Here is a 72,089-nt window from a genome sequence, read left to right as displayed (position 1 = left end):
ACAGTCACATTTTAGTTTGTTACTTACAGAGCCGAGGGGCTGTCACAGAGATAGGTGTGATACAGTATTTCAGGAAACCTTATCTACGTGTCCATCCAAATTGCAAGTATAATTTATGTAAAAAAAAAAAAGGTTAGAAAAATATTGCAAAAACAATGTGCAAATAAAGCCGCATTTCCAACCCATGTGCCAAAAAGAACAAAACTGTCACTTCTGGATAAATTGTCACTGTGACTCTTTTAATAAAGAGCCCATATTATGCTAATTTACAGGTTCATGATTTTATTTTGGGGGTCTTCTAGAACAGGTTTACATCCTTTAATGTTCAAAAGATTATTTTTCTCATACTGTACATTTCTGCTAAACCTATTTTCATCCTCTGGCTCAAATGCTCTGATTTAGGTCCTGTCTCTTTAAAGCCCCCCTTTCTGAAAAGCCCAGCCTGCTCTGATTGTTCAGCTGGCCCAGTCTGTTGTGATTGGTCAACCATGTGTCAGAAATGTAATGTCCCTTACCATAACTGAGTTTCAGGCTTCCTTAACAGCTGTAAACACTATTTTAACTATGGTAACAATGGTGTCCAAATCCGATAATTTGGAATAGTTTGGAAGAACAAGCTGATCGACCTGAACCACCTTCACAAGCACGACTTGAGTAGGACATTTCACAGTGGTAAGTTTTAATTTTGTAGCTTTCTTACAAGTACATTGTTGATTATTGTGAACCTAACAAATCTTCAAGTAAAAGACACATAGTGCATCTAATTAGTCATCTTTTGCTGGAATGGGTGCAGCCAAACTTTTTTCACCAGAGCTATGAACGGAGAACAGAGGCTTACTCCCGGTTGGACATTACCGGGTGTATTAGAGAGTTAGTGAGAAAGTTAGGCATGGACTACTGCGGATTGCGGCCATAACATTACAGCTTGTAATTATATAATTATATAAGACTCTTGAGATCGACCATTTTGTTACACAGTTTTAGGTAAAAGCCGGCCCACAGCTGAATAGTAAACCCTTACCAAAACAATAACATTACATAGCAAGTTAGCAGAGCACTGCCATGGATTGCAAAGGTAAAATGACCATTTGTAAAAATCTCTGCACTTGATAAATATTCATGACAGTAAGAACGACAAACAATCTGCATAATTATACACAGTAGTAGGTAAAAGTGGGCCCACAGCTGATTAAACTATTTCAACACAATAACATTAGCTAGCAGGTTAGCAGGTTACCAGAGGCCTACAGCTGTGCACTGGGTGTTCTCCGTAGCTACAACACAAAAGTCTGCATTTGAACTCTCGGTAGCAGATAAATCCACAAATAATCAAGCATACTTACAGGTTGTGATCCTGAAGCACCAGATTGTCCCAACAAAGTGGGAACTGTACCATCTTTCAGGAGTAACCATCTTTTTTTTTCTCTCTCTCCCCTTTAATCCCCAATTTAGAATGCCCAATTCCCAATGCCCTCTAAGTCCTCGTGGAGGCGTTGTGACTCGCCTTAATCCGGGTGGCAGAGGACGAATCCCAGTTGCTTCCGTGTCTGAGACAGTCAATCCACACATCTTATCATGTGGCTTGTTGAGAGTGTTACCACGGAGACATAGCACGTGTGGAGGCTTCACACTATCAAGAGCGAGAACCACATTACAGTGACCACGAGGAGGTTACCCCATATGACACTACCCTCCCTAGCAACCGGGCCAATTTGGTTGCTTGGAGTCATTCAGCACACCCTGGATTTGAACTTGCGTCTCCAGGGGTGGTAGTCAGCATCTTTACCTGCTGAGTTACCCAGGTCCCCCAGGAGTAACCGTCTTGAAAATCTGGCATTGGTTGTGGTTGTATTGTTAAATAATTCAAATAAATTTTAACCACTGATTCTTCAATTCATCAAGTCCAAACAAAGAGGTTTTAATTTTGCAGTGAAGAAAACAGCGTTTTCTCGACATGGCGACAACACTAACCCAACTACATTTGTTTGAGGGCGGGCCAAAGTAGCCCTTAGGTGGGCATTATGTAAATGTGTTACATAGTGACGTAGATACTTTCAGATGTGGTGACTGGTCCGCTGGTTAGTCCAGTTTTGAACAAATTATTCAGTCACATTACTTTTTTGATGTGCATCTTGTATTCCTAAAAAAATTGAAAGGAGTTTATTCTGTAAATGTGTTTCCAGCATAGTTTTTGCATATTTCTTCTTATCGAATAAAAAATGTATCCACTTCAAGCAAGCGTATACGTTTTTTATGCACATTTTGGAGATTTTATTTGCATCTTAATGTTTCCATCCAGCAATTGTTATGCAATATCCCAAATATATGCGCATAAAATATGTGTGTGGAAACCCAGTAATTTTTAGTAGTTTCTTTGATGATGTATCTACTTTTTACAAATACACAGCTCAGTTTGCCCATTTTATTTTTAATTGTGTGAAACTACAACCATATGACCTTTATCATTCCTATCAAGCATTACTTTCTAGTAGTGATGTTTCTCATGAATAATAGATTAATGCATGGCCTTTGACAAATCCATGTTCCCATGGGAATTTTTCACAGGAGGAATCAACCAATGTACTGTCATTTTTGACTCCAAATTGTTGTTTTTGACACACTCATTGTATTTCTCTAAAATAATTAATTTTATCAAGCTTCCAAATTACACATGAAATAGCAAGAAATGTAATGGGAAACTGACAACGTTTTGAAGGTGACTGACATTACTGGATGGATTGAGATATATTGTGCTGTCACTGGTTCTTCTAGTTGTTTCCATTGAAGCCGGTGAGAGCTTAACCAATGTTTTTAAATTACCGCTCAGAATTCCCGATGAAGATTCTAATTATGCATTATCTATCCTCACACAAAGACAAAGTGATAGCTTAAATGAATGGACATGATTTCTCTAGCCAACATGAGATGGATACCACATAAGTTTCAGCCTGAATAACCACCCCAATGTTCTGATACACCTAAGCCATTTTCCTGGTTAAAAATGAGAAAAGTAATGGAACGTTGCCTGACTTGAATGGTTATATTTTTTTCCCCATAACTTTGAAAACAAGCCTGAAAACATTAAAGTATCTTATGCATATGTCATGATGATAATTTCAGCTTCCCTGTTAGAGGTTTTAGACTTCAAGACAGATTACATGTAAATCATTCCGAATACACATTTAAACTGCTTAACAGTCCACTGACATGTTTTTGGTTTCTAACCAGACTTGTCAATATGCTGGCTACAACTCATTTACACATTGGATTTGCTATGGACACATTCACTTATGACAGTCTACACAATCTCAGCCAGTAACTTTATCTTAAATAAAAGATACCATGTATGGAGACAATGATATTATTCCACCTGCTTGCCTTGCAGACTCTTTATTTTAACACTTTGTTGGCTGCAGAACATTTGACACTAATATGATATCAGTATCCATTAGGTAATCGCATAGGTTACTCCATGTATGGTAAACATACTTGTATGAAATTTTTTTTAATATTTCTCTATACTCCTGTATATAAAGCCATTTATTTATATTGTCTAAGCTATTGTTCATTTGGAAATGCATCACTATGCATGTTCACAAGTAACTAAACAGTTGCATTGCAATCTAAATGCCTCTGACATGCACAATCCAAAGAAACATACAGTATATTCATACTTGTTTACAATTTACAATCAAACTTGCAAATGTCTGTACAGTGTGAGGAAAGTCCCCATTTGTAAATGTACTGAGCCATTTGATGTGATGGCCAATCAAGTCAGTAGAGGGCCAAATGTCACCAAGAAAACGTAACTTATAACACCCTTTCTCTTTTCAGATGTTTCAGGCAGGTAATTTAAAGTTGCAGTGAAGCATGGCAATAACCTTTAGAATTATCAATGACACAAGTATTATTCACAAAGACAAACTGTATGTGTGATGCACCTCCAGCATTACTAAAGTAGAGGAAGTGTCTACACTTTCATATCATACAGTGCATCCGGAAAGTATTCACAGCGCTTCACTTTTTCCACATTTTGTTATGTTACAGCCTTATCCCAAAATGGATTAAATTCATTATTTTCCTCAAAATTCTACAAACAATACCCCATAATGACAACGTGAAAGAAGTTTGTTTGAAATCTTTGCAAATTTATTAAAAAGAAGAAAAAAAAAAAAAAAAAAAATCACATGTACAAGCCTCAAGTCTTTTTGTGTATGATGCTACAAGCTTGGCACACCTATTTTAGGGCAGTTTCTCCCATTCTTCTTTGCAGGACCTCCCAAGCTTCATCAGGTTGGATGGGGAGTGTCGGTGCACAGCCATTTTCAGATCTCTCCAGAGATGTTCAATCGGGTTCAAGTCTGGGCTCTGGCTGGGCCACTCAAGGACATTCACAGAGTTGTCCCGTAGCCACTCCTTTGTTATCTTGGCTGTGTGCTAAGGGTCATTGTCTTGTTGGAAGATGAACCTTCACTCCAGTCTGAGGTCCAGAGCGCTCTGGAGCAGGTTTTCATCAAGGATGTCTCTGTACATTGCTGCATTCATCTTTCCCTCAATCCTGACTAGTCTCCCAGTTCCTGCCGCTGAAAAACATCCCCACAGCATGATGCTGCCACCACCATGCTTCAGGGATGGTATTGGCCAGGTGATGAGCGGTGGCTGGTTTCCTCCAGACATGACGCTTGCCATTCGGGCCAAAGAGTTCAATCTTTGTTTCATCAGACCAGAGAATTTTGTTTCTCATGGTCTGAGAGTCCTTCAAGTGCCTTTTGGCAAATTCCAGGCGGGCTGTCATGTGCCTTTTACTGAGGAGTGGCTTCCGTCTGGCCACTCTACCATACAGGCCTGATTGGTGGAGAGCTGCAGAGATGGTTGTTCTTCTGGAAGGTTCTCCTCTCTCCACAGAGAAATGCTGGAGCTCTGTCAGAGTGACCATCGGGTTCTTGGTCACCTCCCTGACTAAGGCCCTTCTCCCCCGATCGCTCAGTTTGGCCGGGTGGCCAGCTCTAGGAAGAGTCCTGGTGGTTCCAAACTTCTTCCATTTATGGATGATGGAAGCCACTGTGCTCAATGGGACCTTCAATGCTGCAGAAGGTTTTCTGTACCCTTCCCCAGATCTGTGCCTCGATACAATCCTGTCTCGGAGGTCTACAGACAGTTCCTTGGACTTCATGGCTTGGTTTGTGCTCTGACATGCACTGATAACTGTGGGACCTTATATAGACAGGTGTGTGCCTTTCCAAATCATGTCCAGTCAACTGAATTTACCTCAGATGAACTCCAATCAAGTTGCAGAAACATCTCATGGATGATCAGTGGAAACAGGATGCACCTGAGCTCAATTTTGAGTGTCATGGCAAAGGCTGTGAATACTTATGTACATGTGTTTTTTTTTTCTTTTTTCTTTTTAATAAATTTGCAAAGATTTCAAACAAGCTTCTTTCACGTTGTCATTATGGGGTATAGTTTGTAGAATTTTGAGGAAAATAATGAATTTAATCCATTTTGGAATAAGGCTGAAACATAACAAAATGTGAAAAAAGTGAAGCGTTGTGAATACTTTCCTGATGCACTGTACATACATCGATATTGAAGAGCTAAGTAATGTTAGTCTATGGTTAAGTAGAGCAGATTCTGAAAGGTTTACTATTCACCAAAAATTATTTATTTTTTTATTTTTAAATGTATTTATTTATTTAATTCATTTATTTACTTATTAATTTTGTTCAAGACTATTTATGTAAGTAAACAGTAAATTTATTTATTTATTTATTTATTTTTTGGTCAACATTATTCCAGAAATGCTGTTGATTCAGCTTGTTGTATACTTGAGTTGTGTACTTGTATACACAGGTTGTGTTGTGTATACTTGGATACACAGGGAACATTCATTGAAGGCCGTTCTTTTGTACAATGGATTCTGTTGTGACTGCTGCTTTTACCTTCTGCCAATCAAAGATGTCATTCCTTATGTCAGTATTCAATAGGTTGTGCCCACTGACTTTTTGTGCACATACATTGTTCATTATCTTTTTCTTTGTAACTTTGTATCTGGTTTTGTGTTTTTTTTCATGAAGGCCACCAAAGTATGTACTGACCTTACATATTGTACAAAGTAACCTTAAAACTTTTCCTGCATATTTCATAACATAAGGAGGTGCAATGATGTGCTTCATTCACATTACTTTAAAGATATCTTGGAATGCCTACAGTCTTTATGGTAACACCGGCTGTGACCATAACGAAATTTTTGAAATACAAACAGTGTAAAGAAGACCCAGTGGCAATGGCCTCCAGTCCACCACAGTCAATGAATAAAATGTTGACTTACAAATGAGTAGCATTATGGAAGGTGCATTCTTTTGGATTGGTTATATGTTGAAGTATGATAAATCTACTGTTAGAGAGGGGACTTGATGAAGCAGAACAAATTAGGCTATTTGAAGTTGACTTATCATGAAATTGTCTCAGGTTCACTTGTCTTTTTATATATACAGTTGGTAATTTGCACAGTGGGATAGTTGATTCAATGGCATAAACTTAGCGTGCATGACTGTGCTCCTTTCATCACCTCCACTAACAGGCCTCTGATCTTCTGAGACCAACCTGTGAGAGGAGTGAACTATTCATAATGGTCTGCAATGGTCCATTAGTATGAGGAATGCTGTACAGAAGCTTTGTTGGTTTTGGTTTGGATCTGTATTTATCTGTTTCTTTACTCACAATGGTGTGTTTGTGTGCTTATCCTGGATGTCTCAACCAAGAGAAGAATGTGAGATTATGTCTGTAACATGGCAACGTGAATATGTCACACAAGAGACCACGTGAACTCTGCCCTCTTGTGAAGATTACAGGAAGCGAAGGTTTATAGTTAAAATATACTTAAATATTGATCTTTTTCACACCAAAAGCAATCATATCGCTTTAGAAGACATTAATTTAATCGCTGGAGTCATATGGATGAAGTTTATCCTGACTCGCTGTGATTTTTGGAGCTTCAAAAGTCTGATCACAATCCACTTGCATTTTAAGGACCTACTGAGCTAAGATATTTTTTATATTTATTTTCAAATGTGTTCGGATGAAGAAAGAAAGTCATACACACCTGGGATATCATAAGGGTGAATAAATGATTTGAGAGAGAGGTCATTTTCATTTTTGGATAACCTATCCCTTTAAGTGAGTCTACATGCATAGCATGTTGATCATAAAGTATACCTCATTTTCTACTTTGATCCTTGTTTTAGTAACATAATTGCCATAGCCATGCCATTATTTTTACTCAAGATATCGAGAGAGAGAGAGAGAGAGAGAGAGAGAGAGAGAGAGAGAGAGAGAGAGAGAGAAAGAGGGTGGACATTAATTAAATACAATGACAGGAAAATCAAATGCAGGGGATCTGTGAAAAAGAAAATTAAGCGCAATACCTCAGGATTGTGCAGTTGAAAATAGCAGTCTCTTCATGAAGAATATCTGGCAGTAGAGTAAGAGCCTAATTTAATACAACGCTGTCTTAATATTTAATACAGTCATCTTTTTATGTATTAAAATTGTTTTACTGTGTTATGTGTTGAATGTGTCACTGTTTTAAATCAATATTGTTTGTGAATATGCTAAAATTGCTTATAATTTTTTATTTATTTTTTTTGCCTAAGAAACTATGTTGCCCAAACTATTGATTCTAAGAATTACAATGTTGCCTAAAAAACAAAATGTAATTCCTTTGATGATGTGTCAAAACTTGAATATGCTTTGTAATTACATAATAAAAAAAAAAAAAAAAAAAAATATATATATATATATATATATATATATATATATATATATATATATATATATATATATATTATTAATTTAACTTATTGTGTGAATAATTGGTATGAATTGGTTTATGTTTTATTCAAACAATTTAGTTCTTTTTTTTAAAAGGCTAATTAAGCATTTTCATTTTTTTTCATTTTTTTTTTTTTTTTTACAATTTCACATAGATTTTATTAGTTAGGCATCAGTTTGGCCTTCCTGATACTGCATTACAGTAATTAAGATTCTGTATTCTTTATTGTATACATGCAGAAAGTAACCTCATACTGTCACCTGGTCACATGCAGTCTTCGTTGAACAGTTATGAGGATAGATCTACCATTACTTTTAGGATTCTTTTTTATTTATTTTTTTTTTATTTTTTTTTACACTGATTTGCAATTCAATCTGACAGACTTCAATTATTTTTGCAATTTAGCAAGTATGTTTTATAGAGAATCAAACCTATCCATGCCTTAAAGAGCACCTATTATGGTTTTTAAACATGCCTAATTTTGTTTTAAAGGTCTCATACAATAGATTTACATGCATCCATTTTTTACAGGCACAGCAGCCACAGATAAAGCTAACCACAAACTGGCTATCAGTGGAGAGGAGGCAGAGTGGTGTAGCCAGTTATATTTTAGGATTATGAGTCCATGATGGATAGAGGCCAACGATAGAAATTTGGTCAGGACACAACGGTTCCGAACGTATTTTTTTTTCAAGAATCAAGCTGGGATTTTTAATGACGACAGAGAATCAGAACCTTGGTTTAACATCTAATTTGAAGGACAGTGTATTGTCTTTTTTTATACAGCATATTGTCCCTGTAACTATACTGAAGCTTTAGGACCCATGTAGAAAGTAGGGTGAGCATCCCCTGCTGGCCTTACTTACAACTTTCACAGCAGCAACCTTTGTGCTCTCCAAGGGGTCTCCCATCCTCATAGTAGTAGTCTCAACCCTAGTGGGTAACCAGTCCAGAGCTAAAGGGGACAAGCTGCTGGTGGTGTGCAATATCATCATACACACACACACACACACACACACACACACACACACACACACAAAGCATTCCTATAGCATTTCTATATTAGCTGTAGGATAAGATTTAGCTCAAAGAGAAATATGCTATCCTCTTTTGTTATGCTTTTCACACAGAAGATCAAACATCAAGCACTTAAAGTGTATTATATATTGCTTCGAAATGAAGTAATAAAAAATGTGACCCTAGACTCGAAATGAGTGTTATTAAACACAGATTTGAAATGGTGTCAAAAACCATACAATACTTGTAAAATACTACTGCCACCGGAGTCCATCTTTGCTTGAACTGGAATTCCTGATAAGAATGTTCATATAAAATTGTATTCATCATGAAAACGGAGATGCTTGAAAACATAATTTAGAATTATATAAATTTGTTGAGATTATAGGTATGAATATTTATTGATCTATACGACTTTAGACATTGGCTGCCCTCTGTTCAAGGGTACTAACATGTGCCTTTAAATGATCATTAAAATATAAATGATATTAACATTACCTTGAGTCCCTTGTATTAAAAGTAACCAATGTCTCTACCTCCATAGTGTTTAGAAACAAGAAACATAAGTAGTAAGCTCTAATGAAATCATCATATACATAAATGTAGCTGCAAAGTTGAATCACAGTAGGTTGATTGCCAGTTACCTTAATACCTCACAAACATCAGGTGGGAGTTTTTCTTACTCAAACTTGTTCTGAGGGCAGAAAGGAACATTATTGGTTTACGGAGACAACCAATGAAACCATAGAGGAGGCGGGGTCAGAGCCGTTGGAAAATTTGGAGCAAACATTTGCAAGACCTCATTGAGAATTCGTGGATCGACACATTTGTGTAAAGGTAAGTGCATTTACTTGATATTTTGTTAATGAACATTGATAATTAAATTATCTAGAAAGCCTAGTAGTGAATAATAGATTATGTTATATTAGATAACGTTTACAGAGTCCCTAACTAGCGAACTATAACAACGCACAGAACTGGTATTCTGCTTCTGAATAGTCCATGGTGTGCATTTTTTATACGATTGTTTAATTAGTCCACCGCAGTAAAGCTGCTCATATGAGTAATGTAGTTAAATAGACCCTTTACCCTTTGTAAAACAGACATAAGCTAACCAAAAGTCAGCCTGTGGATGGTGGCATTTCATCATTCAAATTTATACATCTCCTGCACTCGCATGTTCGTTATGTAAGATATTTTCAAAGATGCTGTTCCCATAAAGAATTTTCATTTAATTCTTCTCTTAAGACAGTAATGCAACGCAATACACTTCTTAATGGGTAATTAATGTAAAGTGTACAACACTGCTCTTATGGCAGGAACATTAAGCTATAGTATTCATGTATTTAAAATTTTACCCGAATATTATTGTATGCATAAAGAGTACTGCTGCTGTTATGGCAGGACAAAACATTGATTTGTTGATGTTATTATTAGTGTACATTTTGCTGCATTTAGGGCATGAGTATTCTATAGATTCATATCGGTGTGTAATTATTATTGTACATTCTGCTGCACTTAGGGCAGGAGTATTCTATAGGTTCATGTCAATGTGTTATTATTAGTGTACATTCTGCTGCTCTTAGGGCAGGAGTATTCTATAGGTACATATCGATGTGTTATTATTAGTGTACATTCTGCTGCTCTTAGGGCAGGAGTATTCTATAGGTTCGTGTCGATGAGTAATTATTAGTGTACATTCTGCTGCTCTCAGGGCAGGAGTATTCTATAGGTTCATGTCGATGTGTTATTATTAGTGTACACTCTGCTGCTCTTAGGGCAGGGGTATTCTATAGGTTCATGTCAATGTATAATTATTAGTGTATATTCTGCTGCTCTTAGGGCAGGAGTATTCTATAGGTTCATATCAATGTGTTATTATTAGTGTACATTCTGCTGCACTTAGGCCAGGAGTATTCTATAGGTTCATAGCAATGTTATTATTAGTGTACATTCTGCTGCTCTTAGGGCAAGAGTATTCTATAGGTTCACATCAATGTGATATTATTACTGTACATTCTGCTGCTCTTATTGTACTTCCTGCTGCTCTTAGGGCAGGAGTATTATATAGACTAATATTGATATGTTATTATTATTATTAGTTTTATTGACTTATAGACTGTTGAGCAGTCTGTTAATTTTGGCGGTATGTTTCTGTTCTGGGCAAACTCCCAGAACAAGGAGGGTAGCAGAAAAAAACACAGGAACAGCCATTGACCAGTAAAATAAAAAAAATAAATAAAAAAAAACATTTCTTGCTGCAACTGTCCTCAGGTTTTGAATTACAAGTTCTTGTCCTTCTGCAACTGTCCTTGAGAACATTGTGTTTGCACATAGACCCACACTGGGATCTTTTGCAATCACATTTGTACATTACTAAGTCAACCCTTTGAGACTGTGTGGTTGTATCAGGTGGAACCAAACACGCTCCATTTTCATCCATCTCCATTTTTGCCTCCAGACCTTTCGCAATCATTGACTGGGCAGTATTAGAGGATTCTTCCATGTTGGCTCATTTGATTCGGCCAGGTCATCCAGATAACTGAAGATTAAAATTAAATAAATTCAGAACCCCACTATTTTGTATACTGAAACTTACAAAAGTGAGTTGTCCCACTGTCCCATCAAATAATCAGATGCCCTAGGAGCTGTCAGACATTTTTATTGATATTGTTTTGATGATAGTGTTGTTAAAGGAAATTAACAATCAGCAGCCAAGTAAAACATAACAGGAAAATAATACAATAGACTTTAATGTACTTCTATGGGGCTACTCTAATGTACTTCTACTCTGCTTAACAGAACATGACTCTGAAAATATCTACCCCTCTGTTGATCCATACCCCTCTTGACTATCTCACCATTTCTCTACCAGCCTCTCAGTACCTTTCTATCAACAAAAAATTGTCAATAATATCACAGAGATTAGTTAATGTTTATTCCAGAGCTTATTGTAACAGAACAAGTTGATAATGGCAAGATTAAATTGCCAGAGGTAGTTTCCATGCTGCATATAATCAGACAGTACCAAAACTTGGTCACATGATTTCTGGGTAACACTTTACAATAATGTTCCATTTGTTAACATTAGTACATTCATTAGGTCTCATGAACTAACAATGAACTATATACTGTATGTTTTTACAGCATTATTAATCTTTGTTACTGTTATTCAATAAAAATTCAATTGTTCATTGTTAGTTCATGTTAGTTCATAAGTGCATTAATGTTAACTAATACAACTTTTGATTTAAAAAATGTATTAGTATATGTTGAAATTAAAATTAACTAAGATTAATAAATGCTGTAAAATGTTTTTCATTGTTAGTTCATGTTAACTAAAGTGCTACCGATTTCTGTAATTGGTAATTAAAATGTTGCATTGTTAAAGACAACAGTAATGCAATAAACACATATTTACCAGTAATATTTCTGGACATCACCACATAGCAAATGAAGAAGCTGATCAGTCTTGCTATTTGTGTTACCCTTCAGAAACTGGTACTTCATTGTAAAGAAAAACCTGTGTAGAAAAGATAAGACTTTGGCACATCTTCAATAAACATTTGTTATAATGATCATGTTATTTACACTACATTTTAAAATGCTGCCAGAAGGCATGGTGTTATAATCATTTTAATAGTAATCCTAAAAGTAGTTCACCTCTCTGCCTTGTTGTTGGTTTCACTGTTATGATGATAGAATGACCTGCCAAAATTGGACCACAACTCTCCAAAACAAATCCACAGATTTTTCAAGTAGGTAGATACGTGTGAACTACCAAGACAAGTATCCAGCTCTTCGCACTTCCTAGATGACATGTTATTAAACTCTTCTTCATGTAAGGAAAAATCACAACATTGTAAAGTTATTTTAAAGGAATATTCTGGGTTTAATACAAGTTGTTTCAATTGACAGCATTTGTGGTGTAGGAACAGTATGTGAGCTAGGAATTAATTTAAACTGTCCTTATTCTACATCATTATTATGTAAGGACATTTATAATGGAATTAGTTGCATTCAACAACCATTATAAGCAATATAATTGACAAATAATTAGATTATTTGTCTGAATAAAATTCTCCACCATTAAAATTGTAATGCGTCTTGTTGTATCCACTCACAATTTCTATTGTAAAAAATTAGCTTTAATAAGGGAATTATGATTAATTCACTTATTGAAGTAATATTACTCTCATGGCTTATTGAAAATAATATCACACATATTTAGGTATAGCTTTGAAGCTAAATCTTTTGGGGGTGAGATTATTTATCAAAATATACCACAGTCAAATTATCTTTGAATACAGACAAACTTTATTGCTATTCTAAACATAGACTAACCTAACACATACAACATGAAACAGGTTGGTGAGTAAAGTGACAGAATGATCAATACAGAGAAAATGAACTTTATGGAGTCTGTTGACAATGCTTTAAGAACCATTTATCCTTCTTTGAGTCCCCAACATATTTTAATAATACACCAGCACTTTCAGCAAAAGTCTGGAAATGTACTTGCGTGTCGTTGCGTTTCCTTGCGTTGCTTGGTTCTTTGGCGTTTGAAGAAAGTTCATTCCATCGATGTCTTGGACCTCTGTTAGATCGGGATATCTGTTGTGTCGATGGATGATGAGGTGGGCTTTGAAGCGAGGCCTTACACAAGGAGGACTCGCGACTCCCGTTACGTGTGTGTGACCCGTAGAGCAGAGAGTGAGAGGCTTCCTCGGGATTTCGAGTCCCAAGTTTCCTTGGACTCTACATGGCACGGAGGCTGCGAATGAGGAGCTGCAGAGGAAGTGAAGAGCAAGAGAGCCGAAGAAGGGACGAGACCAAGAGAGAATTATACAGAGAGAGAAGAGGAGACCGAGAGACAGTTCTTCCTTGGCAGGGAACTTTTGAGCTGAAATTGGCCACACCCCAAAGGTGTCCTGAGCCAATCAGCAGTGGATTTTCAGAGTCACATGGTCAACTGGTCTGTCCTTTTCAAAGTTGATTTACAGTCCTTTGTGTGAAGGATTCTTACAAACTTCATGCTCATACAAGTGAATGTTTAATCATGAACTTTTATATCTTGAAAATGGAGCAAGAGACATGACATTCATTGTCATCAACATTCTCTATGTAAACAAGCAAGTATTTACAAACTAAATATGACATACTTTCATTAATATTATACGAGTAAGGTACAAAACATGAAAATCCCTGATTACAAATCATACTGGTTAATTCATTGGTTTTACAACATGGATAATACATTACAAGTTATGAGAAACCTGATTGTCAGGGTATATTACCAGGTTAAGCCTTGAATAGTTACCATTCTTAGTAGAATGAGATGAATAATACAAGAGTAAAGATTATACTTATCGATTTGTCAGTTAGAAGTGATTACAAATCACTACACATATTTTAAAAGGTACATCAGGCTATAATCATTAATTTGTCAGATTATAAAAGTGATCACAGGTCATAAAGTCATTTTCAGAATTATCTAGCAAGGCTAGGTATTGTGCACATTTTGGGTCCAAATGCATTCTGTACAATTTAGAGGGTTAACTCAGTGAAGTACAATGTTCATGAATTCCTTTTTAGATGCTGTTTGCAGAATAATGATCACGATGTTTCGTGATCTGATGAGTCTAAGTGTAGCAAATTGGTTTATATAGGAGGACAAAACAGAGTGTGTTTCAAGCCTTTCCCGGGGATTCCAGGGAGTGTGTTCTCTGTCTTTTATTGCCTGTAAAACTTTGCCCTTAAGGTCTCTTTGCAGAGAAGTTCTCAATTCATGTGCGACCTGGACAAGTCCCTTTTGTTTGTTTTATTGGCCAGATGTGAGCTTCAGCTAGGCTTCTTGGTGCCTACTCAAGCAGAATCTTTTAATTTATGAGGCTGAGGTATTCCAGAGTTAAAAGGTTGGGTTTTCTAGATTCAAGTCATATTGCAGCAATTGTTTGCTCTTCTGCATCTAATATCCTACATCCCCCCTTTCGATTGTTGAAGTTTGAAGTGGAAGCAAACATCTGCAATCGCTGGAAAACAAGCAAAAGAAGACAAAAACAAACAAACAACAAGACAACACCTCCATCAAAGCTAAAGCACTGGTGCAGAATAATGAATTATTCAGTAAGTGTTCTAGCATTCAGAGGATTCTTGGGATGTTTTGGTACTGTTGGCCTCTTCTACGATTTTTCTTTTTAGAGTCACATTTTTGTTTTCTCAATACTTTGTTGAAGCACCTTTGGCACCAATTACAGCCTCAAGTCTTTTTGAGTATGATGCTACAAGCTTGGCACACCTATTTTATGGCAGTTTCTCCCATTCTTCTTTGCAGGACCTCTCAAGCTCCATCAGGTTGGATGGGGAGCATCGGTGCACAGCCATTTTCAGATCTCTCCAGAGCTGTTCAATCGGGTTCAAGTCTGGGCTCTGGCTGGGCCACTCAAGGACATTCACAGAGTTGTCCCGTAGCCACTCCTTTGTTATCTTGGCTGTGTGCTTAGGGTTGTTATCCTGTTGGAAGATGAACCTTCGCCCCAGTCTGAGGTTCAGAGTGCTCTGGAGCAGGTTTTCATCAAGAATGTCTCTGTACATTGCTGCATTCATCTTTCCCTCAATCCTGACTTGTCTCCCAGTTCCTGCTGCTGAAAAACATCCCCACAGCATGATGCTGCCACCACCATGCTTCACTGTAGGGATGGTATTGGCCAGGTGATGAGCGGTGCCTGGTTTCCTCCAGACATGACGCTTGCCATTCAGGCCAAAGAGTTCAATCTTTGTTTCATCAGACCAGAGAATTTTGTTTCTCATGGTCTGAGAGTCCTTCAAGTGCCTTTTGGCAAACTCCAGGCGGGCTGTCATGTGCCTTTTACTGAGGAGTGGCTTCTGTCTGGCCATGCTACCATACAGGCCTGATTGGTGGAGTGCTGCAGAGATGGTTGTTCTTCTGGAAGGTTCTCCTTTCTCCACAGACAAATGCTGGAGCTCTGTCAGAGTCACCATCGGGTTCTTGGTCACCTCCCTGACTAAGGCCCTTCTCCCCCGATCACTCAGTTTGGCCAGGCGGCCAGCTCTAGGAAGAGTCCTGGTGGTTCCAAACTTCTTCCATTTATGGATGATGGAGGCCACTGTGCTCATTGGGACTTTCAATGCTGCAGAAAGTTTTCTGTACCCTTCCCCAGATCTGTGCCTCGATACAATCCTTATATAGACAGGTGTGTGCCTTTCCAAATCATGTCCAATCAACTGAATTTACCACAGGTGGACTCCAATCAAGTTCTAGAAACATCGCAAGGATGATCAGTGGAAACAGGATGTACCTGAGCTCAATTTTGAGTGTCATGGCAAAGGCTGTGAATACTTATGTACATGTGATTTTTTTTTCTTTTTTTTTAAATAAATTTGCAAAGATTTCAAACAAACTTCTTTCACGTTGTCATTATGGGGTATCGTTTGTAGAATTTTGAGGAAAATAATGAATTTAATCCATTTTGGAATAAGGCTGTAACATAACAAAATATGGAAAAAGTGAAGCGCTGTGAATACTTTCCAGATGCACTGTAATTATCCTTAGTGGTTCAGAAACCAGTAAAGAGTAATTTGGATTTGATTGAGGTGAATCGTCGTGAGTACGAGAGATCGTTCAGTTCAGTTAGGTGAATCTCTTCCGCCCTGTTTCTGTCACGATTCAGAACCAAGGGTGAAGGAGTATCCATTTAAAACCAGAAGGATTGAGTTTTGTTTGACACTCTTCACTCGGGACGTACCGAAGGCTAAGTCATAAACATGAAGGATTGATCCGCATGGTTCCATTGTGTAGCGTAACGTGGTAAGCTCCTTCAATTCATTTGGGATGGTTTCTTTTGTCCACAATATCATGGCATATCACAGATAAATGTCTTATTCGCACAAGGTTTTCTGAATGCTCTTTGAATTCAAGGTGGCTCGTGAACGAAAAGTATAAGGAGTCAATCCTGATATAATGCCCTTGACTTTATTGTTGGCTAATTGGATTAGCTTTAGCATTTTGCCTATTGAGTGTTTCCTATCATAACTTATGAACTTAGTTTAGGGTAGCTAAGGTTTCCAAGTACTTTAAAGTAATATTGGGTGCTTTATTTATGAGGAAAACAGTTTGATATTTCCCTATAGTGTTTGGGTGTGTTAAATGTGTGTTGTAAGAACAGTTCGAACTATGTTGGACTGTTTTAGCTGTATGTGAGACTGTTGTAAACTGTGTCAGACTGTTTCAACCTGTGTCAGACTGTTTCAAGCTCCCCCCTTTTCTAGTCTTGGAGCTTGTTTCTGTCGACTTGGTTTTGGTGGACCCATTTGAAGATTGGTGCTTTGTGTCTTGGCTAATCTGGTCCTCTTGGTGACTGTGGGTGCTGAAGAAGCCACAGTTCATAGAAGTCTTTCACACAGTTCTTGATGTCTGTATATAAATCGTCATGAGCTTCTGTATGACTGAGTGTATGTCATGTTGAATTAGGATGTGGTTGAGGTTGAGGCTAATGGCTGTTTTTTTGGTCCATAAGTCGGTGCCATGTCGGTCTTGTTGTACTTGGCACCTGTATTCCTGTCATTGGTCATGACAGGAGGGGTATGAAATGTCTTTATGGTCGGCCTTGGGTGGATTCTGCTTGAAGTATGCTGTGAGTAGCTTCAGCAGTTCTGGTGTGTTTTCTGCAGGTGGCTTATCTGGTTCGTGTGCAGGCTTAGTTCTGTGTCCGTGTGCAGGCTCAGTTCTGTGTCTGTCTGCACAGTGTTGAGATGGCTTTCGTCATCGGTTGCCTTGAAGTGTCCATCTGGGTTCCCATGTCGTCCTTTCTTTAGGATTGCTGAAGGGGTGTGGTTTGTTCCACAGTTTCTCCCAGTGGTTGGACATGCATATGGGTCTGGCACTAATCACGCTCTTGAACACCATGTAGTTTACTCCACGCTATGCTGAAGAAATTGGTTTGCTGTGATGCCACATATCTTCTGATGCCAGCCCTTGGTTTTGAGAGGTAAGGCTTGAGACTGATGATGCCTTGTGGGCCTTTCTCGAGGCCATTCTTTGTTTAACATAAGCCTTGTATGCTAAGACACGTAGTTGTTGATCTGTCATTGTGGAGGACAGGCTGTGACTCCTAGATAATAGCTCACATGGGATGCAGGTTTCGGAGGAAAATGGTTTTGAAGTTGAATTCTTCCATCTCAGGTTTGTTCCAAGACTGGAAGTAGTCTTGCCGTAGTCTATGGTAGTAGGCTTGTATGGTCTCTTTCCGTCCCTGTTTGGTGTTCAGGGTGGTAAACATTTTACACTTACATTTATGCATTTGGCAGATGCTTTTATCCAAAGCGACTTACAGTGCACTTATTACAGGGACAATCCCCCTGGAGCGACCTGGAGTTAAGTGCCTTGCTCAAGGACACAATGGTGATGGCTGTGGGGATTGAACCAGCAACCGTCTGATTACAAGTTATGTGCTTTAGCCCACTATGCCACTACCACTTCAGTTCTTGCTTAGACTCTGGGTCTGAAAATTCTTTAATTAGGGCCTCTCTAAGAAGTTGGTAGTAAGACTTTGTGTGATTTGACTGTCTGTCAAGAAAACTTTGTACCTCACGACTGGATGTTATCCAAAGTAGTATAAAAGTTAGTACAAAGTAGTCTCTGTTAGTCATCTGAGGCCTCATATTCAGGTGGAAGTCTATGTCATGCAGGTAAGCATGGAACTTGTGACCCTCAGCAGGATTTGGTGTGAACTTGTCAATGTTCCTTGCCAGAGTGTCGAGGTCTTTAAAATCCATTCCACGTGCTGCTTCAGGGTTCATTGGGATGTTTATACTTTCACTGCTGTTGGAGAGGGTTTTTTGGAGGAGGGCCACTGAGGTTTTGTGCTGCAGGCCTCGTTTCTCTCATCATGTGGAAGCTTTTGGTTGTAGGATGCTGCTTTGTTGACCAGGGGTGCTGCTATGCGATGCCTGTCCATCTTAAACTGTCACCTTAACTCGTAAGAGTGTTCCAGTTCATCTCTGACCATGTCAAGCTCATCTTTGGTGAGGTCAAGTTGTTGGGTCAGGGGTTCAATTTCAGTTCTGGACATTTCCAGGTGGCCTTCCAAGGCCTTGTTTCAAGAGTTCATCTTTTTAAAATCAAACATGGCCTTTCCCAGTTGCGCTTTGGTTTGCTGGAGTTTCATTTCCAGGTCCTCTTGGGCGGCTTTAGCCTGCTGCTCTCTGTGCTTGGCAGCTGTCAGGGCTTCCTTGGGCCATTCGATTTCTATCACTGATGCTTGTTCAAGCTGTTTGGACTCCTTGCATCGATCTTGGGCTTCAGCTTCTAGTTGGTCTATGTGGCACATGGCATGCGTTTGCACCTTTTGGGTCTTTGTGGACTGCAGCTTTAGGTCATTTACTTCCTGTGTCAGATGTGTGGTGTCGCTCTGTTTCATTTGGCCTATGAGGTTGTGGGCCAGGTAGTTGGTGAATTTTTCCATCATGTCACTCAGTATCGCCTTCAAGCCTTTCCAGTGGGCAGTGGGGTCAGTCTTCAGCCACATGTTGGCACACTGTAGTGGAAGACTAGGGAGAGAAAGCTGACACAGTTCTGCACGGGGTTAAGGGCCTAGGTGTAGTGTTACAGCTAGACGTTGGCCTCAATGTGTGGGGACACAAATGATGGGTGGTAACAGCTACGTGTTGTTTTCAGTGAATGAAGTTCACTAGTGAAGTGTAGTTAAATATATACTTATAATCTGGCAGGATTGACACCATACCAGAGCATGTGAGTGGAGCGGTGATAATTTCACCTAAGTGGAGAGCGCCTTTTTGAAGATTCCGCTCGCTCAGGCTGCTCAGTGCTGCTCACTCAACCCAGAATGCGTTTCGTGATATGCTGGTTTGGGAATCTGCGAAATAAGCAATAGGCCTGAGGTTATGGAGCTCTAACATTGTTTTAGTGAAGTTGCAAACCTTATAACCTAAATAAATGCAAAGTATAAATCAAAGCTAAGAACGAGGAAATCGAAAGGGAGTGTGGACTGTGGAGAGACCATGAGAATGAGCAAATATTCCTTTTAGAATCGTACGTGTCACATTGCCAAAGAGCACGAGGATGTGCTATGCGATGTAGTGCAGCAAAAGGTGAGCTAGTAGACTACACTACTATTCGATAATAAATTAATAGATAAGTAATGTATCTTGTTGTTTTCCCATCATGTCAGTGCAGCTTCCAGCTAGATACGAGCCCGGTTCTGCAGGGTTGCGAATGTTTGAGCACCCTCAATTGAACATGTAAGTTTAATAATACTGTATATTGGCAAAGCATTTTTTCTTGAATCCCGGCAAACATTCACAAAAATTCCCTGCATCAAAACTAATAAACATGTATGATCTTGCAGATCAGTGTGTTCTAATTTGCAGGTGGAGCATTCTGCTTTCACGCCTCTATTGTACAACTGAGCAATTGATTGGTAAATATTTCCGCTCTCGCATAGAGAATTTTATAGTGGAATTATCTCACTTAATCGACCGCCTGTTACTTTCGATATCTGCTTCGGGATAAAGTGGCACAAAACTGCTGGTCAGTTTCCCAAAGCCAAATCAACACCTGAAATGTGAAATGTACAAAAAATTATTCTAGATTAGTGGTTGCAGATAACATCTTCGACATCGCTTGCTGCATTCATGCGCAGAGAAAAAAAGCTATAAATGATTGTACATTAGAAAAAAACTTTTCTTAAAGGAAGGCAGTGTAATTTGTGAATTAAATAGTTTTTATCCGTTTTAGGATCATTAAACATGATTTCATCGAATATACACTACCGGTCAAAAGTTTTGAAACACTCATTCTTTATAATTTTTTTCTTCACATTTTAGAATAATAGTAAAGTAATCAAAACTATGGAATAACATAAATGGAATTATTGGAATTATGTTGTGAATCCAAAATCCAAAATAAATCAAAACTGTGTTATATTTTAGCACCTTCAAAGTAGTCACCATTTGCCTAGAATTTGCAGACAAGTACTCTTAACATTTTCTCAACCAACTTCTTGAGGTATCACGCTGGGATGCTTTTTAAACAGTATTGAAAGAGTTCCCATCTATGCTGGGCACTTACTGGCTGCTTTTCTTTATTATTTGGTCCAAGTCATCAATTTCAAAAACGTTTTTTTTTTTTATTTATTTTTTTTATTAATTTTAGTTTTATAATGAAATAAATTAATATGGTGGCACAATTATATTTTTGTCTACAAAACTAAAGTCAAACATTTAAGCATACGCCTTCAGATGAAAAGATTTTTAAGATCATGAGAAACATTTCAGTCAAGTGTTTCAAAACTTTTGACCGGTAGTGTATATATTGGAAGAAAAATCTCACTTTATTTGTTAAATCCATGGTTAAACCTTACTGTACATATAAAGAGTGCATGCTCAAGACATGATCGTTTGACGCATATGAAGTCCAGATTCACTTTATAATGCTTTAAAAATATCAAGGAAAAACAAAGGGGGCACATGGATCTACTAATATAATAATTATTATATAAATACCTACAGTCCTTTAGATTGCATTTGATTCGTACATATAAAATTGTAGGGAATATTAATAAAGCAACAACACTGAAAAAGAGAAAAAACATTCACTGCTCTTTTCTGGATAACTTAATAAACACTTTAAAACTGAACACAAAATTAGGGTGAGAAATTGCTCATTTTAATTTACAGACCCAAAGTCTGATAGCATTAAATCTGAAACATATTAATGTATCAAATATTACAGTATAATCATTCTGTGGAGACAACACAACTGAAAACAATTATGAATTTCACTTTTACCTGCAATATTTTTCCTGGTACAAGTCCATGTTTTCATTATTGCCATAAACGACTCTAACAAACTTTAAAGTTGAAAAGATTGTGTTTTTCTGGGTCGGTTGTATCACTCGGGTCCAAATTTGCACGTATGCGAGTTTCCGTGCCAACACACATATGTTTTATCACTTGTAGAGGCGTGTTTGATGACTTGTTTAAAGTAAATAAAGGTAATTTTAAACTGGAATTTTTTAAGGCGTTATTTGAAGATGTTCAATGACATATGTGCTAACCGAGAAATATTTGACTGATTACAAATGATAACGAAGGTCTGGTAGACCCGATTATCTAACACAATTGTAAACCAGTCCAAAATAAACAGCGAGATTTTATATACAAAAACACAACAATACAATCACATAATTTCAGATGTGTACATTACTAATCATTTGATAATTTAATAAATGTCGGCCTATAGTCTATATTTCACACAGAGGGGCACCTCAGCCCATGTGGGCAAAGAGGCAGTTGCTTGGGCCACTGTAGCTACCCCCTGTTTACCTGTTTGGAACCAAGTATACTACAGAGAAATTTAATGTCAGAGCAGGATTTGAGCAAACACTTTTTTACCGCGTGAGCGGTACTTGAGTACTTTGCGCTGATAAACACAAAGTAGTTGCGTGAGGTTAGACTTGGGAGAACACACAAAATTTGTTTAATGACTTGACATTCCAAGATGACTCTTATTTATGACAAATATTTTAGCCAGAATTATTTGTGGTTCGACAGGCTTTGTCTCTAGACTGTAAACAGTAGGGAGAGAAAAGTTAGAGGGAGACAGGGAATTGAAAATAAAATGGAAAATAACCAAGACTAAATGAACAAAATCCACCAATAAATGTTCTGTTTTTATGTTTAATAGCAATATCAGGGATTCTGATTGAGGTTTCTGCTCGTTGATCATGATTGTATAACAGAAAAATTTTATTGGAGGGACTTTATCAATTTAAGATTCCACAATGGGAAAGTCTTATTCTGTGTGGCCAGGAGATTGAGTCGATGATGTCCAGTGGGGGCCCTCCACATTGAACAGAATCAGCTCAGTGCCCAACATGCAAGTAAAATAAAATAAAATCAGCTGACAAGTAAATAAAAACAAGCTCGAAACTAATGGGTGGCAGATAATAACAAGAATGAGAGGCAGCCGTAAATTCTGTAACCTTACACTGTTTCAGACTTATTATTATCAAGTAGTTCAGCTATGATAAGAAATTGATAAAACTGGAAATAAATGAAACATGAAGAAAATATCAATTTTAATCAGCTCTCCAAAGTCAGCTTAAATTAACTTAAACTCAATTGCTCATTGAGAGACAGTAATTTGTGTTATGAGATAATGGAGAGGGAGAAAATGGAATAAAATACATAAGAGAGAGAGACAAAATTGTGTTTAAAGTTTGAGAAGATAAAGGGTTAGATCATTTAAAGTTTGTTCAAACACAATCTGTATTTAACTGTAACAGGCAACTGGATGCTATCTGCTAGCATTTGATGCTAGCGTTTAGTATAGGCTTTCAATGAAAGACCGCTAACTTGTTAGTTTAGCTGTGCTATGTTATTAGCTTAGCTGTGCTGTGCTATTAGCTTAGCTGTGCTATTAGCTTAGCTGTGCTATGTTTACAATATGGCATCGGCAGTTTGCGCATGCGCAGTTAGTTGAGTCTCTTTAGGAATTCCCATGAACTTTTGTCGTCATAGCAACCAACGCCAGTGATTTATGATCTTTCTTCAGCACTAATGAAAACACAGTTTCATCGATTCACATGAACGTCAGCACGTTCCACAATGCACAAATCACAGCCGTCACATCCAGCTTGTAGCTCAACGTGGCGCTTGTGATCTCAATGCATTCAAGGCAAATCTTAGTGCACAAATAATGTAACACGTTTAGCCGTTTGCAGCGTGGTATTTTAACTCTAGTTCTTTTAGAGAGCAATTTTTCAGCAATACAAGTTACAGACAACTCACATAATTGTTTTACAGAGTGGTGCTTATACTTTCAACTTTCACACTGAATCGCATAGAAGAATCAGACGGTCCGGGTCAGCCATCGCGACGGGTTGGAGAGTGCATGCCAGGCCTCCAAACCCCGGGCAAGTGGGACCAAGGGGACAATCATGTCGGACGTACCAGCGGGCGGGGCCTCGCTGTGGGGCGGAGCCTGAGGCGCCACGTTGAGGGGGCTCGACCCCCGAACCCGTGGCCATGCTGACTTACCTGGCTCCGGATACCCACCATAGGACCAGCATCCAGGATACTTCCTGCATGTGCTGAATAGCCTCCGTCTGCTTCTTAACTGCCGAGAACTGCTGGGCAAAGTCCTCGACAGTGTCGCCAAATAGGCCAGCCTGGGAAATGGGGCATCAAGGAACTGTGCCTTGTCGGCCTCCTTCATCTCGATCAGGTTGAGCCAAAGGTGGCACTCCTGGACCACCAGGGTGGATATCGCCTGCCCGAGAGTCCGCGCCGTGACCTTTGTTGCCCAGAGAGCGAGATCGGTCACCGAACGCAGCTCCTGCATCACTCCCAGGTCAGAACTACCCTCGTGCAGTTCTTTAAGCGCCTTGGCTTGGTGCACTTGCAGTAGAGCCATGGCGTGCAGGGCGGAGGCTGCCTGTCCAGCAGCACCATAGGCCTTAGCCACCAGAGATGACGTAAACCTACAGGCCCTGGACGGGAGTCTCGGGCGGTTCCGCCAGGTGGCGGCGCTCTGCGGGCACAGGTACACCGCCACCGCCTTATCCACCTGGGGAATCGCTGAGTACCCCTTGGCAGCCCTACCATCGAGGGTAGTGAGAGCGGAGGAGCTGAGAGACCGGGTCCAGGTCCCTTTAGTTCCTCATGCACAACCGGGAAGAAAGGGACCGGGACAGAACGTGGCTGTGAGCGGCGATCTGGGCCCAGGAACCAATCGTCAAGCCACGAGGGTTCAGGGGGGAGTGGATGTTTCCACTCCAGCCCGACACTCACGGCTGCACGGGCAAGCATGGCTGCCAGCTCTGCGTCGGCCTGTGACTGGGCAACCACACCTGAAGGTGGGAGCCCAGCCTAGTCCTCAGCGTCAGACTGGACGAGCCCGCTCTCTGATGCTACGATTGACAACTCATCCTCTCCATGAGCTCCGAATAAGTCCACGAACTCACCCTGACATGAGCCGGCGGTCTCATCCCAGAACTCAACCGGGGCGAACGAGCGCTCCCATTGGGGTCCCCAAATCGCCCCCAGGGCTAACCGACACAGCCTCATCCCGTAGGTAGAAGGACCGAGGCGGGGAGCCGCTGGGTTGGCTTTCCCTCTAACGAAAGACAGCAACTTTGCCATGGTCATGTTCTCGCAGTGAGGATATGACCCGTCCATGAACGCTGTCTCCACGTGGGCAGTGCCCAAACATGTAAGGCAGCGATCGTGGCCATCAGAAGTGGAGAGGTAACGACCGCAACCAGGAAGAACACACAAACGGAAAGGCATCTTTAAAAAGACGCTCCCCGTGAATGCCACTCTTTCAGAGGAAGATTATACTCTTTTAGTCTGCCGAAGCGCCCAGGGGCATTCTCTGCACTCCACCGGTGCAGAGGGGGAGAAGCCGCTGTAATGCGCCATAAATCCAGCTGTTTGTAGAGGTGAATGGATCAGCGGAGGAAATGAGTGGTTGCGAGCCAGCTCCTTTTATACCCGTATGTCCGGGGGATTGGCATGCAAATTCCACTCGCCAATTCCCATTGGCCATTTCTCAAAGATCAGAGGTTTGGGGCTCCCAAGAGTGACCACTAGTGTTGCTATATTGACACAACTTTGAGTGAGTGACAGATAGGGAACTATAGAATACTCTTGCCCTAAGAGCAGCAGAATCTACACTAAAAATAACACATCGACATGAACCTATAGAATAATCCTGCCCTAAGAGCAGCAGAATGTACACTAATAATAACACATCGACATGAACCTATAGAATACTCCTGCCCTAAGAGCAGCAAAATGTACATTAATAATGTACATTAATAATAACATCAATAAATCAATGTTTTGTCCTGCCATAACAGCAGCAGTACTCTTTATGCATACAATAATATTCAGGTAAAATTGTAAATACATGAATACTATAGCTTAATTTTCATGCCATAAGAGCAGTGTTGCACACTTTACATTAATTACCCATTAAGAAGTGTATTGCGTCGCATTACTGTCTTAAGAGAAGAATTAAATGCAAATTCTTTATGGGAACAGCATCTTTGAAAATATCTTACACAACAACATGACACGCGAGTGCAGGAGATATTTAAATTTGAATGATGAAATGCCACCATCCGCAGGCTGACTTTTGGTTAGCTTATGTCTGTTTTACAAAGGGTAAAGGGTCTATTTAACTACATTACTCATATGAGCAGCTTTACTGCGGTGGACTAATGAAACAATCGTATAAAAAATACACACCATGGACTGTTCAGAAGCAGAATATCAGTTCTGTGCGTTGTTATAGGTCGCTAGTTAGGTACTCTGTAAACATTAGCTATCTAATATAACATAATCTATTACTCACTACTAGGCTTTCTAGAGAGATTAATTATCGCTGTTCATTAACAAAATACCAAGTAAATGCACTTACCTTTACACAAATGTGTCAATCCACGAATTCTAAATGAGGTAGTGATGTCCGGTACGTGAATGAATCATTCTTTTGAACTGGTTCTTTTTATTGAACTGGATGAACCAGTTCACCAAATCGGACTGAATCGTCTGCAACAGTTCGCGGCTCAAGTCAACACTGATCCACAAGTTACTCAATCAAAACTCAATTTCGGACGTTCCTGATAGTCACTCCCACTCGAAATGAGCCAATATTCCGGAGTATATAATCCTATGATGCCGGTTTTCGCCAACTCTTATTATTATAAGCGCTCCAGTTACTCCAACAGTACACTGAACTGAGAACTTTCTCTTTCGGACGTGTCCGAAGAACCGATGAGAACTACACTGAAATGAGAACAGTAGGCTATCTCGAGCTGCTGCCTGAAACTGAGCATGCGTGTACTGAGTGTTGGAGTGTGTGGGGACGAAATGAAAGCTTCTTATGTACAGAGCAGCATATAAGGATAATAACACAAATAAACATAAAAAACATTCTGGAAATATGTTGTGTCATAATTGTCATGGTTTTATCGACAAATATCTGGTCGCAAAAATGCACATCAACATTACACTGGCAGTCGCGAGTCTCTGACAGCGCGAGAGCCAGTAAACAGTACACACTGAACTGAGAACTGTCTCTATCGGACGTGGCGGAAGAACCGATGAGTCACCAGTACACTGAACTGAGAAAACAGTTCGGACTCGGAGTCTCAGACATGTCCGCTGAGAACCGATGAGCTGCTGATAACGAGCATGCGTGAACCGATGACTTGAATGAGGGGGCGAAATGTAAGTTACTTTAAGGTTTCTCATGATTTCTGTGAAAAGTTGAGTTGATTAAGAAGACTTTTTTACTTTATGTACTTTAGACATGTACCTAAAACATCCGCGTTTGCGCATCATTGCCCTTTTTGGGTGCTTTAGTTGAAAAAATGTAATGTAGGAAACTTATCCAAGATTATTATTATTATTTAATTGAATAAAAAGTAAATCAGCTATATGCGCTTACACACGGCTTTATTTGAATCTGTTTTGACCGTGTATTTTCATCCCGGGATAATAGCATTACGTATTAGTGACGTCATTGCATGGCGTAAAAGAACAGGTGAATCGGTTTTTTGAACCGGTTCATTGAAACTAACTGTCTGAAAGAACCAGTTCGCGGAAAAGAATAGGACTTCCCATCTCTACAATGAGGTATCTAGGGCTGCCCCCTGACAGTCGACCAAAAGTTAGTTGATGAGAAAAGTCTTGGTCGATCAAGTTTGATTGGTCGTTTGGTCGCAGAAAAAACTCCACAGAAAAATTACGAACACCTGTATTACCGCTGGTTGGACACTAGGTGGTACTATGGGGTAATTTTCGTTAAGCAGGGTTAGGGTTAAGCCTACACAATAAAGCAAGACACCTTGATTTCAAACTTTGAACTTTATTTTTTATTTATTTTAACAAAAAATTCAAATGAAACTGGAAAAAATAAGTGCAATTAAAATGTGTGTTGTTCAACTTTTTGAAAGATGGTTTTACAACATTTGTCAACATCTCTCTGGCAAAGAACCTACTTCATCCGTGCATTCTCTACCAGTTGGGTATTTCGTTATCCGGGAAGATACATCGTGTGTAAATAAATTCGTTTTGTTCCCTCCTTCACGATTTATATATATATATATATATATATATCGCAATATCCAATTACATCGGCAACTCCCGGGCTGAGGGATCGGTGAATATTCTTGCTTTAGTGATTTTGCATTGAAAATTAAATTAATTTATTTAAAAAAAGAAACACCTTTCCATTTACCGTCAGGCAAGTATCCGTCTAAACATCATGGTGGAAAATTATTTACACAAATGAAGAAATAAAAACAATTATAAATATAAAAATAATAATTATAATTATAATAATAATCACTGAAATATAAATCATGGTTCAGGGTGAATGTGTTTTTGTATTATTTTATGTTTTAATCACAGATGTATAGGCTGCAGAGTTGTTTTCACAATGAACTAATCTGTGGAAATAAAGTGAACTGAACTCAAAGCACCTCCTGAGCTGAGATGTCTGAGGTCATATGCAGCACTCATAGATGATACTGTTCTTGCAACAAAAAACAAAATAAAAAATCAGGAGACAGAAACAAAGAAAGAGTGCGAACCTTTTAGATGTGCATGTTCCACGAGACTGCACCGTACAAACATACATGCGCATAGACGGCTTTTCTGTCATCTGTTCTTAATAATATAAAAAGTGTGTTTCTTCTAGCGCGTGTCTGTGTCTACAGGCAAATTATTTGTAATATTAATTTGATAATAATAATAATAGCCTAATAAATAATAATTATTATTTAATACATGGGAAAACGAGCCAAATATCTAATTAACATCATCAAAGGCATCAGCTATTGCCAATCACTCTGACCATCGTCGATCCCCGAGATCATCGTCTGTCGGCACAACCCTAATGTGCATTTCTCTCTGTAAATTAACAAAATGTTCAGACGGTCTCCTTGCTGGTTTTTCTGACACATTGAGAATCATTACCGCTTTTGCCGGTGTCACTGTGGTTCGCTTCGTGCGCACGCATGTAGAACAGTGTTAGCAATGTTACTTATAACATTCTTTCTCAGCCCTGGAACTCAAACCATTTTCTAGTGCCCCCCAAAATATATATATATTTAAGTAATTAAATTAATATCATAAAAGTGCGACTAGTCGACTAATGGCTTAATGAAATACACAGTTCAGGACTTATCTATTATATCCTTGTATAGGCGCACCTGGCCCCATGGATCACCCATATTGTTTGTTGATGCATGCTGCACACAACACTGGAAAGTACTTTAACTATCAGGGAAGGTCCAATCTGATCTACAGTAAGCTGACTTAACTTCCAGGAACAACTATGTTTTTATTAGTCTTATTCGTTTTTTTTTTTTTTTTCCAAGGAACAACAAGTGCTTCTGATCTGAAATAATCACTGGATTTGCCAGTTTACAAGATTAGTGTCATCAAATCTTTGAGACGTGTGCGTGAAATAGTCTATATTTACAGTATTACTTTCAGATGGGCTAAAAATATGAGATTGCCACACTGTTTGAATTCAAATGGCACGGAAAAACAAAGCTGTTGGTTGCTTTTCCTGTCGGTTAAAATGTCTCTTCCTGTTTAAGTGGGCGGTTCTTGGTCATTATAAACTGCAATGTGGACTAGAACTTTTGCTATTTATTCAAAGGTCTGGGTATGCAAGACTAAAACTTGTAAGGCAGTATTCCATTACATTAACCAATATAAATAATTATATAGCATAAATAAAAATAACAAAGATATATTATTAGGCATTTCAATCTGAAGTCAAACATTGTTTCAGTGCTGTGCACAGTAACACCTCCTGGTGGTCACGGATTGCCACCCAGGTGGTCACAGATAACCATGTAGATTACAGCAAATTAACATGCCTAGCAATTATGAGTTATAATGCTTTACAATGAGAGAATATTGCATTAGTGGATTGTTTATGATTCCCCAACTGAAATGAAATTAGTTCTGCACAGCCCTCTACTTTTCATAAAAAAGCTGCAAGCAGAATATCTCCCCCTACTAGTGTGTGTGTGTGTGTGTGTGTGTGTACATGTTTATACTACATTGTGGGGACCAAATATCCCCACAAGGATAGTAAAACCTGAGATCACCTACCTTGTGGGGACCTTCGAGGGAAATGGCTTATTAAACACACTAAAATGTTTTTTTGGAAATGTAAAAATGCAAAAAAGTTTCTGTGAGTGTTAGGTTTAGGGGTAGGGTTAGGTTTAGGGGATAGAAATTATCGTTATATCTGTAATCCATAAAATGCATGGAAGTCTATGGAGAGTCCTCACGATGATATAAAAACAAGTTTGTGTGCGTGTGTGTGTGTGTGTGTGTGTGTGTGTGTGTGTGTTTGTGTGTGTGCGCACATCCATTATATGACTTCTTTCAAAGTCCAAGAGAATTGATAATTATATGGAGCAAACATGCAATTATATCAAGCTAGAAAGGAACATGTATGCTCTTATATAGCTTTTAAGTCAGTAACTCCCACTCATTTTAAAAGTTTATTTTTAAACTTAAAAGTTTTATCATAATTTTGCAAATGAATGTTGTAAGCTCCATTATTAAAGCTTTATGCTTTGAGGTGCAACTTGCACTGAAAGTTTGTGAAGGACACTTCATACAGCAAGCTGAAGTGTATTATTTATGGAGCATTGTTTAAGTGATGTCCATCCCTCCCACAGTGCTTCAAATACAGCATGTTTCTGAAATGTTCTGCCTACATGCTGTACAGTACAACTGTTATCCACAGATATTCTATACGGTCCTACTCTAAAAGCTTTTTTTTATTTGTTTTTTATTTTGAATAATTTTACATTGCTTTGAAAAGTGGTCATTAGAATTTTAAGACCTTGCAACACACTTAAATGGTACTTTAAAAATCAAATATGGTGGAACAGTATGTTTGAGTAATCCATCACTGCAGATTATGCAACAGGTTCTGTGTCTTATAGCCTTAATCATTCTATCAGAATTAACTGCTTTTTGGAGAAGATTTTTGAGTCAAGGAATGAAATACTATCACAGAACATGACATTTTTATAATCTTCTCGGTTTTCCTAAATTTATATTTTCTTTTCTAAATGTATGTTTCTATGTTTGCTGTTCGGATAGTTTGCCGGATTGTTTTCTTAAACGGAGTGTCTATTTGCACCCCAGTGTAAGTAGCATCTACCACACAGTGCAGCTCTTTGCACCCCAATAGTGATGGAACCAAAGAAATATATGACAAACCCAAACAATAGGTGTTGTTGTGGTGGTGTGAGGAGTAAAGACAGCGTGTGACCGTGTACTGTTGTCATAGCGACCTCGGTTCGAATCAACATTTTGTTACACTCTTTTACCATCCAATTTCCTGATTCCACTCTTTTTTTCTTTCTTTTTTTTTTTTTTGTGATTAAAATTTTTTATTGATTCATCTATTAAACAATGAAAATCAAAACATAGACAAACAGAATCAATATTTAACCCTCATAACTGGATCTCAACATTCCGCTATCATATAGGTCACCGAGTGTAGTAACCCCACTCACAATCCACTCTGACCAGCAAAAAGGGGACTTGTTGAAACATAATTTGGGGTTCAGCCATATGCTCGAGGCAACATTTAAATAAATGTCCGAATTAAACACTCTGGACACTTTTGTCCACACCGAGTGCAAATGCGAGACAACAGGGTGTAACTTAACATCTCCAGTTAGTTTAATAGAAAGGCTTTGCAATGGCAAAATAGGAGCCAGAACTTCCTGTTCAATACAAAACAAGGGAGTGGCTCTCTCAGGTGGAAGAGACCAATGAGCCAAACATCTGAGACCAAATGCATAATAATAAAACAAAACCTTGGGTAGGCCTAGCCCACCTATGTTAATCGGCCTATTAAACTTATTGAAATATCTGGGACGCTTACCATTCCAAATGAAGGTCTTAGCTATACTATCAAATTGCTTGAAATAAGAGAGGGGGACATCTACAGGGAGAGATTGTAGCAGGTTGTTAAATTTTGGAATACAATTAATTTTAATAACATTAACCTTCCCAATCATAGATAAATGTAATGAAGCCCACCTGCCCACATTGCTCGAAAACCTTTTTATTAAGGGGTCAAAATTAAGTCTAACTAAATCAGACAAATTTGTTGGGAATAAAGTGCCCAAATACTTAATGTCCTGTTTGGGCCACTGAAAGGCACACACACACACACACACACACACACACACACACACACACACAAATAAAATAAAAATATATACAGTACTGTGCAAAATTTTTACGATAAAAATGTTGCATAGTGAGGAAGTCTTCAAAAATAATGCCATAAATAGTTTTCATTTATCAATTAACATCATACAAGGTCCAGTAAACATAAAAAAGCTAAATCAGTATTTGGTGTGGCCACCTTTGCCTTTAAAACAGCTCCAATTCTCCTAGGTACACCTGGACACAGTTCCCCTTCTGTCACTCACTTCAAATTGTGTCGATGTAGTGACACTAGGGGTCGCTCTTGAGAGCCCCGAACACCTCAGATCTTTGAGAAAAGGCCAATGAGAATTGGAGAGTGGAATTTGCATGCCACTCCCCCGGACATACAGGTATAAAAGGAGCTGGCTCGCAACCATTCAGATTTTTTCTTCGGAGCCGAGCTGTTGTACTATCAGCGAGCTGAATACTACTGCTGTTCCATTCACATCTTAAGAAGTGTATGCTGTTGGATATATGGCGCATTTCTAGAGGCTTTCTCTCCTTCTGCACGACGAGTGCAGATTTCGCCCCTGGGCGCTTCGACAGCGCTAAAAGAGTGTATATTCCTGCTAAAGAGTATATTTTCTCTATTACAGCACACACATTGACGTTGAACGTCTTTTTAAAGACGCGTCATTATAAAGATGCCTTTCCGTCTTTGTGTGATTCCTGGATGCGGTCGCTATCTCTCCGCTTCCGACGGCCACGGGTGCTGCCTCACGTGTCTAGGCAGCAATCACACTGAGGCAGCGTTCGTGGATGGTTCTTGTTCTCATTGCGAGAATATGACCATGGCAACGTTGCAGTTGCGGCTTTCCTTCTTCCGGGGAAAACCACTCTAGCCACCCCCTGCGCCTCGCCTTTTACCTCCGGGTACGAGGCTGGTCCGGCTGGCGCTGCAGGCAATTTGGGGGCTTCAAAGGGCGCGGCTCCGCCAGGTAAATCTCCGCGGACCTCCCATTCCCCAGCATGCTCGTTTGCCCCTGGCAAGTTCTGAGAGGAGACCAGCTCACCCCAGGGCCAGCTTAGTGTCCCTTTTGGAGCTCTGGAGGGGGATGAGTGCTCGATCGCTGCATCGGAGAGTGTACTGGCAATGTCAGACGCCGAGGACTTGACTGGGCTGCCACCTTTGAGTCGGCCCGCCCAGTCTGAGGCTGACGGCGAGATGACTGCCATGCTTGCCCGGGCTGCCGCGTGTGTCGGGTTGGAGTGGAAACTTCCACCCTCCCCTGAACCCTCATGGCTAGATGATTGGCTCCTGGGTTCGGGGCGGTGCTCACAGCCACCCCCCCCCCCCCACACACACACACACACACCCCTTCATTCCTACTTGAAATAAATGTTACATCCCCTTTAAATAACCACTGAAATGCTGAATATTGAAGTTGTTTTACAGGGATATCACAGACCGGTGAACCTGCTACTACACACGCAGCAGCTTGCTTGCATCTGCACCGGCAGTCAACGTTACACGGTTTAGCTAGTTGTGGCATTTCGTATAGGGACCCTAGTGTCTCTATATCGACACAACGTTGAGTGAGTGACAGAAGGGGAACGTCTCGGTTACTGTCATAACCTCCGTTCCCTGATGGAGGGAACGAGATGTTGTGTCCCCCCTGCCACAACGCTGTACTAGACCCTGTCTCAGCTCCTCAGCACAAAACCTGAATGAGTGGTTGCGAGCCAGCTCCTTTTATACCCGTATGTCCGGGGGAGTGGCATGCAAATTCCACTCGCCAATTCCCATTGGCCTTTTCTCAAAGATCTGAGGTGTTCGGGGCTCTCAAGAGCGACCCCTAGTGTCACTACATCGACACAATGTCTCATTCCCTCCATCAGGGAACGGAGGTTACGACAGTAACGAGACGTTTTTCTTGGTTGTGGGCAGATAGGATGTTCCAATCTTCTTGGAGAATTCACCACAGTTCTTCTATCTATTTAGGCTGTCTCAATTGCTTCTGTCTCTTCATGTAATCCCAGACTGACTCGATGTTCAGTGGGGGGCACTGTGGGGGCAATGCCATCTCTTGCAGAGAGCCCTGTTCTTCTATTCTAATATTTTCTATTTGCAAAAGTAATGTTTGGGAGTCTAAAATGTATTTTTCCTATTGACACACTAAAGCTGAAGATATAAATAATCATCTTATGACAAATTTTTTTGTGAAACTTCTTAAGAGCCTAAAAATATTGCACAGTACTATATATATAAAAATACATTAATTAATTAATAAAATATTTAAAAAATGTAAAACCTGTTCAGTTTCCTCGGGCAGTCAAACAAATGTTCAGTGAGCTGGCTGTTTCATAAGTGCAGCAGATGACCTAATCCTTCCATTGTCCTGCAAAAAAAATTCCACAAAACAAACTCCATCCAATAGGAGGCACAAGTACAAAGAAGATTCATCCAGAACTGTCCCGAAGGAGTGTTATTCCACAAAACAGACTCCGTCTGCTAGACGGAACCATCAAGAGAAGAAACAAACAAAAAAAAAGCGTCCAGTTTCCTCGAATAGTCAAGTGAATGTTCAGCGAGTCAAGCTCACTCGGAAGCAACTTGAAAATCACCAAAATAACATACTCATTCCAATGACTTTATGAAAGACATCGTTTGTTGTGGGCATGTAAATACTATGTGGCCATCCTTAGTATCTATTCTCAATTTGGCCGGAAACATCAGTGCAAAAGCAATCTTCCATTGATGTAAGAGTTTCTTGCATTCCTTGAATCGATCACATTTCTCTTTTGTTGACTTCGCAAAGTCTGGGAACAAGAAAATGTTGTGGTTCTTCCTTTACTCATCGCCTCGCGCAACACAAGATCTTTATCGGATGATCTCAGAAATGTGGTCAGAAATGATCGGGGCCTGTCTCCCTCAGCCGATATCCGAGCAGGAACCCTGTGAGCTCGCTCGATTTCTAGCTTATGGCCTGTTATGTCGAGCAGGCTTGGGAAGAGCTCGTCTAGAAATTTCACCATATCTCGGCCTTCCTCGTTCTCAGGAATTCCAACAGTTCGGACGTTGTTTCGCTGATTACGATCCTCAAGGTCTTCCAGTTTTTCCCAGATGGCTGCCTTGGTTGCTAGCAGATTAGCAGCTAATTCTCTCCGATGACTCCAGATAATCGATCCATTTCTCGACATCCGACAATCTTTTAACCAACTCAGAGAATTTCACCTCCATCGCCGTAATCGATCGCCGTATTACAGCAAGATCCTCCAAGTCCGCTACGACCTTCGTCAGCATCACAGACATGTTGGACAGTTGATGTTGAATTTCTCCCACTGCACCATCCAAACTGAGAATCTTGTCTGCCGCCTTGTCAGGGGTATCAGCTTGAGCACATAAGTGTCTTTTAATGTCTCCAGAGCTCGAGGATTTTGAATTGTTTGACATATTGTCTTCATAGAACAGTTATGAAACAGAGTGTATCGAATCTCACCGGTTTAGGACACAAAAAGAATTAAAAACGACCAAAGTGCGCAGAGATCGCCATTCACACGTCCGACCCTCGCATGGCGTCACGCAACTCCTCCTGATTCCACTCTTAATATTTAATTTAATACTACTTAAAATAATAGATAAAAATGAATATAAATGTTGTTGCGGTGATTTAGTCACAATGAATGTTGAGTACAGTAATATGTTGTTAATGCAGTAACCATGGTTAATTTTGTGGTTACTGTAAATCTACAAAAAGTACCGTGGTGAAACCATGGTGAAAACATTTTTTTCTAAGGTAAGGTTAAGGTTAGGTTTAGGGGTAGCGGTTAATGTAGTGTGTCTGTGGGGCTCTAAATAAACACAATAAACACACTGTAGTGATGCACATACTGTATGTTAGTATTTAAATATGGGTGCAAATAGTTTCTGACACTATTTGCACCAGAGTGCAATTAGTATCTACCATTATTTGCACAAGGGTTGGGGTACAAATAATATCTGCCACTATTTGCACTGGAGTGTAAATAGCATATACCATTGTTTGCACCAGAGGAATAACATATACTTCATTCCTACTTGAAATAAATTTTACATCCCCTTTAAATAACCACTGAAATGCTGAATATTGAAGTGGTTTTACAGGGATATCACAAGGATGTCACATTCATACACTGTTTGCTCTGTTTATTTGAAATTCTGCAGCAACCCCACACTTATCACAACCCCTATACCTAACCCTAACCTTAACCTTACCCTATAATTAACTATAACCACAAAGATTACAAAATGAAACATTTGAAAAATGACAAAATATGCCACAACTTAAAGGTGTACTCAGTATTTTTCTTAAAAAAGTTGAGTACAGCATTACATTTTACATTTTGAATTAAGGTAATTTCTTTTAAGTACATTACTTGGGTTACACATATCTCTCAAATAATTACATATAATATGTTTAGAATATGAATTATGTTTGTGTACATCTGTTTACGTTTCTATGACAGCTAAAGGGTATGTGACAATGGATGAGGAGGAAATACAGACAATATTTTGAACTCTGAAAAACCTAACCTTTTCTGTGAAAGTGTTTTAGAAAGTAATTTAAAAGTTAAATTATTAGTAATGTAAATATTTTTTTTTGCTGAAGTAGTCAGTAAAGTGACTTGATTACAGTTTTAGTGAAGTAATTTGTAGGTTGTTGAATAATATTTTGAGTAACACCCAATACTGCATAGGCTATTTCTTGAAACTGGCGATTGGTGTAGCAAGCATCAAATTTCAAGTGGGCATCCACTGTCACCATACAGAATTTGACCAAAATTGAGCAAGTAGCTTTGATAAGGTATAGTTACCTCAGTAGACTACGGTTAAAATAATTTCATTTTCTCAACAATGATGCCAATCATTCAGCACAGCTGAAGCTTTAATTTGGTTGACTACAATACCTTTAGATGACAAAGGCCACCTTGCAAATATATTGGTTAGGGCCATGTCTATGCTATCACACTTTATAGTACATAAGCCTCCAGGTATGTCCTACTTTCAAATTCAAATACAAAGGTTGAGCTCTTGAGCAACAAGTGCCTGCTAACTGATGAATAACCATTGCAAACTGCATGTTTAATGCTTAAACAAATGAATGACTAACACTCACCAATATTCTCTGCCTTTGATGAGATACAGGCATATCGGAGCTCACAAAACAGGACTGAGGACCTGTTTGCAAGTAAGGGCACAACCTGTTACCAAATAAGGGCACAAGAATGCCCTTAAAAATTTGTAACATCACAAGGTTGTGGGGAAGCTTTTTTTAAACCAAACATGAGTAAATTCCACTTTTTTTGGCGGAAAAGTTTTGTTCCCTGTCTGTCACTCACTCGATGTTGTGTCGATGTAGTGACACTAGGGGTCACTCTTGGGAGCCCGAAACACCTCTGATCTTTTGAAAAAAGGCCAATGAGAATTGGCGAGTGGAATTTGCATGCCACTCCCCCAGACATACGGGTATAAAAGGAGCTGGTATGCAACCACTCATTCCGATTTTCTCTTCGGAGCCAAGCGGTTGCATTCAGTGCACTGAATACAATTCCTCTAGAAAAAAAAAACTCACCTCGCTAAAGACTGCTGGATTTGATGCCGCATTTCAGCGGCTTCTCCACCTCTGTGCCTGTGCAGTGCAGAGAACGCCCCTGGGCGTATATTCTGAAAAGAGTATATTTTCTATTCATAAAAGAGTGGCACACACGGAACGTCTTTTTAAAGATGCCTTTCCGTTTGTGTGTTATTCCTGGTTGCGGTCGCTATTTCTCTGCTTCCGTTGGCCATGATCACTGTCTTACGTGTCTGGGCGCTGCCCACACAGAGACATCGTTCTTGGATGGATCATGTCCTCATTGCAAGAACATGACCATGGCAATGTTGCGGTCATGGCTTGCATTCGTAAGAAAGCAAGCCACCCCAGTGGCTCCCCGCCTCGGTCCTTCTACCTAAGGGTATGAGGCCATGCCGGTTAGCACTGGGGGCAATTTAGGGACCTCAATGGGACCACTTCCACCGGGTATCCCCCCACAGACCTCCCATTCCCCAGCACGCTCGTTTTCCCCGATCGCGTGCTCGGACGAGATCACCGGCTCATCTCAGGCCGGATTCGACATCTCGTCTGGCACCCCGGAAGATGATGAGTTATCGAGCGCAGCATCGGAGAGCGGGCTTATCCGTCTGCTCTCCGGGCGACGAAGGTCACAGCGCGGTCTCTCAGGCAGGCAATATCCACTCTCGTGGTCCAGGAGCGCCACCTCTGGCTCAACTTGGTAGAGATGCGAGAGGCACGGTTCCTTGATGCCCCCATCTCCCAGGTTGGCCTGTTTGGCAACACCGTTGAGGACTTTGCCCAGCAGTTCTCGATGGTGAAGAAGAAGACCGAGGCTATAAAGCACATCCTGCCCCGACGCGGCTCAAGATCCCGCACCCCGTCTGCTCGTCACCAAGGGTGTCTCCCTGCAGCAACATCTCCGGCTCCACCGCAGCCCGCCCCTGTGGCCCGGCCCCGTCGTGCAGCCCATCGCAGGAAGCAGACTCCCCTCGTCTCACGGCCGGCTGTCAAGAACCCGAGGAAGGCTTCAAAGCGCCCCTGAGACGGGCGACCCAGGGGCAAGGAGATCCATCTCTCTGGAGCTGGTGCACAGACCACTCCATCCCCTGGTGGAGGACTGGGAGGAGAATCTTTTGTTTCTTTTTTTGCCGCATGCCCCAGAGGCTGCGGTACCCAAAGGTTCAGCAAAAGAGCAGTTTCCTTGTTTCCTGGGTCATATGTCCAGTGTGCATGGCCGTCGTCACAACCGCCATCCACTGTTCCTTTTTAGCAGGGTTGGCGCTCCAATGGTGGACCCCCCACCCCTGGGCGCCCAGCTGTGGCATGAATACCCCCACACGGGATTAGTACCGATGGACCTCGGGGACGAGACTCCTTCTCCCCCCTCCTCGGCCAATCTCATGGTGGGTGGCAGGAGCCAGGTAAGTGCTTCGATGTCCCTCGACTCAGCACGGCGACGGGGCACGAGTCCCCTTGACATGGCACCTCGAGCTCTGCCCCACCGCGAGGCCCCACCCGCCGGTACGTCAGACATGATTATCCCCTTTGTTCCTCTCGCCCGGAGTTTGGACTCGTGGCTCGTGCTTTCCAACCCATTGCGATGGCTGACCCGGACCATCCGACTCGGTTACGTGATTCAGTTCACCAGGCGCCCGCCCAGGTTCAGCGGCGTCTGCTTCACCTTGGTGAAGGGCGAGAATGCCGCTACCTTGCATGTGGAGATCGCGACCCTCCTGAGCAAGGGCGCGATAGAGCCTGTCCCTCCAGCCGAGATGAGGAAAGGGTTCTACAGCCCTTAATTCATCGTACCAAAGAAAGGAGGTGCGTTGCGACCAATCTTGGACCTGCGAGTACTGAACCAGGCCTTGCACAGACTCCCATTCAAGATGCTGATGCAAAAACGCATTCTAGCGAGCTTCCGACATCTAGATTGGTTCGTGGCGGTAGACCGGAAGGACGCGTACTTCCACATCTCGGTCCTACCTCGACACAGACCCTTCCTGTGGTTTGCCTTCGAGGGCCAGGCGTACCAGTACAAGGTCCTCCCCTTCGGCCTGTCCTTATCCCCTCGCATCTTCACGAAGGTCGCGGAGGCAGCCCTTGCCCCGCTAAGGGAAGTAGGCATCCGCATTCTCAACTATCTCGATGACTGGCTGATCTTAGCTCACTCTCGAGAGTTGCTATGCGCACACAGGGACCTCGTGCTTCGACTCCTCAGCCGACTGGGGCTTCGGGTCAACTGGGAAAAGATCAAGCTCTCCCAGGTTCAGAGCATCTCTTTTCTCGGTCTGGAGTTGGACTTGGTCTCGATGACAGCGCTTCTCACGAACGAATGCACTCAGTTGGTGCTGAACTGTCTGAAGGCGTTCAGGCAGAGGACAGCGGTTCCACTGAAACTTTTTCAGAGGCTCCTGGGGCATATGGCATCCTCAGTGACGGCCACACCACTCGGGTTGATGCATATGAGACCGCTTCAGCACTGGCTTCAGACTCGAGTCCTGAGATGGGCATGGCAACGCAGGACACATCGCGTGGCCATCATGCCGATTTGCCACCAACTCTTCAGCCCTTGGACCAACCTGGCATTTCTATGGGCAGGGGTTCCCCTAGAGCAGGTCTCCAGACATGTCGTGGTTACAACAGACGCCTCCAAGATGGGCTGAGTCACCGTATGCAATGGGCACACAGCCGCCAGCTCTTAGACTGGCCCGCAGCTGCGTTGGCACACCAACTGCCTAGAGTTGTTTGGCAGTACTGCTTACCTAGCGGAGGTTTTGGCCATTGATCCAGGGCAAGCACGTGTTGGTCCGGACGGACAACACAGCGACGGTAGCTTACATCAACCGCCAAGGTGGTCTACACTCCCATCGCATGTCACAACTCGCCCGCTGTCTCCTCCACTGGAGTCAGCAGCGCCTCAAGAAGGGGAGAGTGGGAGAGTGGTGACTCCACCCTCAGGTGGTCCAGCTGATTTGGAGTCTATACGGTCAAGCACAGGCAGACCTGTTTGCTTCCCGGGAATCCTCCCACTGCTCGCTTTGGTATGCCCTGATCGAGGCACCTCTTGGTATAGATGCGTTGGCACACACCTGGTCCCCTGGACTACACAAGTATGCGTTTCCCCAGTAAGCCCACTCGCACAGACCCTGTGCAAGGTCAGGGAGGATGGGGAGCAGGTCATCCTAGTAGCACCCTACTGCCCCACCCAGACATGGTTCTCAGATCTCACGCTCCTCGCAACAGCCCATGGCGAGTTCCCCTGAGGAAGGACCTTCTTTCTCAGGGACGGGGCACCACATGACACCCACGACCAGACCTCTGGAATCTCAGCGTCTGGCCCTTGGACGGGACACGGAGAACTTAAGTGGCCTACCGCCCATGCTGGTAGACACGATCACTCAGGCTAGGGCTCCCTCTACGAGGCACCTGTATGCCTTGAAGTGGTGTCTGTTCGCTAAGTGGTGTTCTTCCCGACGGGAAGACCCCCAGAGATGCGCAGTCGGATTGGTGCTTTCCTTCCTGCAGGAGAGGTTGGAGGGGCAGCTGTCCCCCTCCACCTTGAAGGTGTATGTAGCCGCTATTTCGGCTCATCATGATGCAGTAGATGGTAAGTACTTGGGGAAGCACGACTTGATCATCAGGTTCCTGAGAGGCGCTAGGAGGTTGAACACCTCTAGACCGCGCCTCTTTCCCCCCGTGGGACCTCTCTGTAGTCCTTCAGGGTCTATGGGGAGCTCCCTTTGAGCCCTTGGAGTCAGCTGAGCTTAAGGCACTCTCTTTCAAGACTGCCCTCCTGACTGTGCTCACTTCCATCAAGAGGGTAGGGGGCCTGCAAGCGTTCTCTGTCAGCGAATCGTGCCTGGATTTCGGTCCGGGTTACTCTCACGTGATCCTGAGACCCTGACCAGGCTATGTGCCCAAGGTTCCCACGACCCCTTTTAGGGATCAGGTGGTGAACCTGCAAGCGCTGCCCCAGTAGGAGGCAGACCCAGCCTTATCGTTGCTGTGTCTGGTGCAAGCTTTACGCATGTATTTGGATCGCACGCAGAGTTTTAGAAGCTCCGAGCAGCTCTTTGTCTGCTTTGGTGGACAGCGGAAAGGAAGCGCTCTCTCCAAACAGAGGATCACCCACTGGGTCATTGATACCATCGCTATGGCATATCAAGCTCAGGACTTGCCACCCCCTGTGGAGTTACGAGCCCACTCTACCAGGAGTGTGGCGGCCTCCTGGGCCCTGGCCAGTGGTGCCTCTTTGGCAGACATCTGCAAAGCAGCGGGTTGGGCAACACCCAACACATTTGCGAGCTTCTACAATCTCCGGGTTGAGTCGGTTTCGTCCCGTGTAGTGGCAGACACAAGCAGGTAAGTTCCGGGACAGCTGGCCGGGTGTACCGCTTGTGCATAGCACTTTTCCCCTCCCTTGAGGGGAAGATGTGCGCTCTTAACTCCCTGGACGACTTCCTCATTAGCCCTGTGGCAGTCGAGTTTGCGGAGAAACTCGCTTCCGGCTAAGTAAGTGTGCTGGTAAGGACCTGTACTGAGGTAGGTGCTCCGCATGCAGTGGGGTTCCCCATAGGTAACCCCATGTGTTTTTTCTTCTGTAAAATCGTTTCCCTCTTGGTAAACTACGTCTTCCTTGAGCAGAGGGCCCTCTGCTCCGGTCGCCATGCTTGTAGAAACTCCTTCCCCCTTGGGTAGGACCTACCATGCGACTCTCCACATGACATACTTCCGACAAGACTCGGTAAGACCATGTGATGTATTTCCACTTGAAGTACCCCCCCCCCCCTTCTCTGGGCGGGGTGTGGTCTCTGCGGTGTCTTCCCCTTGGGAGTGATATCCCCCCGACATGGACACTCACAGATCCCAGTCCGTTAACAAAATTCCACTCTTTTTGGGGAGAAAATAGAGTGAAAAGAGGCCTTGGCTGGGCTAGCCTGTCCCTATTTGTTGAGCAGTCATCTTGTTCCTAAAGGACCGTTCGACGCTCATAGCAGCGTTGGGGGAGGTTACGTGACAGCCTGATGCACTGGCTACGAGGCACACAAAAGTTTGCCCATCTCGCACCGCTAGTCTACGTAACACAGTTCAGCTAGTTGTGGCGTTTTGTATAGGGACACCTAGTGTCACTACATCGACACAACATCGAGAGAGTGACAGATAGGGAACGTCATGGTTACTTTCGTAACCTCCATTCCCTGATGGAGGGAATGAGACATTGTGTCCCTCTTGCCACAATGCTGAACTACCCGCTGAAATGGCCGGGACCTTCTCTCGGCTCCTCAGCACAAAACTTGAATGAGTGGTTGCATACCAGCAACTTTTATAATCATATGTCCGGGGGAGTGGCATGCAAATTCCACTCGCCAATTCTCATTGGCCTTTTTTCAAAAGATCAGAGGTGTTTCAGGCTCCTAAGAGTGACCCCTAGTGTCACTACATCGACACAACATCTCGTTCCCTCCATCAGGGAACGGAGGTTACGAAAGTAACCATGACGTTATTTATTGTTATTTGTAACTGCCACTGACTGTTCAACTGAAGTGTTCGCATCCACTTTAATGTATGTGTTATTCTATTTGTAATTGGAGCAAATTTACATTGTGCATGTTGTTTCTCTTTAAAACCATACAACTGCAAAGAATTTGAAAGAATATTTGATAAAGGGAGTTCATGCTGTATTCAAAGGTATCCCATGGGACTTAAATCAGCATTATTTGTGGAGCCAATGTAAGTTGAAAACACAATACAACTAGCCCTCAACACAACAGCCTCAATAGAAATTAAACATTTGCCAAAAAGTTTCTATTTACAAAAAGTGCTCTAGACAAAGCAGCACTAATTTGCACAGGGAAATGTTCAATTAATAGTGCTTTGTCACAGATCTCAAGGGTGCTATGGCTAAGATATAGTTCAGGGCAAAACAGTACAAGAATGGTCGAGGAGGCTTTTTTTATTATTAAAATATATACTTAAAAAAATGTGGATATAAAACACTTTGACTTAACAAAATTCATTCACACAAGCTCGGTGTGCTGCAACGTTCTTGTGATGCTTCTATTTGATCTCAGTGTAATCTGCAGTTTTGTAAATTAAGCAAACTTTACACAAGCTGATTAAGTTGAACTGAACTACAGTACATCTCATACAGATTTAAAAATAATGTTTCAACAATGGAGCAATACACCACATGTGTAGAGAGGCTTTGTATAGTTAGAAGACTTTATGTAATGAAACATTCCTCCACTCATATACACTCACATTCAAATGTAGCATATGTAACTGGAATCCCTTTATAAATAGTAGTGTTTTGCTTGATGTTGCAGGTCTCAGTATAAGTCCAAGACAACTGCCATATTGTCCAAGGCAACATAAAAAATAAATAATAAATACTGAGTGCAAACGTCAAATAGAATCTAACTACAGTATACATATTATTTCTTTTTTTTTCTTTTCTTTTTTTTTTTTTTTTTAATTTGTTTGTTTGTTTTCCCCCCACTTTTAAAATTTCACTTGTCGTGACAGCATGGAACCATGAAACACGGTGTTGTAACATATCACATGATCTGTAATGCAGTATGGTGGGATAAGACACAATCTATGAAGGATGAGGAACAGGGAAGAGTGGTTTACAATCTGTCTAAGATAAATCTAAGATAAAGGCAGTCTTGTCACTGTTCCTCTTTTTTTAATTTACAAAATCATCCACAAAGTCACCTCACCATGTCCACGACAAATCCATCATAAAAGTTTATTTCAGGATGTGTTGGTAGAAAAACAAAGAAAAAAAGACTTCATTTGAAGCATATCCTTTTCCCTTTCAAGTTATGCCTCACAGACCTGACTGAGATCCAAGCTTACATACAGAGAATATGAAGGGTCTTTGAATTGCAGCCTAGTTGGCAACTCCTGTATCCTTCCCAATGTACATGTCAGCAAGCTTTTTAAACTGTGGGCCCCAGTTAGAGAGGTAATCATATTCATGGTCTCCCTCAGTCACAGCAGACTCCAGTGAGCTCAGTGACTCAGCAATTGATCCGTTGCCCTCATAAGCATAAGTGGCGAGAGAGTCATAGGGAGGTGAGAAAGGGTCCATGTCATTTTCCTGCAGTCTGTTAATAATGAAGTCTCTGACATCTGTGCACTCTTTTATGGGTGAAGGTCTGTGATATGGAAACAACATTTCGGGGATGATGTCACGCCTTAACTTGTTGCTCTCAATCACCTCTGGGTGGCGCAATGTGCCGATGTCAAAGGCCTGGGTGTCCTCCTCGCCACCTCCTTCATCATTATAGCTCACCACGTTATCCCTCACGTCCTCTTTGGAGATTATCAGGGGCTCCTTCCTCCTTTGCTTCTTTAGAGCCGAGAACAGGACCACAATCACTAAAAAAGAGCGAGAAGATGGAAGAAGAAGCCTTTTTTGGTAAATTGATAAAGTGGGGATCAAAAGCCTGAGTAGACATAGGAAGTCTAGGATTTAAAATGTAATTTAAAACTGGGAATGAACAAAGCTTAAGGATAATAAATAAATAATAATAATAATAAAGAATAAAATAATAAGATAATAAAATCAATAAGAAATTCATAACATTCTAGGACACAATGACAATGACCATGTTAACTGCTTTGTACAACACAAGATGTGCTTCTCGATTTTTAAATCATGTTGGAATTACATAGATCCTAAGGTTTTGCAACATCGACGCCTCAAGTGCATGTTGCCATTCTGACAACAATTATGTTCCATGGACACAATTTTTTTTAAATAAAAATAAGACCGTGCTTTGTTTCTACTCTAAATGCAGCCATAAATTATAATCAATCAATTAATTTAAGCATTTGGTAATGTTTTATTAGTTACTTCTAGTCTTCAATATGACAATATGTCAACAATATGACACTCATAAAATGACTTGGCAGCATCGAATATTTCTTTATGATTTGGGTAGCACCAACTAACAAAAACCAAAGGAAAAGGGGATGTACAAAATACTAAGACATTGTAGAATTCATGTTTATAGTTCAATTCAAATCATCATTCAAACTGTTATGATTATAACATAATTTGTAAGGACAAAGAAGCTGAAAAATAGAAGCATTTTCACATTGAGCCCCATTGAGACATGGGTTATAGAAACAATTCTGGGGTATCATCAAGAAAATGGTTGCTGTGTTCAAGCATATAATGGGCTTAAACTTACTAAGTAGGATGAGGACGCAGAGTAGTATTGCCACAAGCGCCCCAGTGCTGAGGCCAGCAGAAAGCAGTAATGCATCAACGCTGCAGGAACGCATGTTGCCAGTGGCGTCACAGCTGCACACGCGAATGGTCAACGTGCTGGTACTGCTCTGGATGGGGTAGTCGCTGTCGGAGATAACCACTGGCAGATAGTAGACACTCATTTCACGCCTGTTAAATCCACTTCTTCTGGTCAAAATTCTGGCAGTGTTATCTTTAGGGGGGAAGGCGTTAAGAGAACACACAAACTGTGAGAGCTGCAGTTACTATCTCCTGCTGACTCAAACAACAGAAAATATAAATTTGTTTTTCCTAGTGCCAAAAAAAAAAAAAAAAAAAGAGCAAGATTAAGCACACGAATTTTACATAAGCTTCAAGATTTATATGTCAAAGGGAAGATTTATTCACCTTCATTATCAAAGATGGTGAAGTTTGTATTCAGGAAACTCAAACTGAATACAAATTTGTGACCCACAAGAGGTTCATCAGTGTCGATGGCACTGATTGTCTGTATAAGCTGGAAAGGTAGACATAGTTTTTCATGAAGAGTATTACAGTACCTACTGTGCTAAGCCATATAATTTTATATAAACTGCCATTCAAAGGCAAAATGCAGTAACTACACATTTTGTCAAAATTGTAATGACCAAATTCGGGTCTCTTAGACCAAATTACATTATTACACATATCTTTGATCTGCCCTGTGACAAACAGGCTTTCTAAGATTCAGAGAAAATAGAGAGAGACTATTTTATAATCCACATTTGGCTGGAGAAATAAAATGCTAATAAAAAAAACTTTAAAAATGTTTCTCAGTGTCAGTGTTGGCGGAGTTACTACGTTTTGGATTTCGGGCGGTAAAGATCATCTGTATTTTTTATGGACCAATAAAGAACCTTCATGGTCATGCAGTAAAAAACAAATGTATATAAAAATAAAATAAATACCTGCCCAGCTTTCACATTCTCACATACAAATGTCTCATAAAGCATTGCAAACTCTGGAGCATTGTCATTCACATCCAAAACCTTTATCAAGACAGGAACTCGGCTTCTTTGTTGAGGGTTATCTACAGGAATCATGTAAAGAATATTAGCTAGATAGGATATTCATTCTTATAAGGCTATAGCTATAGTGTAGCTGTATTTCTAAAAATAAGTGAGGTGTTACTGGGCAAAACTGTTTCTTTATAAATGTATTTACTTACTCATCTCACTGGCCAGGACTGAGATGTTGTGCCACTTTGACACCTCCCTGTCAAGAGACCTCAGAATTGTAATGGTTCCATTCTTGGGGTCGATGTGGTAAAGTCTCTCAGGGTCTGTGTGCTGATCTATGGCAAATCTATGGGCAAGTGTGAGAAGAAATAATAAAAAATAATAAGTACTGTCATTAAATTCGACAAAAATAGAACACTCAGATATTATATTTACATGATATGATAGACCATTACAATTCAGAATTGGGAATTCGCTAAGACTGAATTGCATCTGCTTATACTGCCGTTTATTTGCAATGTCTACTTTGTTTTAGCACCCAATACACTAAAGGAATTATACAAATCATAAAAGGGTGCAAACATTCAGCGCATTTAGGAACTGGTTCAAATGAATTGCAGGTGGTCAGTGAATAAGACGCAGAAATGCCATGCACATTAGTTTCACAACTGTTTAGTGAATTCACCACAGGACTGTTGAACTATTGAATAATTCAAATCCTTACTGGATTGGGTAATCTGTGGCATCGGGGTCCCAGGCTGTAATAGTTCCAATTGCTGCTCCTTTCGGTGTGTCCTCATTGACCTCAAAGACATACTGAGGTCTACTGAAGACAGGCTGCTCGTCCACATCTTTGGCTGTGACCTTGACAATGGCTGTGTCTAAGAATGGGCCCAGATGAAAGAAGTTGGGGTCCTGGTGTGTGTTAGTCACCTCCACTTTCACAGTGTACACTCGCTTGCTTTCATAGTCCAGTTTCTGGATGAAGATCAAGGAAAATTGTTGTATTTGCACAATGTTATCTGTGAAGCATAATAAATGTCAATACATTGATTTACCTTTCTAACAACAATAACACACTCTTGTGTAATGTCATCTGTAATTATATCGAGGTATTCTTTGCCATCTCCATCCACAATTCTGTATTTCATTTCAGCATTTTCACCCTCGTCACCATCATAGGCTTTGATTCGACCCACTGTTGATCCAATTTCTGCTGACTCATATGTGCTGAGGTGGTAAGAACCTGTAAAAGGAAAGAGATTGAGTTAATTTCAAGTATATCACATTTTTTGCCTTTATAGACCCCATGAAGTTGATTGATGAGCACAGTTTTCTTTTCTATTTTGGTGTATTCCTGTTGAAACAGGAGTTTTGGGCAAGACATGTCAAAGGGCTCGTCATTTGTTTTAAATAACCAATAGGCTTTAGTTACATCACAGCCATAAACCATTATTTGCTCATTAATGGGGAGGGACATTCTGATTCTTAAGAGCATTTGGTTGGACACAAATTTATGTAGTGCAACACGAGTGATCAATATTTTTGGTCCGTTTTCCCAGAAGAGAAATTCTGTCAATTTTGAATGCGTATAATTTGAGTATATCTGTTGTCTGATCTCATGAAAATTACGTAACTGTGGTGACATTTCTGCAAAATTACATTACTTGGTTTATTACACATATGGAGGCATTTCCAGGGATAAATGTCCACTGTGTGGCGCTAAAGGCGAGTTAAAAGTTCTCCCAAAATAGATACAATTTTGGTAACACTTTACAATAAGGTTCCATTCATTAACATTATATAATGCATTAGGTATCATGAACAAACAATGAACAATACATATATTTTTTTTACAGCATGTATTAGTCTTTGTTAATGTTAGTTAATAAAAATACAATTGTTTATTGTTAGTTCATAGTACATTAACAAATGTTAACTAAGGGGGTATTTGCATTTGGTCACTTCATGCATTATTGCTGATCGGATTGCTATCCGGAAAAGACCAAGTGTAAATGCATCATGGATGTTCAAGCCACATATGCAAATTTTACTCCGCCCAAACAGCGCTACATCAGCACAGGGAAAATGTGAAATATAACAGCTGTTACCTAGTATTTGCATATGGCTTGCATCACACAATACATACATTTAAAAAATGGATGCACGTAGTAGGAGAGACAGAAAAAAAAGTTATTTAAAAAAATGTATTCCTTTATTTTTGTTTTTAATTTGATGCAGATTGCTGACAAAACTGTAAGTAAACACTGAGCACAGCTGACGCACATGGACACATCTTACCTACAAGGAGCCCCTGGGGGAAATATACACAGCATACACAGATACCCTTGCGTGTGGAATAGTCAATTGGAATCAAATAATATATCACATCTTTTATATTTGCTACCCAGAATTAGCATAATCACCAAAGTGAACTGTTTTATTTGCATACAGCGTGTAAACTGAAGATCGGATTTATCGTTTGACGGAGACACATTGATGTGGCCAAGTATAAATGGAATGTGTTTATTCAATCGGATATGAATCCAATCAGTAAAAGCATTAAAAAAAAAAAAAAAAAAAAAAAAAAAAAGTGTAAATATGGCTTAATACAACTTTTGATTTAAAAAATGTATTTGTGTGTGTTGAAATTAACATTAACCAAGATTAATAAATGCTTTAAAAGTACTGTTCATTGTTAGTTCATGTTAACTAATGTTGTTTAGTCTACTAATGCTAACAAATGGAACCTTATTGTAAAGTGTTACTAAAAATGTTAACATTAATGCTGTATCAAGTTTTAAATTGACAAAACCTACCTTCCTACCCTAAACCTTAAACCTAAACCTAACCAATAGTGTCATAAAAAGCACTGTATATGTGACATGAAAATCTCTGAAGCAACCATGTCAGTTTGTGTTGCTTATGATACTTATGTTGAATTGCCACATCAGTACTCGTACCCTGGTCATTTTCATTGCAAGTGCAATGCTCTATCAGCAGAGCTACTTTGCAATTGGATTATGCCTGAACAAGATTGTAAATGTAGCAGGTTATGTAAATATTGTATATTATTAGGTGTATATTGTATATTGTGTTGTGTAACAAGATGTGTAAACTGTGTTATGTTTAAATCAGATGTTTATTGTAATTGTAATACTGCTATGTTGCTTTGAACTGCACCCAAGGCTTTCACCCACTGTTGCACTTGTGTATATGGTTGAGTGACAATAAAGGGATTTAATTTGATTTGAGATAGCATTGTGTGAGGAACAGGGTAAAAAGCATGTGCTTATAACCTGATTATCAGCAATTTTTGGTGCACTCAGTAATTTTTTCCCCATAAAACAAGTTTTACTCCTAAAGAAATTAATTGTAATTTTGAAAAAATATGTATAAAATCATGACCACTCACATGAGATGAGGACTCTAGTCATCTAATAAAAGCTGTTTCATTTTACATGGGGCAGGGACACCCTCATGGGGGCTGCCATTTTAGAATCACATGACCAGCTAAATACTACTCGCTTAATCTCAGTAACCGTCTTGTTGTTGGACACTTTCACTCTTGGATTAAATAAATCATGGCTGATTGTGAATAGTGCACTATTGATTTTGAATGATGTGGCATCCACACCACTAGGTGTCACTGTAAGTCCAAAAAGTTACTGAGTGCACCTTTAAATCCTAATACTAAGGACTTGATGGCTTTCAAAAGCACTTTTAAAAGCACTAATTATTGATATCGTACTGTAAGCAAAACGTGGCGGGCTGTCATTGACATCTGTAAGGGTGATGTTGACCATGGTGGTTCCAGACAGACCACCCATCTGTCCTGCCATATCTTTAGCTTGTATAACCACCTGGTACTCCTTCCGCACTTCCCGGTCCATGTTGGACAGGGCTATTCTGACAATTCCTACACAGGAAAACACTGGTCAACATCACGCATAATGAACATGCATATTTTGATGCAAAATTCATAAAGCACAGAAAGCAATTCATTTCAAGCATTGTCGAAAGCATTTAATGTCATATTTACATTTACACTACAGATCCATTATCATATATATTCATTCAAATAAATTATTGTTCCATTTATTCCAAAAATAAGCAAATCTTCTGTGTAATTTAAAGCTGTACATACTGCGCAGTATGTATTAATTGATCTACTTATTTTGCACAATCCAGTGCACATATTATACTATATGTAACATATTTTATCTCATGTAAAATATTGCATATATTTTTGTTACCATTTTTACTATTTATTTATTTATTTATTTATTTTTCTTATGTTAAATTTTTTTTATTTATTTTATTTCTTTAAAAAAAACATGTTTTCTGTCCCTGTGTTTTGGTTTTAAGATTAATCTTGCTGTAAAATATTTGAATCCATAACATAAATGTTGCTACATTTATCACACTAAGCTTACATTCTTAGCAAAAACATTCAAGGCATATCACTGTTAGTCTTAATAATATTACATAACCTTAGTATAATAATTTGTTCCATATCCATGTTTTGTTAATTGTCTAGTATCAAACCACAGTGTGAGAAAATAATCTAGCTATAAGTTAACCAGACAGCAGTGTGTGATCTTTATGCTTAAGACATTCCTCATAAAAAGTCACAGCCATGCTGGTCATGCCTGTCTTACCTTGTCAGAATAGCCTCAGGCATATATTGTACAAGTATGTCAGGAGATAATTTGTTTTCAACCATATGTTTGGAGGACTCACCTGTCTCAGGCTCCACAGAGAAATATGGTTGCCCTTGCAGGATGCTGTAGACAAGTTTAGCACTGTTACCATAGGTGGCATCATCTGCATCAGTGGCATTGACTTCTATCACAAAAGTACCTGGCCACAGGACAGAAAAATCACAAATGAGATCACTTTAATAATGTAATTGTTTCTTCCAGACAGGAATGAGATTTAAAGGAGAGAAAAGCAAATGGAGGCGTTTGCTTGAAATCTCCTGCTTTATAGATTTCTATGCTGAGAAAGACCCTAATCCATGATGAGTTTCTTAACAAGCAACAATATAAAAAAATGAAATGTGCTCAGATTTGCCATGATACCAAAGCCAACCAACAGAAGTGAGATATTTTAACAAGACTTTTAACATTTTCATTCAAATGCTTGCTAAACCAAACTATTGTGGCATAGCTATATTCATTTTATAGCTCTATCTACTCTTAATGTCATCTTAAAAATTTTATAATTTGAGTCAACGCTCATTCCTCAATATTCAGAATAAAGAGATACACAACTGAGATATACAATATAACAAACATAACAAATGAGAACTATTAAGCCTCCTGAACTATTAAAGAGCAAACCCTGAGCAAAAAATGTAATAAAACATCCTTTGTGTAGTAGTGGAGAAGATATAGTTACTTTAGTAATGTTTTTTTTTTTTTTTTTTTTTTTTTTTTTTTTTTTTGTGGGTTGGAGTGATTTTCATTATTCATTATTTTCTGCAATATATACAATATTGTGGCAATTACATTTCTCAGATGTGAAGACTGTGCAAGAGGTACAGTCTTGAAAATAAAACAAATAGTTTTGTTGTTGTTTTGTTTTCAGAAGTGCATTATCTGCATGCATTATGGTTCAAAGGCATAGAACCTTGTATAGTGCCTCGAACCTTGATTTACCACCATTTCAAACACAGATGAAATTACAATATGTGTCTCACCAGTGAGATGAGTGCCTCATAATATGGTGGATTGAGGGTAATAATTTCATAAATAAGATGTACATTCTCATATATTAGATTTCAGATGAGCATGAGAGCTCATATCAGAGAAGGAAGAGCATCATTAGATTTGCTTTGGGGAGATGATACCAAACAGACTGCCTTAGTGCTGGAGGACTGACTTGATTAGAAATGGGATAACCAGAGGTTATTATGATATTACTGAGACACAGCATGAACCTCTTGAATATTCATGCACTGTGAATATGTATGGCGAAGTGTCATCGATAGAATAGAGCCACTGATTGTGTGAGACAGTGGTGATAGATGATGTGGGAATGGGAATTAGATGTAAATAGAAAATGTGATTAGCAAATAGAATCTCTTCCATCAGGCTCTATTCAGGGCTCACAAGAGGCAGTTCCTCATGGGCATTTGTATAGTATATGTGTTTACATATACACTGATCAGCCACAACATTAAAACCACCTGCCTAATATTGTGTAGGTCCCCCTTGTGCCGCCAAAACAGTGCTATTCCGCATCTCAGAATAGCATTCTGAGATGATATTCTTCTCACCACAATTGTACAGAGCGGTTATCTGAGTTACTGTAGACTTTGTCAATTTGAACCAGTCTGGCCATTCTCTGTTGACCTCTCTCATCAACAAGACATTTCCGTCCACAGAACTGCCGCTCACTGGATGTTTTTTTGTTTTTGGCACCATTTGGAGTAAATTCTAGAGACTGTTGTGTGCGAAAATTCCAGGAGATCAGCAGTAACAGAAATACTCAAACCAGCCCGTCTGGCACCAACAATCATCCATGCGATTATCTAATCAGCTAATCGTGTGGCAGCAGTGCATAAAATCATGCATATACGGGTCAGGAGCTTCAGTTAATGTTCACATCAACCATCAGAATGGGGAAAAAATTTGATCTTTGTGATTTGGACTGTGGCATGATTGTTGGTGCCAGATAGGCTGGTGTGAGTATTTCTGTAACTGCTGATCTCCTGGAATTTTCATGCACAACAGTCTCTAGAATTTAATCTGAATGGTGCCAAAAATAAAAAAAAACATCCAGTGAGTGGCAGTTCTGTGAACAAAAACTTGTTGATGAGAGAGGTCAGCAGAGAATGGCCAGACTGATTCGAACTGACAAAGTCTACGGTAACTCAAATAACCGCACTGTACAATTGTGGTGAGAAGAATATAATCTCAGAATGCTATTCTGAGATGCGGGTTTGCACTGTTTGGGCAGCACGAGGGGGACCTACACAATATTAGGCAGGTGGTTTTAATGTTGCAGCTGATCGGTGTATTTGCATATGACTGCCTACCTATGTTATTAAAATACTGGATGTGGGCCTGTTCCGAGAAAACTGCAACGTATTGGTAATATAGTTGTTTTCATCTATTAATAAAACTGGGGTGCTAGTTTTATTTGTTATTCTTAACATTTTTTGTTGCAACAAATACAAGCAACAAATAACATAAGCCAGGCTCTCTCTGAAGAAAAAGTCAATACACATTTGAAAAATTATCTGATTCTCTGTGGTCTAGGCCTCCTGACAGCCTCAGTTTCTCCTGTCTGACCAACAGGATCTTTTAAACCTGCACTTGTGGCACAAAATACATGTGCAAAATGCATTTCTGTCACAGTCTGGCCTGACTGTGCCTCCCCTGACTGTCTGTCTGTCTTGTCTGAGTGATTGCCTGTGATTGGTTTTGTCTCTCACTTGTGTCTTGCAGGTGCCACGTTGAGTTTGCCAGCTCCAGTTGCCTTGGCAATGATCATTACTCCAATCAGCTGATCATCCGCAGCACCTGTTCTCCCAATCATCCCTCCGTAAATCAGCTCCCTTCATGTTCAGTCCTGTGTTGAATTGTTTTGTTTGTTTGTGAGTCTGTCGGTTTGAATATAGCATCTTCGGTCAGCTCTAGTATAATACTAGTACTGTTTTGAGTTCACATTTTCCTCCAATGAGAGAGAGTTTTTGTTTATATTTTATCTTTTGTTTAATAAAGCAAAATTTTGCCTCCATCTCTGCAACTGGGCACTTATTCTCGAAAAAACTGTGACAGAACAATTCAGCCACAGATGGACCCAGCAGAGATGGATTTTTTATTTTTTTATTTTTTTTTTTTTTTAAGAAACCTGGTTCTCCTGCTCACCAGCGTGCAGATCATGTGAGAAAGCTTCGTGGGGTATGGCAGGAAGACATGTCTGTGTGGGGGTATGCCTTAGAGTTGTTGGCATTATCCTTGGGTCTGGGATACAATCAGGTCTGCCTTATTGAGCATTTTAGGGCAACTCTGACTGAGCCCGTCAAATCTTTTGTGCCAGATTGGGGTGAGGGTGGGAGTCTTCTCGAGATGATCAGGCTGGCCATGAAATGGGATGAGTTCATCACAGTCTGTGCCTCGGAAGACTTCCAGTCTTCATCCCAGCCTGAGGACAGGAACATCCCCCACACAGAAGTGGACGCCTCGGCCACTGCTTCCGCACCTCAGAAGAGAAGGAGCCCGCCGGTGACCGCCAGGAGGCGGATGAGCCCGCCGGTGACCGCCAGGAGGCAGAGGCCGTTCCCGCTGCAGTGCTTCTGACCGTCTGGAAGAGGAGGAGAAGGGCCCCTGATCCCCAGTCACTGCCAGCGGTCACTGCCATGGAGGCCCTGCCGATGCCAGCGTCCCTGCCACAGAGGCCGTTCCCCTGCCGCTGCCTGCGTCCTCAGCCGTGGAGGCCGTTCCCCTGCCGCTGCCTGCGTCCTCGGCCATGGAGGCCGCTCCCCTGCCGCTGCCTGCGTCCCCGGCCATGGAGGCCATTCTGCTGCCAGAGTCCCCGGCCATGGAGGCATTTCCCCTGCTGTTGCCTGCACTCCCGGCCACAGAGGCCACCACCCAGTCTGACCCTTCGTCAGCGGCCTCTGTGCAATCTGAATTTCATCCAGCAGTCATCATTTCATCTATCCAGTCCCCTGTGGCCACCGCTCCATCTGTCCAGTCCCCGGCGGCTGCTATTCAACACACCCTTTGCCCAGTGCCCACTTCTAAATTCACACCGCCCCTGGAGCTTCCTCCCTGGCTGTCGTACCCCACGCTAGGGGCCGCCACCCTTCTTGGCTCCTGTCCAGCAGCCGCAACTGGCCTCACCCACTACCCAGCGACTGCTGCCACTGAACCTGACCCCTACCCAGTGTCCACCATCGTGTCTGATCCTGTCCAGCTCCCAGCAGTCGCCACCCATTCTGACCTTATCCTTGTCCCCTGCCTGTCTGACCCTTCGCCAGTGGCCACCACTCTGCCTATCCAGGCCACTCTGGCCACTGCCCAGCCTGTACAGATTCTGTTCCTGTACCCTATGGCCTTTCAATCCATCCCATTCCCTACAGAAGACACCGGTCTCATACTTTCCACAGCTTACGCCATTGTCCATCCGGCCACTACCACGCTTCTCTCTGCCCTCATCCTCTCCCAGATTCCTGCTCGCCCCACCACTGACCTGGGTCTCAGGCTTGGAACTGTCCTGTCCTTCCTCTACCCCTTCTCCTATTCTGTGAAACATCCTATTGTACCAGTCCCTGCTCCTCTGTCTGTCTACACTACACTCAAAGCACTCCCTAGTCCCTGTTGGTTCCCTGGGCTCGTTCCCTCGTCTGCCTGGTCTGTTCCTAGCCCCCCACCGGATCTGTCCTGGCTCCCTGACCATCTGCCCTGTCGGTCTTGGTTCTCTGGCTGCACATTGGATCTGTCCTGGTTCCCTGTCCCTTTCCTGAGGCCACCTCCTAGGCCGCCGGACCCCGCCCCTAACTTAGAGCCACCCTTATGGTTCCCCCCACCCTTCCCTCCCCATGGATGGTTCCTTCTGTGCCTCCACCTAGCCCTACTCTGTGTGTCTGGTCTTGTCTCCTGTTTTATGTTCCCCTTTTGGGATGCCAGGTGGTGTCCCTTTGAGGGGGGGTTAGTGTCAGGATCCTGTCACTTTTGTCAGTCATGTTTATTGTGGTGACAGGATCCTGATACTCATGTTCTGTATCTGTGTTGAGCGCATGGCTCAGTGTTATTCTCCTGGTCTTGTGCTCCATCTGTCTTTGTTTTTGGCTCTGTGTGGGTACACAGCTTCAGGTTTGGTTCCTTTGCCATGCACTCTTCTGTCTGTTTTGTGTTTCATGTTTGGAGCACGGTGTCTGGATCCTGACTCTCCTGTGTAGTTTAGTTTAGGTTCTGGTGTTGGGATCCGGACACTTATGCTCCATTTCATGTCTGTCTTCCTTCCTTCCCTCCCTCCCTGGTCAATCCTTCTTGTGTTGGTGTATCTGTTGTGGATGCCAGAAGGTGTCCATCAATACTAATACTAATTCTGTTTCTGAGTTCACCTTTTCCTCTGAGTTTTTGTTTTGTATTCTGTCTTTATTAAATAAAAGCTAATTTTTGCCTCCATTTCTGCAACTGGGTCCTTCTCTGAAACAACTGTGACACATTTCCTTTTGTAAAAACAAAAATGGAATTGTTTGGTTACTCTGACATCCAGGCAAAAAAGCAAAACATGAAAATCCAGTATCATAGTTTAACTAAATCAGGGGGTTTCAAACCATTCAGACATGGGGACTCCCCACCCAGACTCTCTACCAAACCAGGGATTGAAAACATAAACTAACATTATGTAATGCTTTAAGGGATAGTTATCCAAAGAATGAACATTTAGTCATAATTTACTCACCCTCATGTTATTATTCCAAATCCATGCATGAATTTCTTCTGCAGAACACAGGGAGATATTAGGCAGAATGGACTGCCAGCCTCAGGCACTTTTCAATTTCTATACAATGAAAGCGTAAGGTGACAAACGCTAGCGTTCTGCCTAACATTTTGTTTTGTGGGGGTCAGTAAATGACATAATTTTCAGTTTTGGCTGAACTAACCATTTGAGAGAGTGTTAATTCATGGTAATACAAATAGTTAGAAATGTCATGACAATTTAAAACAAAATTATAGGTATCATATTACATTTTATGTCCCCTGCAGTATCTTCAAGGAAACCCAGGGTTCTCTCCATAACAGTCCATACTCCCCCCCCCCCCCCCAAAAAAAAAACTATAAAAAAAAAAAAACGATATCACTGAGACGGTCTTGACCTTCAAAGCACTGCAGTGACAGACATCTCACACCCCACTGCAGAATTCTAGCATGACAGTAAATGCACTTCAAAAAGCAAAAAAAAATAAAACAAATAAAATAAATAAAAAACTCATTCACTCACCAACATCTGACATTTCAGGTACACTGGCAGTGTAGACAGCCTTGGTAAATTTGGGCTCATTGTCATTGATGTCATGTATCTTGACAATGAATTCAGTGGCAGGCTCCAGAGGGAGGCCTGTGATCTTGTTGAAAGCCTGGGCCTGCAGTGTGTACGAGGACTTTTCCTCTCTGTCCAGTCTCTGAGTAGCATGTAAATCCCCAGACTTCTCATCGATACGAAAAACTGTGCCTGCTCCTTCCCCAGAGAGAACGTATCTGGCAGTGCCGTCCCCTCTGTCTTTGTCTGAGCGAAGCTGTTTGGACAGAAAGTAGACATTGGTTTAACCCCAGTTTGACAGTGTGTGGTAAAGCACAGATTGGACATCTGGCACATGGTGGGTATCATTCACTAATCAGTGTGTATAAGTTGTGGATTTATGTGCACAGAAAACAACTGCATTTTTATAAAAAAAAATATAAAAAACTTTCTCGGATCAATCACATCATATCACACACATAATTTCATTCGTTCATTTCATTAAATTATTAATCCAGAAATAAACAGAAATAAGACTTTCAGTGGCCTTAGAAACCTATGTGTTATGGTGAAATGTTAATATATTAATTTTGAAATATATATATATATATATATAATTCAAAATTAATATATAAACATTTCACCTTAACACATAGGTTTTTGAGGCCTCCGGAAGTCTTGTTGTTTACTGATTTTTGTGGTTTCAGTTTGTTCTAAATTTTATCCTAAATTTAGAGTAAATGAAGTATAAACTTCATTTCTGAAAATAAATAAATAAATAAATAATAAAATGTATAAATAAAAAAAATCCCGCAATCAGGTTTTACTTAAAAATGTTAATAAATTAGACCCAGTGCGTGGATATTTCAGGCTGATCACAATGTGGATTTGGCAACAGTACATCTAAAAATTTGCTTCTGAAATCGGTCTGTGCTTACCAAAATTCAAATCACTTCTCCGCCAGTGGCCAGGGGCGGGGTTACGATTTCTGAGGTACCAAGCAACCATTCAGCCGGGTCCCTATTTTAGCGTACAACTGGAGTAAATTATATAGAAGTGATTTTAAATAATCATTTTAAATTAATTTCTAACAGTCACTGTAGCCAAATACAATCAACATGTTTAATGAAATCAAAATCTACTTAAGGATTATTAATGCATGTTTTCCACAGATTTTCCACTAAATGGACACAAGGAAAAATGGTTTTTAATTTATAATATAATAAGTTTAATTTATGCACACCAATACAATAATATTTAATATTTCAGGATACACCTGCAGCACTTTGCCTTCAACAATGCAACAATGCACGTGAAACGCTCTGAGGAGCAAAGAACAATATGTCACTCTTCACCCTGAGTGTTTAAAAGAGACAGATAAAGATTCCCCCACCCCCGCCCCTCTAAATTTTGAACTGGGTAACGGCTGAAGTCTGGAAACAAAGGAGATTATGGTGATATTTGTCTATATTACTGTATTGCAAGGTATTTTAAATGAGTGAAGTTTTTTTGCTAAACTCAGCTTCGTCAGTAGGGGGCACCCTAAGCTTTACACTAGACTGGGCATCAGTAGCTGAAGCTGATATAGCATAAGTAGCATTCAGTACATGATGAGTGAATTTAAGTGTACACGCTACGGTGAGCGCTCCTGATCAAACCTGTATTGTTCATATTTCTTGCAGGTAAGCTGACGGTAATTAATACACTAGTAATGCACAACATTATTGTGTTTCTGTAGAGCTTTCTTTTGTACCAGAGACATTAAGAAATGTTGAATTTGACCGTGATTAAGAGTGTGTGAAGACCACCATGCACTCGCACCTGAAATGGCGGACGGCAATGTGAATAACTCCGGTAAAAGCTAGTAACTTTCAGTGTGAGCTAAAGTGAGAGAAATAAGTGCTTAGAAGCACATATGGTTGAGACGTAAATGTGGGAATAAATATGTGAGATGAATGACAGATGATGAACTGAGTAGATGTTTTAAGAACATGGATTCACCGTGTATAAAGCCGAGCAGGCTAAGCTTAGAAGCACACGTGTTAACAGGCCTATGATCACCCCGCTAACATGTTAATACCTCAGCTAGTGTCATTCCCTCAGCCATTAAATTTAAAAGAGCATTTCATGGTGTATTGTTAGCCAGAGATTGTTTCAGACTCCGTGTTAAAATGTTTTTATTTGATTTTTTTCTGTGAGAATAATATGGGAGAAACACAGTAACGGATGTTGGACTAAACAAGTTAGTGAGATAAAGTCAGTTCATAAGCATAATTCATAGAGAGTTTAAAACTGTGATTAAAACAAGGAACAAGGCAGTGATAAAAAGAGTAATAAGATAAGAATAACATATAATAATCGATGCTGGAGTAATGTGGATGTACTGAATGGTTATTTTCATGGTTATGCATATAGAGTTTATGCATTACTCACCTGTATTCATGTTAAAGGAATATAATGTGATACTTTACTGTTATTTGCCATAACTCTATGCCGTGAAAGAGTGAGTACTGAACATGTTTAGGTTTATTTTGTTAAAATGTTTATGGGTTTAGAGAAGGTGACCTGTGTCAAGAGTAATGTTCCCAGTGTCATGTATATGGGTAGACGTTTGCAGTAAAAAGGCGTACTATTGTTTTTAGTACTTGGTCAAGGAAAAACTGACGCTGATAGAGCGTAAGCAGCATTCAGTACGTGATGAGTGAGGTTAAGTGTACACGCTATGGAGAGCACTACTGATCTAACCTGTATTGTTCATATTTCTTGCAGAAATAAATGTGTTGCACCAAGTGTGGACGACACATCATTCTTAAAAGTGTAACATTTCCGACAAGTGTCTGGGTGATATGCTCACAGAGTGGCGCCAAATGTGAACTGTGTTTTTGGTTGTACATTTATTAACTCTACCCACTAAACCAAACCAAACCAAACCCCAACCCAAAACCTAACCATCAGTGAAGTAAAAATTTTAGTTTTAGAGCAAAAATGCAACCTCCGAATCATGCTCACTTTGTTTATGTGAATGCAAGTACTTCCTGGTTCCCATGGGACCAGAACCTGTGTCTCTGGGGATGCTCACTCAACAACGTTTAATGGGGGATGGCACCTGTCAGTAATTCAGCTGACTGGGGTTGATTTCAGTGGACATTAACTTTGGGAAGCAGTGTGTAGATTTCCTGTGTATACAAGTTGTGTATTGTCATCATACCTTTAATCAAATACTAGTTACATAAAGTTTAGTGAATATCTGCAGTAAAATGTTAATATGATATGCTGACATGTTTTATTCACTGGTGGTCTTTTAGCACGTGTACAATCTTGTTTTCAATTACGGTTAGTAACTTAAAAGAGGAGGCTCTTCAAGTGAAAGCTCTAGGGACAATAGAAACTCATAAAAACCACAGAGTCTTAAGTGTACAAGTCTTCAGAAAATATTCCATTAAATACGAATGAAGCTTTTTATCCATTTTCACCACTGTTGTCACTGTCTTGCCATTGGCATATCTAAAAATAAGAAATGTTCCCAGGCCTTTTAGAACATGACCGATTTCCAAATGCGAACTTTTCATTTTAAAGGTAATTGTAATAATTAGAATGATAATTATTATGCCCTCATTTTCCTCATCCTACCACTGTTTTATACAATTGACTGATGTGAGGGATCTCATCACTTTCCTCTAGGTTACAGTAAAATAGATTGCTGTTAGAGGCTAAACAATTAATACAATGAATTGTGTCAACACTATACTGACAACAATATATATTGTACATAAACTGCCTGTCAAAACTTTTGAAACACTTGACTGAAATGTTTCTCATGATCTTTTGATCTGAAGGCGTATGCTTAAAATGTTTTAAATTAGTTTTGTAAAAACAATATAATTGTGCCACCATATTAATTTATTTCATTATAAAACTAAAATGTAATTTAAAAAAAAAGTTTTTTGAAATTGATGACTTGATGACCAAATAATAAAGAAAAGCAGCCAATAAGTGCCCAACATAGATGGGAACTCCTTCAATACCGTTTAAAAAGCATCCCAGGGTGATACCTCAAGAAGTTGGTTGAGAAAATGTTTCAAAACATTTGACCGGTAGTGTATATGGGCCAATGAGAAATAGGAAACAATTGGGAAAGGAGGATCAGTATCGGTATATGACCTGAGCTACAGTATATTCAAACTCGTGTCGCCCACATGCACCAACATGCAACAGAACATGTTGGAGCATGTAGCCACCAGGCCACATCTCTGACTAAATATTACCTTTATAAAAATATCACAGCTTTGCTTACACATCCCATTGGTTAGTTTCATTCAGTTTCACTTAAATGAGTTTATTTGCCCTCAAGCTGTCCAACTGTCACCAAATGATGCTTAATTAAGTTAAGGACTATATGGGTTCAATCGGGCACAAATGAAAAAAAAAAAAAAAAAAAATCTAATGAACAGGTGTTTTATGAGTTCATGAGTGCAGATGCAGGACAACATCAGACCAGCAAGCCATGACCATTTAATGCATTTATCCTGGGCTATTTTTTAGAAAGAGTCAGTGGTCTGAATCCAGCAGCTGACCCCTCAAAAATATTCAGCAGGTCTGATGACAAAATTATGTAATGGCTTTGTGGCAGAAAAACATTACAAAGCTCCACTGCTTGATCAAAATGTCCAGTTGGAAAGCTGAGCAAAATGCTCAAGGAGTGATGGGTGTTCATGTGCGGATATGCTGTTTTTAGCTTTCTCTGAGTGGTACACTTGCATTATGAAGGTGAAGTACTGCAGGTGCACCCATTCACGCAATTGCAAACATTTGATGCCAGTTAAAGTTATTATACAAATCTAAAAACGTGACATAGTATCACAGAAATGTAGGAGGTGACAGCATTTCACCAGATTTATAATGAGGAAACATAGAAAAGTAGAGTTTGACACTGCAGTGCACTATCAATGTTTTGTCAAAATAAAAGCTGTAGGTGAAGGTGAAGTAAATACGACATACATTTTTTACTATTGTATAAAACAAATCCTCAAAATAAGAATAATTCATCATCATATTAAATTAATAAACTTGGCAGGACAACAATACATAATATTCATCTTTGTTCCAAAATATAAGTGAGTGAATTTGTAGTATTTGCACACCCTATTCATATACAAAAACATGTTTTATAAAAATATATGTAGGTAAAAATTGCTTTTTTTTTATTACTGTATTGGTGCATATAAATGATATATATTAAATTAAATACCATTCTTCCTTGTGTTCATTTAGTGGAAAAACTGTGGAAAACATGCATTCATTATTGTTAACTAGATTTGATTTTATTAAACATTTTTGAGTGTACTTGGCTACAGTGGATTTTAGAAATAATTAAAAAATTATAATTTAAAGTCACTTTTATGTTATTTCCCCCGGTTGTACACTGAAAGGGGACCCCCGGCTGGACTGTTGCTTGGGGCCTCGGAAATCGTAACCCAGCCCCCGGCCACACTGATATTCTGTACAACAGCACAATAACTATAAATAAGAAATTTAAATAGAGTAACTTCTATACAAAATATGGTCAGTTATTTTGTCTATTTTTGCTATTTTTCTGCTAATGAAAATAGTTCAAACAAAGCCAAAGCAGAATAAAATATTGCAAGTCACCAAGCAACGCACAGAGTGACATAAGAAAATAGAATAGCCCAAATAGATAAGGTGACCAAACGTCCTCTTTTTCCCGGACATGTCCTCTTTGTCAGACCTTAAAAAAGCGTCCGGCTGGGATTTCTAAATTCACGAAAATGACCGGGATTCGGCTTTAGTTGCATTATGATGTGCATCTGGTCTAATACTTCATTGTGTGTGCGCACGCATATTTGCATTGCTTTAATCCCTCTTTGTAAGTCCTGCCTTCTCGCACACCAATTGGTCAATTATAAAGGCTTGCAGCAACTATTGGCCAAATTTCTGCCTGTCAGTCTCTCCGCGAACACGCGAAGCGCTGTTGTGTTCAGCATCAAACAGTTGCTTTACAGTAGCAGCAAATGACAGCTGAGTGGAAACAATGCCCAAATGAAAGTGCAAATTTACAGAAGATTTGCACAAAAAATGTTCATGCTTTCGTCCAGGTCAAGATCTGTGGGAAGCAGAATGTATGACATGTAAAAAGCTGGCACTTATGCGTCAGTTGTTAATAAAGGTGCAAGTGATTTAGAAGCACACATTAGCTCTACGAATCATAAAGGGTCAGCAAAAGGTGAAAGATCATCAGGTAAATTAACGGACTACTTTTTGCAACCAGGTAAAATTGTTATTACATTGCTTCATTTTACATGGCCATTCAAAATAATAGTAATAGTAAATGAAGGTACAATCATGGTATCAAATATTTTATTTTAGTACATGGACATTCAAAAGTATGTTGGAATTTTTTATTTATTTATATATATTTGTTGTGCTAATAGAGTGTCTTTTTCACTGTATTAAAGTTTGCATTCATAGTAACACTGTTTTTAACCTTATTAGGTGTCCTAAAAAAAAAAAGGTGTCCTCTTTCTGGAAAACCAGAATATGGTCACCCTACAAATAGAGTGAGTGAAATAGCCCATAATTGTTGATTCCTGTCAGGTCTCTGGTGAGCCACTTTGTCCTGAAGCAGAAAAAACTAAATCCTGGAACAAAATATTCTGTCTCCACACTACTCTTTCTGACTCTTATTCTCTGTCTCTCCACCTCACCATTCTCTGTGAATATTCATGCCACAGCAACTGATTAATTTATATTTGCACTACTTTATTTTCTTTGATGATGGCATCATATTTCAAAGTGCCTGCCACATAGTGCTGTGTTCAAATCCAGTGGCAAACCCTATACAGCTCAGGAAATTTGCATTTGCATATGTAACATCTTCTCTGAGGACTGTTTTGTAATACAAGGAAGCTAATTTTGGGTCCATGTTTTCACAGTGTCTCACCTTGCCAACATACTGATAATTACTTCCTGTGTATTCCTCTGACAGAAAGAATTGCCTCCACATCCAGTCCCGTTTGGATCTGTGCAGCACCATTTTATCTCCCTCCATCAAATGGTTCCAGGTGTGAAGTAGATTCCCATCAGTCCTCTCTAGCAATATGACTGGAGAGCTCAGGTGGGGAAAGATGAGTGGAAGCAGCCAGAGCAAGTGATTCATTATCGTTGTAGCCAATCGATCGTCAACACAACCGCAACTCCTTATGAATAAGCTAACAAGGGGGGCAGTGTTGAATTGAAAATGATGGAGGTGGCAAGCCCTGACATTGTAGAACTGGCTTTGATCCTCCTTTGATTCCCTATAAAAAATAATCGAAGCAAAAATGTTACAGTGTGTTGGAGGTCACTGTAGTGCTTGTCAAGATGCAACACCCACTTCATACACTGTAATCCCTTTGTTGTTAACTCAGTCTATCCCACAGGGCCCTCATGTAGTATTCTATTAAGTGAAGATCAAAAATGTATCCTCATATAATGTCTTGCATATAACATGCCAATGCAGTTAACAGAAGTGCCAACATCAGTAAACATGGGCAAGATGGCATTCTAAGTAACTTTCAGGGCAGAGTAAGGGTCCTCAACATCATTATCGACAACATTTCACATCTCATGCAGAATATTTTCTGGAGTCAACAAAAACAACGATTTAACACTAAAAACAAAGTCTGCAAGTAAATTAAGTCTTGTGACAACCCTCATTCTAGAATTGATTCTTGTTCCAATGTCGTCATCTTATTCCCTTGTCTTCATAATATGTTCCACATACAAATTGATTTCCAGTGAGAGAGTACCATGGTATGTGTGTTGTAACTACATCTGTGCACAGAGAAATCAGCATACACAGCGTGATCAATAGCAGACCTTGTTTATATGTCACAGGATGACTAGGGTTGGATTCAAATGCTGGTCACTCTAAGTAAAAGCTCATGCTTGCTGCCTCAAATAGTGATTGCTGCTGGCAGAGTGGCCTGCCGCTGTGTTTATTCTCAAGCTTTCAGGCTGAGTGTTTAAGCATGACAGCCGATGTGCGATACATTCAATTAAATGGGACTAAGTGAAACATTATTCACCTCCTTTTCACCTTTTAGAGAGGAATTTTCACAAGCAATTCCTTAAATGCCCCTAAATCTTCTTCTGCCTGTCTGGAGAGATGTTTAACCCCGCTATTAAATTCCTGACCCACTGCAAGCAAACGCACCATTATTTTACATGGCCAGTGGGCTGCAGTGAGTGTGTTTAGCTGTCAGGAATGTGGAATGGGATGTTACGTACATACAATAACCCATTTCATTGCTGATCCCTAACATTTCAGTGCATTCATGGCATTCCAACTGCCTCTGTCTTTGTAGAAGACAGATAGACACAATTCCTTCTGATTAACCAATTTTCAGTATTTACAGTAAATTGCTGTTTCCAAATGCCTCTTTTCAACACAGAGTAGGAATAATTTTCACTTGAATACCTTCCAGTTCAAAATTTTTGTAGGATGCTTGAAATTACAAGCTGTATTTTTCATTCAGTATGACAACAAGGCCTATACGGCTGTTTGTAAATATTCCTTTGACTGTTTAATATTGTTTAATAATGTGCTGTGTACTTCCTTGTTAATTCCCCTTTTAGCCCCGGGCTGGCATAAAACCCTTTCTGTTTTGGAACATGTAATCCGCTTTGATTATTATTGTGATTAAATGCTGCAGTTATATTTTAAACTCTTTCCATGAGCCTTATTAGAATATTAGTCCTAGATGCACTGGCTGCATAATAAGCAGCCCTTGAGAGGATATAGGGATAAGTGGACAGTGATTTGGCCGAGGAGAGCGAGATGGGCATTAGATACACTCACGGGACATGCCGTATATGACCTGTCAATTGGAGAATTACCATTAATGACTGCAACTCAATACTGGAGTCCAAGTCAAATACGCTAAGTCATTGTATCCATGCCATTATGGTGTTGAATCTGGGCTCCCTAATGACAGATACATCTTTTTTTTATTATATATTTATAATCCTGAAGGTATATGCATGTTTATATGCAAATGTAATCAACATTTTTAATGTCCATGACTTTTCTAAAACTGCATATATTTCAGCTGAGCGTTGCCTTTCAGTGAATTAGTGAGCAACAAGCCAAGGATGCAACAGTTACCACTTGGTGGAGCCCAAGTCCTTTTTTTTCTCTTCTCTAGATTACTCTCCCCATCACTCCATCCCTCATGCTGGATGGCTCTCACAGCTGGCCTCTCCCTTGCAATATTAATGCACTGTCTTCTTTGTTTTGAAACTTTGGTACAGATCAGATATGCACCATGTTGATTGCCTGCCTGGAGGACTGGCTTTGATTCTGCCAGGTTCACAGACTCAAGGCAATCATTTACACCCTGCGTTATTAGACAGAACACTTTCTCTGATTCTGTGTGGCTGTGAGGATCTAATGAATTCAAAAGTGAGTTGCAGCAAGAGCTGATGGGGGTCTCGTCTGATTAAAAAAAAAATGTGTTGTCAGAGAAGTGCAACAAGGAATGGAGGGTGGGACAGGGTGCTTACACAGTTGCGGATACTGGAAATGCTTGACTTACAACTCTGAATGTTGACGTTTTTCTGAGTCTAGAATTCCTTATTTGAAGGCAACTTTTGTTCTCCAATCCTTGAACTCTAAAAGGGATAGTTCACCAAAATTAAAATACAGTTAATCACTTCATGGAACAAAAAGGAGATGCTATGCAGAATTCACTTTCACTGCATCTTTTTCCCATACATGTTTAGGAAACTATCTGTTTAAAATGTTTTGTTTTTTTAAAAGGTATTTCCCTCAGGTCAGGGCAAGAATATTATCACCTCCCTCAGAAGAAATAAAATTATTGTATCGTTTGCCTCATTATGTGGCCCACCTCTTTGGCACAAATAAATTTATATATATATATATATATATATATATATATATATATATATATATATATATATATATATAAAAGAGAGAGAGAGAGAGAGAGAGAGAGAGAGAGAGAGAGAGAGAGAGAGAGAGAGAGAGAGAGAGAGAGAGAGAGAGAGAGAGAGATCTGCCCTTAGTGGAAGCATGTGGGGCTTTATCTCATTATTCTTCTCTGTGTTGAAAGGCAATTATACATGTGACACTGGCTCAGAGGAAGTGTGCGGTTTAACTTGTGTAACAGTCATGCCATTATGTGTTCATGTCACATGTATAAATCACAGTCTGCATATAATTGCTTGAGAGGAACTCTTTGGTCAGAAGCACATGGAGCAAAACAAAAAAAACTTAAATCATCCGATGGGACTGCAAAACATCTAAATAAGTCTTTGATACCAATTAACTGACAATAAAGGTTTACATAGAAAATGTCTAAAGACATTTATAAGGTAATATTAAGTATAGGCTATACAGAGACAATAAAGAAAAATTATTGGCAACTAAGCTCACATTGATTTGTCTACGGTCCTGAATTTGAGTTCCACGTTTGCACTCAGTCACAAGGGGTACAAGCAGTTGTAAAGCTTGAAAATGCTCTTGGCTATCCTTCACTACAAGAACACTTTCCAACATTAGAGAGCTGCTTATGCAGGTTTAGTGTTACAGCTTTGTCAACAAACTCCAAAATCTGTACCACTTCAGTTAAAATCTTGGGTTAAGGATCCCAAACAGACACAGTGCCTCATGAAAGCAATTCCCATTCCTTAGCTCTGATTTGTTTAATGTCAAGGATCAAACACACAGATCTCTAGACATGTGTACACACCTTTTTGAAAAAAGCTTGCGTGCAATTAAACAGATAGGGAGAGGGAGGATGTACTGTAAGAAACTTAAACTGCAATCATGACTCCGGTGGGTGGTAAACTTAAACAAGAAATGGACTACGTTGAAGATTTGAAGATTGTCATGTTTAATAACCTCTTGTAATTGATACAACAAACTACCTTGATGCACAACTATATTTATACAGTATAAAAATCCATATACTGTATATACACTACTGGTCAAAAATTTTGAAACACTTACTCATTCTTTATTATATATATATTATTTATTTTTTTACATTTTAGAATAATAGTAAAGTTATAAAAACTATGGAATAACATAAGTGGAACTATGGGAATTATGTTGTGACTAAACAAAATCCAAAATAAATCAAAACTGTGTTATATTTTAGCATCTTTAAAGTACTCACCCTTTGCCTAGAATGTACTCTTGACATTTTCTCAACCAACTTCTTGAGGTATCACGCTAGGATGCTTTTTAAACAGTATTGAAGGAGTTCCCATCTATATGCTGGGCACTTATTGGCTGCTTTTCTTTATTATTTGGTCCAAGTCATCAATTTCAAAAACTTTTTCTTTTTTTTTTATTTATTTATTTTTTTTTTTTATAAAATTTTTGATTTATTATGAAATAAATTAATATGGTGGCACAATTATATTTTTGTCTACAAAACTAATTTCAAACATTTAAGCATACGCCTTCAGATCAAAAGATTTTTAAGATCATGAGAAACATTTCGGTCAAGTGTTTCAAAACTTTTGACCAGTAGTGTATGTATGTGTATATATATATATATATATATATATATATATATAATAGATAGATAGATAGATAGATAGATATACTGTATATCCAGGTACAGTATAGAGCATAAATCAATGAGCTGGTTTTGTGGAATATTATATAATATAAGTCTATGTGTTATGACAGAGGGGAAATCCATTACATTAAAAATCCAATCCAGGTTATTACAAAATGTTTTCCCTTTCAAAAACAAGCAGTCCAAAGTATTTCAGTTTACATTTTAGTTTCGACCATTGTTAATTCCATAATAATTATAACACAACAATTATTAAACTAGCATTTTGTCTAAGATTATATCAGTTAGAAAGAGTGTGGCAATATGACAGAAGGCAGAAGCCATAAAAATATATTACATTACAAATCCAGTCCAGGCTATTTCCATGACAAAATGTCATTGCATTCAAATGCAGCATTCCAAAGTATTTCAGTTTAGATTTTGTGATTTTGAGCATTGCAGCAATGATGACACAAAAATTATAACTAGTAAAACAATTGTGAGTTCTTTTAATGCTGTTTAAGATATCAAAAATGTAGCTCTCTTTACATGAACTGTAAAATGCATAAGGTTCTTACCTTAAGAAAACAGCCTCCTGAGCACTTCAGAGAACATGTCATCATCATGGAAATACGACGCTGGCTTCTGTGCTTGCCTCTTGGCTGCGCTCAGATTCCAAGACTGACTACAGTTGTGTGTGAGACTCCAGCTGCCTCTCTCTATCTCTTTCTCTTTCTCTTTCTCGCTCACTCTATCACTCACTCCCTCACACAAAAAAACTCTATCCTTTTTCTCTTGCTCTGCTGGACAAGGATGCAGTTTGCAGAGGGGAGCAGGCTCTGATTGGTTGCCATTCATAAGATTGTGATTGGGGAGGGAGGGGAGAGAGAGAGAGAGAGAGAGAGAGAGATGTTGGATGCAGACCAGGGCACTGAAATGAGGACAGTGGGTTTAATACAGCAGGCATGATGACTTTCAAGAATTAAATCTTGAAGTGAAATATTGCTAAAAGCCAGCAACCCCAGGAGTATCTGTGACATGCCTAACACTGCAAATCCTAAATCAGTGTGACCACAGTATGTTGTTGAAAGGACAATTGTTTTCATTGCACATACTGTATAAGCGCAAATATAACTGTCAGATTTGTCTGCAGGGCACATTACTCAGATCGCTCAGTGGATTTTGCAGCCTTTTTCAACAAAAGGAGTTCAAGAACTGCAAGTGGCTGAATAGGACACAGAGAGGACAGTACATTTAGTGAAAAAAAAGAAAAGAAAAAAAAACAGGGAATACTGAGTAATATAAAAACTTTAAAGTTAAATTCAAAGAATACTGTATAAAATCTGTGTTCATGTACACTAACAAGGGCAAATCTGTCATCATTTACACACATTTATGTTGTTCCAAAACTGAACAACATTATGCTGTTCAGGACAAGAGGAGATGTATTGTAGAATGACAGAGAGTGATAGTTTCAGTCACCTTTCAGTTTCATTGCATCGATCTTGTTTACATACATGTACAATGACCACGTTTACATGCACTTAAGTAAATGGTTTATTCCAGGGTTTTTGCAGAAAGCAGCATTCTGAAATGTCATATAAACAAGAAACTTGATTTACTTACGCCGTTTAAGGGATTAAGAGAAAGCGGTTTAACACACCCAGGTTTCTCACAAAGAACTCCGCTTAATGTTATGTAAACACATAAGCAGCGTTCTAAATGGTTTTTGAGGACTGTGCATTTGGGTAAACAGACTGGATAACAGGCATCATAGGATGGAGCCCAACAACATGTCAACACTGTGGAAAGAAGACAGCATTTCTGGAAGTACAGTGGGAAAATCACATAAACTATAAACTATACCCATTTATACACACCAATATAAATACAGACTGTCCCTTACGTTCATGTATTTACGCTTGTACATAGGGGGAATCCCAGAGATTTATGTAAGAGGAAAACCCCACTATTGCCGTGCAATTCCATTGCAGGTCGAGATGGAAAGTTAATGGAACAAACACAGCAACAACTCCAGAATATCTGGAAATAAAGCAAAGAAACAGAATAAAATAGTGCAGTCTTCCTCGGATCCCATGTTTATTTACACAAGCGTCGAAGGAAAATGACATTGCCTTGGAGAAAGCCGCTTCTTAACTGAGTCGCATGTATACAGGAGTAAAGAGAAAGCCACGAACACAGCTCATGTAAACCCATACATCGATTCTGAGCCTTAAGCAGCTTTCTCACAATAAAAGGCTTTCTGGTGTCCATACCAACATAGTCAATGGAAATTAATGTGGACTGAGATTTTCAGTTTCCAAAGTCTACATGTTTGTAAAGAAATGAGGGTAAAAGATTTTCATAATTTTCATTTTTGGGTGAACTAACACTTCTACATATAATTTAACTATTTTACTGTATTTTGCATTACTAAATCAACTACATTAGGTTGCACCAACAAAAGCACTTTTTTGAAGGTTAGATGTAGAAGAAATTACTGCACATTTTCACATTTTACAGTGTATAATGTCCCTTTATTATATATATAAAAGAAACTATTCAGTCCATACTGAT

General features: G+C 40.0%; 1 protein-coding gene across 3 annotated transcripts; it reads right to left on the bottom strand.

Annotated features, from left to right (window-relative positions):
* Positions 1–43,639: 43,639 nt before the first annotated feature.
* LOC127440457 (cadherin-10-like) lies at positions 43,640–70,286 on the bottom strand. Of its 3 annotated transcripts, XM_051697034.1 has the most exons (12): positions 70,091–70,283; positions 64,883–65,237; positions 57,907–58,201; positions 51,685–51,804; positions 50,693–50,860; positions 48,000–48,187; positions 47,666–47,919; positions 47,151–47,287; positions 46,891–47,012; positions 46,352–46,460; positions 45,906–46,157; positions 43,640–45,087 (listed from the first exon to the last, which is right to left on the bottom strand). In XM_051697034.1, exons 2-12 carry the CDS (start codon positions 65,096–65,098, stop codon positions 44,597–44,599), a joined length of 2,352 nt encoding a protein of 783 aa, XP_051552994.1. In that variant the 5' UTR covers positions 65,099–65,237; positions 70,091–70,283; the 3' UTR covers positions 43,640–44,596. The 3 variants fall into 3 exon arrangements, with proteins under 3 accessions (XP_051552994.1, XP_051552995.1, XP_051552996.1); XM_051697035.1 differs by lacking the exon at positions 64,883–65,237 and having other exon boundaries at positions 70,091–70,286; XM_051697036.1 differs by lacking the exons at positions 57,907–58,201; positions 64,883–65,237; positions 70,091–70,283 and adding an exon at positions 57,367–57,405.
* Between the last annotated feature and the right edge of the window lie 1,803 nt (positions 70,287–72,089).

The sequence above is a fragment of the Myxocyprinus asiaticus genome, chromosome 5 (genome assembly GCF_019703515.2).
Source record: "Myxocyprinus asiaticus isolate MX2 ecotype Aquarium Trade chromosome 5, UBuf_Myxa_2, whole genome shotgun sequence".
NCBI classification, from domain to species: Eukaryota; Metazoa; Chordata; class Actinopteri; order Cypriniformes; family Catostomidae; genus Myxocyprinus; species Myxocyprinus asiaticus.
The sequence above is the reverse complement of the archived record's forward strand: the minus strand, read 5'-3'. Positions and strand labels throughout refer to the sequence as shown.

Coding starts and splice junctions, on each gene's coding strand:
- LOC127440457 (XM_051697034.1), bottom strand. CDS start 65,098: ATGAATCACTTGCTCTGGCTGCTTCCACTCATCTTTCCCCACCTGAGC. Junction 58,202..64,882: donor ATTATCAGTATGTTGGCAAG/GTGAGACACTGT, acceptor CTGTCCAAACAG/CTTCGCTCAGACAAAGACAG. Junction 48,188..50,692: donor CCCGCCACGTTTTGCTTACA/GTACGATATCAA, acceptor TTCCTTTTACAG/GTTCTTACCACCTCAGCACA.